This window comes from Crotalus tigris, unplaced genomic scaffold (genome assembly GCF_016545835.1).
Source record: "Crotalus tigris isolate CLP2741 ecotype Arizona unplaced genomic scaffold, ASM1654583v1 scf7180000019566.326506, whole genome shotgun sequence".
Taxonomy (NCBI): domain Eukaryota; kingdom Metazoa; phylum Chordata; class Lepidosauria; order Squamata; family Viperidae; genus Crotalus; species Crotalus tigris.
Genome location: NW_024097597.1, coordinates 85,935 through 158,023, shown reverse-complemented (window position 1 = coordinate 158,023; position 72,089 = coordinate 85,935). Strand labels below are relative to the sequence as shown.

The following is a 72,089-nucleotide window of genomic DNA, read 5'->3' as shown; positions in this document are numbered from 1 at the left end:
ATTTCATACAGAGAGTCCTTGACTTACAACTGTTCATTTAGTGACTGTTCAAAGTTACAATATCATTGAAAAAAATGACTTATGATCATTTTTCACACTTACAACCATTGCAGCATCCCCATGGTCACCTGATCAAAATTCAGACCATTGGCAACCGACTCATATTTATGACAGTTGCCATGTTCAGGGTTCATGTGATCTCCTTTTGTGATCCCCTTCTGACAAGCAAAGTCAATGGGAAAGCCAGATTCACTTAGTAACAGTGTTACTAACTTAACAACTGCAGTGATTCACTTAGCAACTGTGGCAAGAAAGGTCGTAAAATGAGGAAAAATTCACAATGTGTCTCATTTAGCAACATAAATTTTGGGCTCAATTGTGGTCGTGAGGACTACCTCTACATGCTGATCACTGTTACTCTGAGTGAGATCTAAGTGACATACATCACCAGTCTGGGTACCAGCAGTTCTTGCAGGAGACTAGCTGATGTTTTGCCCAGCCCAGCAGTTTTGGTACATGAGAAGCTCACTAGAGCTATCTCCTTCGATCTTATATATAAAATCTGCCAATGAAGCAGAAATTTCTTTCCTTGACCACACACTTGATTTATAGCACTAATAAAATCAAAGTCATTCAGGTACAAAGAGATGAAAACCAAGTACCTCCAGGTCAGCTGGAAATCTAATTCACATCATAAATAAAGAGATCAAGATATGATTAATCCTCTTTAACCAGATAGCCTCTAACCTACACACAAGCCACACCTTGTTTGCAGCCTCCCATTGTTGTTCTTCATTTATTATATTTCACGCTTGATAGGAAATGTACATCCCTAAGTGAATTCTTAATACATTAATAAGTCCTTGAGAGGCCTCACATCAGATGCTGAAGTGCAGTTAATTTAGCACACACACATATGTCTGACTTCAAAACAAGTATGAGCTATGGAACTTGTCTTCAGATCTGAAATGTAGGATGCTGACCAGAATGTGCTTCTTTTATGCTCTTGATTGCGAAGATACAGGACACCCAGCCAATCCAACTTGTTTCCACTAGACCAGTGGTTCTCAACCTGTGGGTCGTGACCCTTTTGGGGGGTCAAAAGACGCTTTCTCAGGGGTCACTTAAGACCATAGGAAAACACATATTTCCAATGGTCTTAGGAACCGAGACACTAGTGAGAATTTCTTCTCAAGGCTAGCTCCGCCAGCCAGCTCGGGCAGACAGGAAAGCAGCCGTCTCAGCAGCATGGCGGGGCTGTCCTACTGCCACATCGCCATGGCTATGAACCTCCTGCTCAGCATTTTTCAGGTCCTCTTGCCTGGCTTCCATCTGGGAGAAGCGCAGGGCCAAGGTAAAAAAAAAGAGCCTGGCGAAATACTCCCGAGGAGTAGCATCGATCTGAAGCGGAAGGTGAAGGGGGTGGGTGGGTGAGTGGGTGGGGGTCAACCAGAAGGGAACTGGGTCTGATAAGAGCAAAAGGTGAGTGAGGTTTCCCCCCTCGCCCCTCTTTCCGCCTCCCTTTGTGCAGCGGCGTCTCTGGCTGCTGCCTTTCCAGTCGCCGAGAAAGGGAAAAAAAGAGCTGTGACTGAGTTCCCCTTTCTGCTTTGTTGCTTAAAGCTTTTTTTTTTTTTTTTAAAGTGACCACTCGTTAGAACTCCTTGGGGCTCATTTGCACGAGCTTGTGGCAGATCAGTAAATAAAGGGGTGGGGGAGTTAAACCATCCAAGGCGTTTGTACCCTGAACGTGTGGACACTGCTTTCATGACTTGCCACCACCGCCCCCTCTCTTCCCGCCCTGCTCTGGAAATGCACTGCTGCTGCTGCTGCTGGCTGAGCTGTGGTGCCAAGCCCATCCCCACGCCTCCTGGTTGCCCAGCTGCGCTCTGCCCCCGGCCGCACTCCACGTCATGCCGGAGACTTCCCTGCATTGCCTGGCCTGCCTCCCTCGCCGTTGGAGGCCTCCTTGGCCCTCTGGCACCCAGCGTGGCCCTGGGACTGGCGGGCAGGATCGGCTCCTTCCCAGCTCGCTGGGCTTCAGGCCTTGGAAGTGGCCAGGTGGCAGCAATGCCCGCATGTATGTCGGAGGCCAGCCGGCCGGGCCAGGAGGGGAGAAGCGGCACCTTCTGAGCGGGAGCTGGCACTCCGGCTGTGCCCCTCTCGTATGTGACGATTGGGGAAGGGTCATGGCGGTGAAGGGCTGCACGGCGTGCAAAGGGGCTCCCATGACCCCGCTGCTGCAGTGGTGCTCAGGAGGCTGGAGGGGCGGGCAGGTCCCAGGGGCGGCTGGGAGAGGGCAAGAGTGGGGAATGCAGGGAGTTGCAGTTCATCACCATCTGGAAAAACATGACTCTCCAAAGATCAATCCTTCCTTCCTTCCTTCCATCCATCCATCCATCTCCTTCCCTACCCCTTCAATCTCTCCTTCCTTCCTTCCTTCCTTCCTTCCTTCCTTCCTTCCTTCCTTCCTTCCTTCCTTCCTTCCTTCCTTCCTTCCTTCCATCTCCCTCTCCATCCCTTCCCCTTCAATCTCTCTCCTTCCTTCCTTCCCCTTCAATCTCCTTCCTTCTCCATCTCCTTCCTTTCCCCTTCAATCTTCCTTCCTTCCTTCCTCTTCCCTCCCTCCCAACATTTTTGAGCAAGGAAGAGTAAGCTTCTCCAGCGAGCATTGCTATATTGTTTTTGTGATTAATCACTATGCTTTAATTATGTTCAATTCGTAACAATGGAAATACACCCTGCGTATCAGATATTTACATTACGATTCATAATAGTAGCAAAATTACAGTTATGAAGTAGCAACGAAAATAATTTTATGGTTAGGGGTCACCACAACATGAGGAACTGTATTATAGGGTCGCAGCATTAGGAAGGTTGAGAACCACTGCACTAGACCATGCTAAATGATTTGAGTGGTGGGGCTATAAAAGTGGGCAGGACTGGCCAGCACTTTCCAATGATCCTGGTTTGTAGAGAGCATATTTATTTTTATTGGGATTAAAATTTGCAGAGTTAAACCTATTTAAGTAATATATGACTCAAAACAGCGAAGACCTGCATTGCTAATTTTTACCACTAGGTTTTGGCAATTTCAGAGGACAAAGATGCTCCAGGCTCACCAGAAGTGACTGTGGGGAGGTTAAGAGAATAAAATAAACATGGTAGGCACAGCTATGCAATCCGAGCCCTATCTCTTTAAGGGGCCCATATTCACATATAAATAAAGTGAAGTAGGATGGTATTAAATATTGTGGGAATGCAGACACAATTAAACCATATGGAATTGTATTATGGTGTTCATGCTGTTGTCTATTATTTCAGCGTTTTCAGTTATTTTATTGTTCATAGATGACTTTCTTAGATTGGTTTTCAAGTCTTGAATATAAAATCATAAACATAAAATAAGATGGGGGTAATAAAGCATAAATTAAACAGAAAGGCTGGATTGCGGTGGAAAATTCAAAATGCTTCTAATTCTCAATTTGATGATTGTGCCCTGTAGGGCCACTGTAAGTCCAAACTCTTAATTCCACATCAGTAAATCTTGTCTACATCATTGCACATGGATTGTTTGGTGAATGGATAATACCAGAATTGATCTGTTACAATGCCAGCTGCTACATCTGGTTTTGTTTGAACACAAGCAGCTAAAGGAAAAAGGTAAAAGTGACATTCAGCTTCCCTTGAAATTCCTCAATTCACTTGAAATGGAATGCAACAATGGTGGAATTTTTGATCATACTTCAGAAACTTTGTTAAGTCATCTTGGTTTTATTTTAGAGGTTTGGTTCAGGCAAATAAACTTCAGATATGTTGTTGATTTTCCTTTGCATCATATTCAATAGGAAGCTGGAGACCCAAATAAGTGCAACTCTCAACATTAGTCAGATAACAGACAATCATTACTGAACAGTAATCAATTCTGAACAACTGTTCATATTTATTACATAAGAAATTACTTGTTAAAAATACTTCCAATATATAATTATGCACTTCAAAGTTGTTTAATACATTTAAGTCTTATTTATTTGCTGCTTTTGCATCCAAGCAGAAAGCTCGAAGCAGATTACTTTTAATTGCCATGTGCAGAAATAGACTCAGAACCAATGAGTCAACAACATTTACTTAGTATTGAGAGAGACAGTTACATAAATGCTAAATCTTACTGACTGCAATATGCATTGAGGGTGGCAGTTACATAATATTTGATAATAGATATAGGTTTTAGCTGGCCTTGTGCTTTGTCCCATTCTGTCCCTTCCTGAAAACAAATTTATTCAAAACATTCATACCTTGTCATTGTTCTTTTTCGCATTTCTGAGAAATATGTAGTGGTTCTTTTTCTCAATATAATAATACAGCAACTGTTTAATTTGAAAGAAACTTTTTAAAATGTACAATAGTTCATTGAGAATATAGTTGGGAGGTCATAATGTCTTCTTCGTTTGGAAAGTGGGAGTTGAGTAACTAAATCTCTGATAAAAATGGAGGGTTTTAGTGAAGGACTTTATCTATACAGAATTGAGATAGGGAAGATGTTTCTGTTTGAATTTCGGGCTCCAAGTGGTTTTAGGCCTTTCAAAGACAGAAATGGCACCTTGAACTGAGTATGGGGAGCCATTAGTTATGTGCAACTTATTGTATCATTAGCATTTCATCTACCATCTGGCATTCATATTTTGTACCATTTTTTCTTATAATTAATATTCAAAGAAAGCCAGTGTATGATATATTATAGTAGGTTAGTTGAGGGGATGATAAACCCCTGATGATATGGCCAAGGGGATAGGTCAAAGGCAATCAATGCTACCTAGGTTATTAATAGAATTGAATCAAAGAGTACTTATTGATCGTGAACTTCTGTTTCAGGAAGAGACCAGCCATTTCAAAAACAGGATAAACATCAGTCTTCCAGGTTCATAAGCTAAGTGCCAAGAACATTTCCAACTTGCTGGGATTCTATTTATGGGCCAACATTAAAGTTATAACCAGATTCAAATTCCTGTTCTGTATCTATTAGGATCATGTGACTCAGATGATTGAGGAGAAACAGAATGCATGCCTCATCAACACAACAATGGCAGTTTGCTTGAAATCTTCAGGTGATTTATTCATCTGCTTAACATAACTGCTGATAACATGGTGGAAAAGTAGAACTTTGGGAATCCCAGTATACAGTTGTCTCAAGGTCAAGAAGACATAAATTCTACATTATGGAATCCTCATGTCAGGTAATGAAGAACTATCATATTGCCAAGTTTCTGAACCCAAATCCACAAAATGATCCAAAATGTATTTTTATTTATTCATGTTGACGTGCTGACACTGACAAAGCAGATATGCTGTTCACTAGCATGCATTCCACCATCTGTGATTTAGATCCATATTCTTCCTAGATTTTTCAGTGCTAGAAATGAGGTGATGAGTGACAATTTCCAGGAAGTTAGTGGCTTTTGGGGGCGGGGGTTGTGTCAGATGTGCTCAAAGAGGCACGGAGAACCCCTTTTGAAGAGGTCTTCCTTGGATTGGCTACTTAAAGCAATTATCATTCTGCCTCACACTTTCCTTTATTACAAAGGACATGGAGAAGATGATACAAAGTTCAAGTACAGAGTGCCCTAAAGGAAATTGATTATCTAATTTCCCTTTCACTCAGGATTCAGTTCTGTCAAAGATCAATGAGTGCTCTGATGATGAATTTTTGGGATCTAGATAAGATAAGTGAGGTTCTTCTGGTGCTACTTGTCTTCTGATGTTCAGTACCCTCATTCACGGTATTCTTCTGGATTGCTGGCGAAAGGATGATAGGGATACTGTTTTGCAGTGGTTCTACTTATTCCTCAGTAATGAAGCCAGTTGAATGGAGAAGAGAGGTCGATTCAATGGAAAATATTCCTCAGGCTTTATCTCAAAAGGAAGCCATTAAGTGGAGCATAGGTGGGCAATGTAAGTCTTATGACCATGACAGGGCAGGCTTGCATGTATTTGTTTCATTGTCTTGTGAACATTTATGAATGACATTCACATACCATTAAATCTTAAAAACTCTCACTGGTTTGCAGTAATGCAGGGACATGATGGCTCAGCAGTTAAAGATGCTGGGTTTGTCAGATGGAAAGGTGACAGCCCAGGTTTGAGACCCAAACACCATGTAGTAGGGTGAGCTCCCATTACTTGCCCCAGCTCCTATCCACTTAGCAGTTTAAAAGCATGCAAATGTGAGTAGACAAATAGGTATCACTTCAGTGGGAAGGTAACAGCTTTTGGTGCACCGGCCACATCACCACAGAAAGGGTCTTTGGACAATGCTGGCTTCCTTGGCTAAGAAACAGAGATGAGCACTATCCAGTAGAATTGTACACAACTGGACAGGGGATACCTTTATCTTTACAATAAAACTAGAAGAAGCAACATTCTAAAAAAAGTATAAATAAACAATAAATATTTTAATCACCGCATATACCTATCCAATACTGGGTAACAGCAGACTTGCAGAATAGTTTCAGGTATCATGTTTCAAGTGTATAGATGGGTACCACTCTTGGAATGACAAGGTGAGGGCCATCATCAAAAAATATAACTTCTGGGCCTCACTAATCTCACTTGTTTGGTGAACACCCACTGTTTTCAGCTGTGATGAACGTAGTGGACACTTTTATTTTGTGTTCCATAGCTACTTAAATTTTAAAATGAATAATTTCCCATTTGGCTTCATAATAGCTAGTATTTATCCACATAGACTTTAAGAAAGTGAGTGGGCAGATGTTAAAAAGCTGGGAGAAGAATACAGACATAGATGGAATAAAAAAATTAAAATAAATAAAAGGTTCAATATCTGGTGCTTACTGGCTGGTAGGAGTACATCATCTCTACGAATGTGTTTTTGTATCAATTTCCCAGGTTATGTGTGTCAAAGATGGGATCAAACCCAAACAGGTGATTCTGATATATTTCTATAAAGTGAGCATTTTATTGGCAGGCTGATGGTGTGATCCTACCCAAGCTGCCTTTTCAAGGGTTTAGGTCAGGGAAAGGCAACCTTGGCACTTTTATGACTCGTGGACTTTATTTATTTATGAGACTTATATACCGCTTTAAGTGCAAGCACTCTCTAAGCGGTGTACACCAGTAAGCAATGTATATATATTTTTACATTGCCCCCAACAATCTGGGTCCTCATTTTACCTACCTCGGAAGGATGGAAGGCTGAGTCAACCTTGAGCCGGTGAGATTTGAACCGCTGACCTGCTGAACACAGTCAGCTAAAGTGGCCTGCAGTACTGCACTCTAACTGCTGCACCACCACAAGTCATACAAAAGCCAAGGTTGCCTGCCCCGGTTTAGATCTATGCCAGGCATGTCAAACTCATGATGTCATGTGACGTCGCGTGACATATCACAACTTTTCCCCCATTGCCGTCAATGGGGTGGACACAGTTTCTTTATGATGCATCTGGCCCACGGGCCGGCAGTTTGACATGCCTTGTCTATGCTATCTACTAAGCCTACCATAATCTGTATATTCCTGACATAAACATTAATGTCTTAGGGTTTATATCTGGCATCCTATAGTCCAATGAATCACACACCAAGGGTGGAGATAAGAACAATTTTATTATTGGGATACATTCCCAAAGCAAACGGCCTCCAAACAAAAGGTTCTAGAAGTTTTTATATCTATAGTCTCAAGCAAGGCTCATGTGGTGGTAAAGTTTGTCAAAGCAAGCAGATGTTTTCCTAATAGGCATTTCTTATCAGTAAAAGCATTTATCAGATCTGTATCTATATCTGTAGATCTCACTTCGGGTAGGAAAAAAGCAAACTGAAATTAGTTAGGTATGTTAGTCTATTGTTTTTCACTCCCTGCTTGCTATCACAGCCGGTTATCAGGCAGGGTGAATTTATCCCTTTAACTGGGTGGATGGTTTACAATGTGCCTTCTTGTGTCTATAAATAGGCATCAGAAAAGGTAGGGAAGTTCAAAGTATTAAAACTGCTGAAAAGTCTCAAACGGCCAACCCTTGGTTCATCACTAAGAGCTGTGTATTTGTTTATTTATATTTCTCATTTCTAAACTGCCCTCAAGAGAGACTCTGGGTGGTGTACAATAAAACAGAAATCTAAACATTATATAAAAATTAAAATGTTAAAGAGTTATATATATATTGCACCAACCCATGACTGTGTGCTCCTTTGGGTTCCCTACACAAGGCAGCAGAGCAATGTTTTAACCCTCTTTCAAAAACCCTCTAGGGGTAGAATATTTCACAGGACAGGGCCATGGCAGACAACACTCTCTTCCTAGTCTCCCCCAATCAGATTGATGGGGTCTGCAGCATACCGTCCCTGCCTGACTGGATAGGATAGGCTGATGCAATGGGATGAAGTCAGTTCTGTACCTGAACTTACAGTTCCTGGTAAAGGCCTATCATCTCATATTGCCATAATCAGTCTGAGCCTGCTCTGCAGCTAGCATCCCCTCTGCATCCTATATTTTCCACATCATCTATTCAGTGGGTCAACACCACAGTGTCTGTCCATTAGCCTTCGCTTCCCTGTACTGTTAAATCCAGGGGTCTTCAAACTTGGCCCTTTTATGACTTGTGGATTTCAACTCCCAGAATTCCTCAGCCAGGCATGCTGGCTGAGGAATTCTGGGAGTTGAAGTCCACAAGTCATAAAAGGACCATGTTTGAAGACCCCTGGTCAAATCTGAAATTGTTTACATCAGCTGTTACACTTTAAGTATTTCTACCACCTCAGCTGTGGGTCCCTCGCTACCACTGGTCATGACCTTGTTCCATAGTTTCAGTATGGCAGCTTCAAGCAAGATCAGCTGGGTTGTTATTTTCTTCTGGCTTTTCAGCTGAAAGCCAAAATGTTTGGTTCATTTCAGGCTTCCTTAGAATTTTGCTCAATTGAGCTCCAGCTGCCAGCAAAACCTCTCTCTGCTGGATTGAAAACAATCTTTTTACAGTACCTTGGCTATGTGGTCAACATCTGCAGATGGGACCATTAAAATATTTTTTTTTTATTCCCACTCATGCAGACTATTCCTGCAATGCTAATGCCAGTTCAACTTATTTGTGCTGGGCTAACAAATATTGAAGTCAACAATACAATGGATTAATAGAGACCAATTATGAGAAACCAATGCTGGTATGATAAGGTTCTCATCATATCAGTTGAGAAAATAACTCTCAAAGTATCGTTGCTAGTCAGATGCTGATGATTCCATATTGTGGTGAACCTTCATCTGGTTGAGCAGTAGTGCCACCATAACAGACTTATGACAATCTGCCCCAAAGCTTTGCTCTATGGTGTACATAATTCAGAATGGGGGCAGAGAGGAGAAACTGTATGGGTAGAGAAAATCCAAAGATTAATCAGATCCCAAATTGAGCTTCAGCAAGACATTAAATGTTGAACTCCCAATTTCATCAAATTCAATGCAAATACATTCAATAAAAATAAATGCAAAATCAGGAGTATGAGAAAAAATGTGTTTTTGTAAATAGCAAACTGAATATGAGCCAGAAAGGTGATGAGGTTGTAGAGCAATCTTCCATTGTATTAGTAGATGCTTCTCATCTAGTTCTAGGCAATAAAAATTCCGATCTAGTCTTTTCTACGTAAACTCTACTTTTTGTGAAGAATGTACATACAAGATGGATTAGTACTGAGAATTATGAGGGAAATTGGGATGGTGCGACACCAATAAACCAAGACCTCTTAGGATGACTATAAAGAAGATTAAATGTATTGAGTTGATTTAACTTAGAGATGAGGAGGCTTTATGAGGCTACATCATGCCACGCTGAAATAAAGCTTCTTTCGTATCGAAATGACTTCTGCTGTCTTCATGGGTGTGTCCCTTAGGTTTTGCAGCACTTTGGATTTAAAGGTAAAATGTGCTTTAGAGCAGTGACCCCCAACCTTTTGGGCACCAGGGACCGGTTCCATGGAGAAAGGTTTTTCTGTGGACCAGAGAGTGCGTGGTTCCATGTGCTGCCTGCATACCATGGATGGGGCTTTGCTTGTTTGCACAGAGTGGTTACTGGCATGCTGCGGACTGGTGCTGGTCCACGGACTGGGGGTTGGGGATCCCTGCTTTAGAGAAAATGTAGCATCTGTCTCTCACTCCTTAAAACACCAGCATCATTATCCAGGGTCATGTAAAGCCCAGGTAGTTTTCTTGACAACAGTCCAGAAATGGTCCATTATTGGCTTTAAGATATTTTTCGAATATGTGACTATACTTCTCTTCTTTACTGTGCAACTTTAAACACTGCCTTCATTCTGCTGATGTATTATAGGCTGTCTTCCATCACTAGCTTTGGTATCTTTCAGTCTAGACACTTGTGCTTTAAATTCTGCTCTTCTCCATAGCCCTCTGTTCACTCACCTTATAGTCATCCCTGTTGCTGCTTTTATTTTATGGTTTGTTTGTTTTTTAAGCTGACATTGCAAATGTTGCTGGCTGTGGAATTCTGGGAGTTGAAGTCCTCATGCCTTAAAATTGTCAAGTTTGGGAAACACTGGTTTAACATGTCATTTGCTAGAGAGGATTTTTTCAAGCAGTTGGATTTGTTTTGGTTTAGGGGTTGTTGTTTTTTTGCTATTCATTATACTTTTCTTGGTACCTTTAAGAATAATCTACTGATGTCTCTACCTAGCTCATCTTTCTAGATGCACCTGAGATGCATGCCCATTGAATAAACCTATGCTATTTTTAAAACAGTTATGTAGGATAGGTTAGCAAGAATTATCATTTTCTTAGAATAGCTGTGTCGTACTGGGAAATTATCAGACAATAATAACAACCATAGATTATTAAATTGGTGGAGAATCTGTTTCATGCTGTGAATGGATCAATGGAGAATTTGATTCATATTGTGCTAAGCCATGTTTATTGAGCTGTTGTTTGCTATATAAACCACAATTAAATCATATAACATGTTTAAGCCCAAAGCATGCAAAATCATCAAATCACATTATATTTGGTGCAATTCACCCAATTATTATAGGATTTATTTTTATCAGGTCTTACCTAGGCCAAATTTTACTTGAAACCATATCTGAAACAAAGATTTTACCAATTTCCTGGGAGCAAAGATATTTCAATGAAATTTCTTATAGATCTTCTTCACATTGCTACCAGTTCAGTGTGCATATTTAAAAGAAGGAAAAAAGTATATTGTAAATATTTTCCACATTTGCTTTTTAGTTTTTGAAGATTTATCAAGCCACATATTTGAACCATCACCAAAACTTTGTTGAAACAGGAGCAATGGTGGCGCAGTGGTTAGAATGCAGTATTGCAAGCTCACTCTGCTCACTGCCAGCAGTTTGATCCTGATTGGCTCAAGGTTAACTCAGCCTTCCATCCCTCCGAGGTCTCTAAAATGAGGACCTAGATTGTTGGGCGCAATATGCTGACTCTGTAAACTGCATACAGATGGCTTTAAAGCACCATGAAGTGACATATAAGTTTGAGTGCTATTGCTACTGCCTAAGATGGTGATTGCATCAGGCAATATAATCAGAGCCCTAACCTTTTTTACATGTTGCTTCAATATCATACAAATGTACAAAAGGGCATGGCTTCAATCATATTACTGCCATCTTGACTTTTTTCACTCTCTCACACACATACCTTGTGGACACCTTGGAAAGTTAGTCAGCTTTTCAGCAGAGCTGATGTACACAATCTGTTGCAAAACATCAACCACATATAATCGAGGGATGAAAGATATTAACTTAGATGCACACATTGTTGAGCAAAATCCACCACAGAATTTGTTTCATGGGTCATTTAGGAATCTTAGTGGAATTAGAACAATGAAAAGTATGACTGCTAACTGGAACATTCAGCATTATGGAAACTCTCATACACAAACAGACATGTGGATGTATTTTACTGCATTATTATTGAAGGTAAAAAGAATAAGGCTGAAGACAGTTTCTGTTAACTAGCCCTACCACCTTGTCTAGTTCCTCATGGAAACTCATTCCACCCTGCTGACATAGTTTCCCCTTAGATTGAAAATTTGTTCCCAAAACTTGAGAATATATCTCACATCTTGCATTACCATTGTTTCACATTTCCAAAGTTGGTCTCACCAATTACTTTCTGCTCAGAAATCAAGTACCATATTTTCCAGCGTATAAGACCATGAAAATCTTCTCAAAACTCGTGGGTCATCTTATATGCCCAGTCGTCTTATATACCGGAAAATACCATATTTTCCAGCGTATAAGACGACTTTCTAAATGAAAATCTCAAAAGTCGGGGGTCGTCTTATACGCCCAGTCATCTTATATGCCGGAAAATAACATATTTTCCGGCGTATAAGACGACTTTCTAAATGAAAATCTTCTCAAAAGTCGGAGGTCGTCTTAGACGCCCAGTCGCCTTATACGCCGGAAAATACGGTAGATCTTGTGCACACATTTCTGATTGAATTTTATTTCAGGGCACTGATAAGAGAAAGAAAACAGGGGAAAAATAAACAGCAGTTTGGGAGAATTTGCCAGGGGGGCAGGAAAGGAATCTTAACTTGCTATTATCTGTGCAGGAATAATTTGGATACTTTCAGATGTCCAGAACCAAGATTATTTGCATGCAAAGCAGATCTCTACTATTGGGTGAAGCCATTCTTTGTTTTCTTCAGCACATACTTGCTATATGATAACCTTTATTGTCATTTTTTTTACTGTGAGCACACTGGCCCACATTAAAAATGAATTTCTGTTGCCTGCTCTCAAAAGAAAGTATATAGCTAGCCATGCACATAAGCAACACATATGTACTCCTCTGCACTCTAGTGCAGAGAAGAGCAACAAAGATGATTAGAAGATTGGAGGCTAAAACATATGAAGAATGCATATCCACTCTGTCTGGTCTCAATAGATTGGCAGAAATAATAGCAGCTTAGCAGTCCTTCCCATAACCAGGTCCTATGCCATGAAGTGCTTAAAGAGGATAACTAGTACTTTGAATTGCGCCCAGAAGCCAATTCTCAAAGCAGCAGTGAGCATACGATGACATGTCCATACCACTGCATTCTGGATTAGCTATAGCTTCAGGATGGCCCTCAAAGCAACATCTCATACAGTTCATTACAGTAATGCTATTGTGAGTTGGCCAGTGTGTGAGTGATTGTCTGGTCCATGAATAGACACAGCTGGTACAGTTGAAGCCATGCAAAGTTCTCTTGACCACCATCGCCACCTGCTTTTTGAACAGGAGCTTTGAGTCTAGAATGACCACCAGATTGTACACAGGATTTGAATTGGAAAATGCAATCTCAGTGAAAACTAAAGATGGGATATCCTCAGAACCAGGGGATTCAAAACCAACACAGCCATTTAGTTTCATCAGGGCTGAGCCTGAATCTGTCCCTTCCCATCCAGACCCACACAGGCTCCAAAAACTGGGACATTTTGACAGCATTGTTCAGTTGACTACCAGCTCCATCTGGTGAGTATCATCAACATATTGATGATACCTGACCTCATATCAATGGATGACCTCACCCAGCAGTTCATTTTATATATCAAATTTGTATAGCTGCCCACTTCAAAAATTGTGACTCAGGGAATTTAATATCATTGTTAAGCAAAATGATTATCTAATAGTATATTTTGATTTTTTTTTGATATTATTAAGTCTTGAAGAATCTTACTTTCTAGAGATATTTGTATGCTTTGCTTTTTTTCCTATATTCCCGTCATATCTTCAGTCATATCTTTTTTTCCTATATTCCCGTCATATCTTCAATCAGTATTGCTTTTAGATGAAGTAGCTGCAGTATATGCTTTCAAAATTAAACTTAAATGAAATGGCACCTATAATGCTTATGAAAATAAAAGAAATAGTTTAATACAGCGTAGGATTCAGCATATGAATACAGTCTTCCTGATTTTTCGATTGTTTAGTCTGACTTTTCCAGAGATAATTACTCTGCTCTCATTTGATTGGCCCAGTCTATGAATGAAATGTTATGACTGAACAGGCTCATCAATATTTCAGATATTTTAAAAGTTTCTTAATGGGCTCTCCCCTGTAGTGTGAGGATGAAATCAGACACAATAATCTATCAGGATAAATTAATTATTAAAGCTGCCTGGCATCTTTGCTAATGTTACAAATTCTTGTGAGGAATGGGAGATGATCTTCTCCCCAGAATGATCTTAATATCTGAAGGAACAGCAGGCATCTTCCTTAAGACCCTCAATGAGCAAAATAAATATCAGTAGTAATGTATCTAAATTAGGTTGCCATAGAAATAAACATGTTCCGGGTTCTAAATACATTTGTGAGGATTCTACACCTTGCTGTGCCCAGTCCCCAATGGAGAGGCATTAGTAAGGAGATAAGATGGCTATACTTAACATACTAACAGGTACTTCATAGGACAGCTTACTTTTCACTTTTGGCACTAGTGTTTTTTTGGGAGAACTTGTGGCTTGCAGGGATATGCCATCACTACTGCCACCAGCAATTGCAATTTTCACAATAAAGGCAGGCATCAGTGCCTACATTCCGATTGGCTCAACTATGACAAGACTCCATGTTGATTTGTTATTTCAGGACAAAATCAACATGTGAACAATGTTTCCTGCCGTTTGGGTAGCTGACATTATTGTGTGAAAGGAAGTCCCTTGCCTACTTCTTTTTTGTCTGCTGCTGCTCTTGAGGTGTTGACTCACAAAACTTAGTAAGGTCCAAAAGTACCCAGAGGCTATGCACATATGATGCCCTCTGCTCTGCAGTTATTAGCTGACTTTTGGGTGCAATTCAAGGTGCTTGTTTTATCATCTACATAAAAATCAAACATAGAGCCTGCTTATTTGAGGGATCACTTGTCCCTGGTTGTTTCAACCCATCTGATTGATCTGGGGTAATCAAGAAGAGCAGGCATTCTCTAAGTCCCATTGCTTAAACAGTATTCTCTTGTTGGGACTGGAAACATGCCATCTCTGTTGCGCTCTTAGCCCTCTGAAATATTATCCCCTTAACAAATATGGATGGTTTCCATCTGAACTATGTTTACAAAGCTTTAAAGACATAGCAATTATTTCAGGCTCTGGGGCAGAGTGGAGAGGTTCTTTCCTTCTTTATTTTATTTATTTGTATCTTACCTTTATTACTTTTACAAATAACTCAAGGCAGCTAACATATCTGACACACCCTCCTATTTTCTCTAACCCTGCGAGGTGAGTTGGGATGAGGCAAATTTGAACTCACAACCTTCTTTGCTTTCTAACCTGATCCCTTCACCAATAGACCAGACTGGCTCTCTTTACTTCCTAAGTTGTTGGGAATAGGGAGGCCTATAATGTGTATATATAAATAAAGTAAAGATATTTATGTTAGAATTTAACTCTAAGTGTGCAAATTGCAGCCCACCATTTTTCCCTCTCCCAACTTGCCACCAAACAGGAGGGTCTTTTTTTTTTAAAAGGGGAGCCAATGGAAAAAATTAAGTACACAAGAAATGACCATATTTACTATTCTCAATTAATTTAATTATTAACAATCAAATATTTATTACACTCATCAGTCAGAAAAAAAGTAAAGTGAAGAAAATGAAAATAAATAAATTTAAAAATATGCCAGCAGTTCAGCACCCAAAGATGCTTTTTCCTGAGTTAACTGGACTTTCTTGTTTTTTCTTTGAAGACGTTTTGCTTCTCATCCAAGAAGCTTCTTCAGCTCTGACTGGATGGTGGACGATGGAAGGATTTATATTCCTTGCAGACAGCTGGTCATTTGCATTCTTTTAGAGCAGGACTGTCAAACTGCCGGCCCGCAGGACAGATGCGTCACATGGAAGCCGCACCACCCCAGCTCCGGCAAGGGGAAAAAGTCGCAATACGTTGTGACATGTCACATGACGTAGTGAGTTTGACACCCATGTTTTAGGCAGTTATTGAAGCCACCTGGAGGTTTATTTGTGTTGTCAGGGTCACCTGAGTAGTGCACATGGGTGTGGAGGCTTCTTGGAACTGCTGAAGGGACTGTATTGTAGACTGGAGATAAATGATGTCATATCCCTCCCACTCTGTTCAGAGAGGGTTGTTTAATTTTGACATAGATGGCCTCTTTGACCCCTCTTTCAAACCAGCGGTCCTCTCTGTCCAAAATGTGGACTTTGCTGTCTTTGAAAGAGTGGCCTTTGTCTTTTAAATGCAGATGGACTGCTGAATCTTGTCCTGATGGATTTGTTCTCTGTGTTGTGCCATGCGTTTATGAAGTGGTTGTTTTGTTTCCACAATGTACAATCTGCACATGGCTCACTGCATTGTATTGCATATAACACGTTGCTCAGTTTGTGTCTGGGTGTTTTATCCTTATATTCTGTTTTATCCTATTTATCCTGTTATATTCAGCAGTTCGATCCTGACTGGCTCCAGGTTGACTAGGCCTTCCATCCTTCCAAGGTCAGTAAAATGAGGCCCCAGATTGTTGGGGGCAATAGGCTGACTCTGTAAACTGCTTAGAGAGGGTTGTAAAGCACTGTGAAGCGGTATATAAGTATAAGTGCTGTAGCTAAAAAAAGAAAATCGAAAGAACACATTGTCAGGCTTGTAGAGGGGGCTAAAGAATGGAGAGGTGCAGAAGTGGGGAATCTGGAAAGATATATCTAAATTATAATCCAGCTGGAAAAATAACAGATAGCAGTCAACAATGGATGGAAACTAATCAAGGAGAGAAGCAACCTGGAATTCCTAATAGTGAGGACAAATAACCAGTGGAACAGCTTGCCTTCAGAAGTTGTAGGGGCTTCATCACTGGAGGTTTTAAGAAAAAACTGGACAGCCATTTGTCTCGAATCATAGAGAGTCTCCTGCTTGAGCAGGGGGTTAGACTAGAAGACCTCCAAGGTCCCTTCCAGCTCTATTCTGATTGTCTGATTGAAAGTCATATTCTCTTCCAGGATTTTTTTTTTCAGGATAGGTTGAATAAAAATCATTTGGGATTCACTGCAGATAAAACAGTCCTCCCCACAGGGACATACTATAGGTGTTGAAAGAAAATATGTTTACAACAAAGAGGCAGCGTTGCCAGACTTGAAGGTCCAATGGAATTTTAGGACTATGATTGGTGAGGGATGGGGGGGGGGCATATAGCTGCTCAACGTATGACTGATTGCTTAACTACCAAAGGTATAAGTGACTCAAAAAAGTTACTTATGACCTTTCCTCAAAATTACAACTGTTGCCCCACCCCTATGGTTGCAATTTGGGTGCTTGGCAACCAGCTTGCATTTGTGACCAGTTGCAGAATCCCTCATCAAATGATTGTATTTTGCAATATTTTTTGCCATATTTTGTAAAAAAAAAAAAACCCATCCATTGGATAAGTTGGATTTGGACTTATGACCACATGCTTTATTTAATTGCTATTTGATTCATTTAATGACTGCAGTGATTTGCTTAATGATCATTGTAAAAATAGTTGTAAAATTGAGTTTGGTCATGTGGTGATTCAGTTTATGACTGCAGCAACCTATAATAAAAATTCCAGGAATAATTGTAATCATAAGTTGAAAACAACCTATTTATCCTTTTGAAAAGACCCCAAATGCTGTGAGCTGGAGACTAGGTAGGTTGATTTGAAGATAAGTGCCCCAAATACAATGTTTAAGGACATTTAGGATGTTATCAATATCTAACAGGCAAAGGCTATCCAGAGCGACTGCTAGGGGGTGAAGCTTGACAATTGCTTTTTTTAAAAAAAAATCAGGTTGACTTCAATGGTCTCTGGGACCTAGTGGGATCAGACCTACCAAAAGAAAAGATAACTTTGTTCAAAGGTTCAAAAAAAAAAAAAAAATTATTCCAAGCTCTAGCATCAACAGAGACCAAGCTCAACTTTCACGGTGTTTTGAATACATTTGGGGACTGCAATCTAAGGCAGAATAGCTTTAAGAATCTGAAGACTTTTTAAAAATACAGTCCTGGACTCTACAGAGGAACTGGGAGATGATCTTATCTACAAAGAGCTTGCAAAGTACAGGGCTGAAATAGACTCTTTTCAAATGGAATAAAAGCAATCTCAGGAAAGCTGAGCAACAATGCTGGGAGTAGAAAATATTCTCTTCAGAATAATGACGCCTGGAAGAGCACTCCAATGCTGTAAGTGGGCACCTCCTCAATAGTATCCTCATTAATTTGCTAAGGATGAATGTTATAATTCTTTTGTAACAATGCTAGATCCTTACTTGCCTGATAACACATTACTAGCATTTTCTTTGAGTACAGAGAAAGCTGAAACCCTCAATGTCTTTGTTTTTCCCCACCTCAGAGATGGACACAGTCAAAGTGTCAGTTATGTAGTTATTTTTGACCAGTTATTTTTGGTCAGTTATTTTTTACCGAAGTTAAAAATAACAAAAAAAAAGCTTCTTTCAACATGCAAAAAACAAGAAAAAAGTGAAGGAAATGATTGGTCAATTAGTGGGTGGAAGTGGCAAGAAGGTGACAAGCAACAGGGAGAAAGCAGAACTATTTAACTCGTTTTTTTGCATCTGTCTTTACACAAAGGGAAAAAACAGACCAACCTATCAAAAATAGTGCCATAAAAAACAAAATAGAAACACAAGTTAAGATAGGCAAGAAAAATGGTAAATGAGCACCTGTCCAGCCTAGATGAGTTCAAATTGCCAGGACCAGATGGATTACACCCCAGAGTTCTCAAGGAACTGGCAGATGTGATATCGGAGCCACTGAACTATATTTTTCAAAGATCCTGGAACACAGGGGAACTACCAGAGGACTGGAAAAGAGCTGATGTAGTTCCCATCCTCAAAAAAGGAAAAAAAAAAAAACGGATCCAGGAAATTACAGACCTATCAGCCTGACCTCAATACCTGGGAAGATCCTGGAAAAGATAATCAAACAATGAATCAACAAACACCTAGAGGCAAACAAAGTCATTACTAAAAGCCAACATGGGTTTGTCAAAAATAGATCATGCCAGACAAATCTTATTGCATTCTTTGACCAAGTGACAAAATTAGTGGATCAGAGGAATGCTGTGGACATAATTTACTTGGACTTCAGTAAGGCATTTGATAACGTAGATCACAACCTACTACTTGACAAGATAGAAAAATGTGGGGTAGACAGAACCACCACCAGATGGATCCGTAGCTGGCTGACCGGCCGTACTCAGCGAGTGGTCCTCAATGGAACTGCATCTATATGGAGGGAAGTGTGTAGTGGGGTGCCCCAGGGCTCTGTTCTGGGCCCAGTGCTCTTCAAAATCTTCATCAACGATTTGGATGAAGGGATAGATGGGGAACTCATCAAATTTGCAGACGACACCAAGCTGGCAGGAATAGCCAACACTCCAGAAGACAGGCTTCAGATACAGAAGGATCTGGACAGACTTGAACACTGGGCATTAACTAACAAAATGAAATTCAATGGTGAAAAAAGCAAGGTTCTACATTTAGGCAAGAAAAACCAAATGCACAAGTACAGCATAGGGGGCACCATGCTCAATAGTAGTAACTGTGAGAGGGACCTCGGAGTCCTAGTAGACAATCACCTAAATATGAGCCAGCAGTGTGCTGCAGCTGCCAAAAAGGCCAACACAGTGCTAGGCTGCATTAACAGAGGGATAGAATCAAGATCACGTGAAGTATTAATACCACTCTTCAATGCCTTGGTACGGCCACACTTGGAATACTGCATCCAGTTTTGGTCACCACGAGGTAAAAAAGATGTTGAGACTCTAGAAAGAGTACAGAGAAGAGCAACAAAGATGATTAGGGGACTGGAGGCTAAAACATATAAGGAACGGTTGCGAGAATTGGGTATGTCTAGTTTAACGAAGAGAAGGACAAGGGGGGACATGATAGCAGTATTCCAATATCTCAGGGGCTGCCATAAAGAAGAGGGAATTAAGCTATTTTCCAAAGCACCTGAAGGCAGGACAAGACGCAACGGGTGGAAACTCATCAAGGAGAGAAGCAACCTAGAACTAAGGAGAAACTTCCTGACAGTGAGAACAATTAATCAGTGGAACAGCTTGCCTCCAGAAGCAGTAAATGCTCCAACACTGGAAGTTTTTAAGAAGAGACTGGACAGCCATTTGTCTGAAATGGTGTAGGGTTTCCTGCCTGAGCAGGGGGTTGGACTAGATGACCTCCAAGGTCCCTTCCAACTTTACTACTATAAATGTATAGAGTAAATTAGATGAAAATTTAGGCTTGTCCTGAAAAGTGGATATCTCAGATTGTTCTGAAACAAACTCATCAAGAAACAGATTCCAGCTGCTTTTGGAGTTTGTTCCCACAGTATATATCACTCAAAGGCCAATTTTGATCTGTTGGGGCCATTGCAAATCTAATCTTTGCTTAATGAAATTGAATCTTTTGCAGCTACTAAGATTGTTGGATGAGCAGGGAGAAAAACAGCCAGGGAAACAATTGAAGCCTAGGACTCTTGACCCTTGTCAGTCAACAGGAGTGCTGATTTACCATTAGCTTATCAGATACAGGTAGCCCTCGACTTATGATGACAATTGAGCCCAAAATTTGTTGTTAAATGAGACATTTGTTCAGTGAGTTTTGCTCCATTTTATGACCTTTCTTGCCACAGCTGTTAAGTGAATCACTGCATTTGATAAATTAGTAACCCATTTGTTAAGAGAATCTGGCTTCCCCACTGACTTCGCTTGTGAGAAGGTCACAAAAGGTGATCACATGACCTTGGGACACAGCAGTGGTCATAAACATGAACCAGTTGCCAAGCATCTGAATTTTGATCACATGATCATGAGGATGCTGCAAAAAGTTAAGGTTAGGGTTGTGCAAACGGGACTGCTAGTGTGAGTGGGGAGGTGCACACACATGTGCGCGCACTCGCCAGACATTCCTGTAGCCCAGTGGCCAACAGGGTGCAGCCAAGTAATGGGCCATGGACCACAGGTTTGGGACCCCTGGACTACAGCATAAGTCCTTAAGTTTGGAAAACTAAATCTCTGGTCTCAGAGACCAACCAGATTGAATCCTGCAACATTATCCAGGGACATGTACATTTGCCTTCAAAACAAAAGAGCTAGATGTGAAATAGGTTACATTGTTTGGTGCTCAGCTGTAGTTTATGCTAGTTCTGTAGCTTTCTGTCTCAAATTCCTGATTTTTCCATTTTATTGGCTATTCTGCAGAGGAAGCTTTTATTCCAGCCAATCTGACAATTACTCTTTTCCCCCCTTTCTTTCATAGAAGCTGGAAAGCAGATATTTTAAGTTTCTATCCCTGCAGAACCAAACTGTAAGATTAGATTTCACCACTTTATTGTTGTAAAAAGTAGTTGCACAAGATTAAACGGCAAGTGAAAACATCATGTATCAGAAGTACTTCAGATGTTGCAATTGCCTTTTAAGACAGAATAGGGTTCCCCCCCCAAATCAGTACAGAGGTTGCAGAGTTGTGATTTGATTTGAAAAGTTTTGGATTCACAACTCCATCTCTTAGCCACTGCCGTCCTTCAGAAACATATTTCTTGCGTCTTTCTTAGACTCACTATACTTATTGATGGTAATGGCTCTCTACTGTATTAATACAGAAAATTGAGTGCTTGGAAAGCTATAGAATGTGACATTCGGATTATGTGTCTGATCTGTGGTTTTTGACAACAGATTCGCTTAATCTGTCAATCAGATGTAGAGTTCATAAACAGCAAAATATTTGGCTCCAGCTCCCTCTTCAGACAGACTCTCAAGTGTCAATTTGCTAAAATATGAAAGAATTTGGCCAGCACTAAAGTCATCCAGTTCTAATGAATCTTGCCTTCCAGTAGTACAATTATGGGTTTTAATATTAGACAAGAAAGGATCTTGGTTACGGGAATCACGGCTCCATAGGAATAATGGAACAATGCTTCATTCAATAATTCCAGGATAAAATATTTGTGGCTGAGATCTTAAATACTTTTTACACAGCTTTCATTTCTGAAAGAATCAAATTTCAGAATCAAATTTTACTTTGGGCAAGCATGGTTAGGATTAATAGTTACTGACTAATTAAGTCAGTAACATCTGAACAGCCACGGAAGTGAAGTCTGTTGAGAGCATGGAGATCAGCTGGTTCCATCTTTGTTCTATGAAGATAGTCTCAAAAACAGAAAGAATTCTTTGTTTCAAAAGTACATTATTGGTCCTTACGTCACATTAAGCCAAACCATAATTAGTTGTGATCACACAGTGAGAAAAGCCATAAACTGTAGTTTATGAATCACTGTGCTGAGCCTGCCCAACATGCTAAGCCCAATGATATTTTATATAATGTTCAAGCTTTACTACTGCCCAGTCCTAGAGGGGAATATATTAGCCTTAAAATGGCTTACATATACATATAGTACTAAAGACTATAGACTATATATAGATTAATATTTTTTTTATACCAGTGGGTCAGCTTTCTCAAGCTTTTCTTTGCTCACAAAGGTGTCTCATACAAAGGAAACCTGAAGACTTGTTCATCACATTAGGGCTCTAACAGCCACAGCCCAAATTTTACCTGAAGCAAAATGGGAAGCAGCCTGTGGTAAAAAGATAGGAAATGAATCTTTCTTTGGCAAAACATTAGAAACAAGGAACTTAAGAGAAGAACAAGTCTCTTTCCCTCTCTCTCTATCATGCATTGTCTGTCTGTCTGTCTGTCTGTCTAATCATCTCAGAAGGATTCTCCCAAATTCTAGGTTGCCAGTCGATTTCACAAAAATGAAATGTGAAATGAATACAGAGTTTCTGCTTCAGGCAAAAAATGTCTGAGGAACCTCTAAGAAAGTCAAATATTTCTTACTGTCAGTAGTTGCAGGACTATATACTGTACTTCCTTTGCTAAATCATTTTTTCTTAAAGCAACTTCATGGCAAGTTTGAGGTTTAAAAGTTCCCTAGGGTAATCTTCTTTCGACTTTGAATGGATATAGCCCCCAAAGCTCCACCCGGTCAGCTAAGAGAATTCTTTCAATTTAAAGGAATAAAATAGAAACAACTGGGATCCCATTTGAACTGCCTAGCCCAAAGCTACTTTGCATGCAGAATCAAAGCAGCCGAGTCAAATATGCAGATTCTAAACAAATGATGATTAGTATAATATGTTTTGCCACTGTATTAGAGTTCTAATGAGGCGTAGAAGCAAGACAGAAATTTTAAAAGCTGCTTTATACTTAATCAAGCTACAAGTACATCCAGCTGTGTCTTACTGATTGAAGGTGTTGAGTGATGACCATTTTAGCACTCTTAGTTCATGTAGTGACCGTTTGAAGTTACAATGGCACTGAAAAAAGGAGCTTATGACCGTTTTTCATACTTACGACCATTGCAGCATCCCCATGATCACGTGATCCAAATTCATATATTTATGACAGTTGCAATGTCCTGGGGTCAGGTGATCACCTTCTGTAAACTTCTGACAAGCAAAATTAATGGGGAATCCAGATTCACTGAATAACTGTGTTACTAACTTAACAACTGCAATCATAAAGTCAAAAAATGGGGCAAAATGCACTTAACAGCTGTCTTGCTTAACAACAGAATTGTTGGGCTCAATTGTGATTGTGAGATGAGGACTTCCTCTACCACCTTAGCGCAGAGGTCCCCAACCTTTTGGGCACCAGAGAACAGTTACGTGGAGAAAGGTATTTCCGTGCAATGGAGGGGGTGTGGTTTTGTGTGCTGCCTGCATCCTGTGGATGGGGTTTTGCTTGTTTGTGCGGACCGGTTACTGGCATGCCGTGGCCCGGTACTGGTCCACGGACCGGTACTGGTCCACGGACTCTTGCCTTAGGGCACAGGAGAAAGATGATGTAACATTGTTTCAAAGTTTTTGGATGAGCAGGGATGCTCTGTATTGGGTGTTACCTTGAGTCAAATGCAAGCTTGTGCAATATGGAGAATACACATGACTAGTAAGATTCTGTCATCATTGAGTAAAATGTTATGAGATTTATTAAAATGTATGTGGCCATTGTCGTATGCAACATAAGCTCTAATCAGTAAAAACAGAAAAATAGCCCACAATCATGTGTCCAACATTAAAAAAAGAGTTCCAAAACATGGTTCTGTAATATCTACTCAATTCCAGAGTTCTTGATGCTCTCTGCTTGTTTGCTTGAAGACATTTCATTCCCCAACTATGTAACCTGGCTGGATAATGAAATATCAGCAAACAAATAGCCAGGTTCAGAGGACACCAAGGACTCCATAGTAGCTCTAACTCACAACTACAGATGTTCTCTTACTTTAGAGTTCCACATTTACTAGACTGACTCCCATCCTAGCCCAGGGCCTGAAGGAATGAGTAGGTCTTCATGGACTTAGTAGGCTAGAAGTTTAAGAGGTGGCCTTCCTGATCTCCCCAGGTGAGGGTCTTTTAAAAGGCCGGAGCATCTACAGCAGGAGTGTCAAACTGTCGGCCCATGGGGCCGGATGCATCATGCGGAAGCTGTGCCCACCCCAGCTCCGGCGAGGGGAAAAAAATTCACGATACGTCGTGACACATCATGTGACATGGTGAGTTTGACACTACTGATCTACAGGGAATGCATAATTCCAAAGCCCCACCAGATGACCTCAGAAAATGGGCCTGGAGGCATTCACCATATCCAACCTGGTGGGTCATGTAGATACAGGAAGTCCTCGACTTATGATGCAATTAATTTATGTTGCTAAGCGATTCAAGTTTTTAAACGAGTTGCGTTTTTTAACTTCCATTTTTTTTTTGCCATGGTCATTAAGTAAATTATGCAGTCGTTGAGTGCATCTGGCTTACCTAAGCCCCTTAGGAAGATTGCAAATGGTGATCACATGATCCCAGGATGCTGCAACCATGGTAAATACTTGCCAGTTGCCAAACTCGTGAATTTGATCACATGTCTATGGAGGGGGCACTGCAAGAATCATAAGTGTGAGGACTAGTCCCCTTTTTCAGCACTCTCTAACTTTGAATGATATTTAAATGAATGGTTGTAAGTTGAGGGCTACCTCTACTTATTAAATAACTTGGCCCTCTGCTATCCAGGACTTTAAAGGTGATAGCCAGTCCCTTGAATTGCAAGTACAAAGAACGTGAAAGCCAATGCAGTTCATGTAATAGTAGTGTAATATGCGCAAACTGTAGGGTTCCCCAAAATGTTTGCACTGCTGAGTTTAGGACCTCTTACAAATTCTGGGTGTTCTTTAAGGGGATCCTGGTTTCGATCAGATTGCAATAATCCAATTGGGATGTGACTAAGGTATGAGTGACAGTAAGGAAGACTTCCCCCAACCAAAGAGAATTCCATCTTCTTCTGTGCTCCCACTGAATAACAAAGAACTTATAAATACCAGTTGCAAAACATTAGAGAAACAGCAGTATTCTGCCCCATGAAGCTACTCTTAGGACATTTTGTTCATCTCACGCTGTCGGGGCAATACAAATCAGGGAAGGGAGCTCAAGAGATCAGCCAGATAGTTATTGGTCTTTAAAGTACTGAGATAAGATTTGCTATCTGTTAGCTATTGTGTAATGGAAGAAGAAATAAATGAGATTGGTGATAAAAGGAGGGATGAGAGAAATTAAGAACTAGACTATATCTGCAAGGGATACCTGAATTGATAACTTGTTGAGTTTGATTTTGGTAATTGCAAACTGATAAAGTTTTAAAACAGGTTTAGTAGTAATAGAAATTTAATTTAGAAATGGAATATTTTAAACGTATTATGTTATTTGAGGGAAATAGAGAGGAGACATGGACTCCAGAAGATGGTAGAGGACAGGAAGACCTGGAGGAATATTGTCCATGGGGTTGCGACGGGTCGGACACGACTTCGCAATTAACAACAACAACAGAGAGGAGACAGTGAATGTATTGAGTTGAGTTGTTTATTTATGTTTTTACTTTGGAATGTCTGATTACCCAAACACCACAGTGGGTCCTGAGTACTTTTTCTCAAAAATTAAAAAACCAATAAAATATTTTCAAAAAAAAAAAAAAAAGATTTGCTATCTGTTTTCTTTTAGTTATTAAAGTTAGATGTCACTGTTTCCCAGCCTTGGCAACCATTAAGATGTGTGGACTTCAACTCCCAGAATTCCTCAGCCAGCATGGCTGGTTGGGGAATTCTGGGAGGTGAAGTCCACCATATCTTAAAGTTGCTAAGACAGAGAAACACTACCTTAAGATACTGCAAAGGAGGGATTGGGAGGAGCTCTGAATTATTGTTCAGACCCAGGCATAGAATCATAGAAACATAGGGCTGGAAGGAACCTGGAAGGTCTTCCAAATCCCTGCTTAAGACAGGAGCCTTATACCATCCCATTCAAATAGTTGTCCAATCTATTTTGGAATACCTCCAGTGATGGGGCACCCATGACCCCAGGAACCAAGCTATTTTTTTATTAAAAAGTTTTATAAAAATTACAATATCAACCCACCCAAAACTCCCCCCTCTCCCTCCCCCACTTCCCAGAGCTGAATACAGGGTTACTAATATGATAATCATAATCTAACTAACATCACCAACTATATAAATAACCAAATCCATAATACACTTTAACTCCCCTTTAACATAAATATAAACAAATTAAAAGTAAACATAATAATAATGAGAACATAAACAAATTAATATCCTAATTATTAAACAATACAGTCCCCAAATAGTTAAACAATGCTAATACTAAAAATAATAATAATATCATAATAATACTCTAAAATTCATAGGCTAAATGAAACTTTTTAGTCCCATATTTATTCTGAATATAATTTATCCATATTCTCCAGACCGAAATGTATCTCTCTTGTGAATGATCCTTCAACTAAGCAGAAATCTTAGCCATTTCTGCTAAATTTGACACATTAATCGTCCATTCTTCTATAGTAGACAAGCAATCCTTCTTCCAATATTGCCCTACTAATAATCTTGCGGCTGTTATCAAATTCAACATCAAATTAATTTCTTTAGCATCACAATCTGTAATAACACCCAGTAAAAATAATTGTGGGGTAAACTTTATCTTTCTCTTAAAAATCTGTTGAATGTTCCACCAAATCTTAATCCAAAAGGCTTTTATATTTGTACAAGTCCACCATATATGAAAATAAGTGGCATCCAAATTACCACATCTATTATTTTTAGATAGACATCTAAAGATCCCTTTTTAAAGACATCTTTAGAGATCTCGACACTTTCTCCTATATTTGGAGTCACACGACTACTTTGAAGTAAACCCTGGATATTGAGATGAGTCGGGTTCTTCCTTGGCTGTTATTTATTTATTTGATTTATGGCCCAGCTTTTTACCCCAGTGAATGCTCAAGATGGTTAAACTGCAAAAGGGGGTCAATGAATTTGAGCCAAGATGAAAACAAAGTAGAACAGAGAAACAAACTGCATGCAGCTAATTAAATTTTTATATATATATATATATATATATATATATATATATATATATATATATATATATATATATATATATATATAAAATCAAAGCCAGCCTAGTGAAGCTAAGAGAGATGACCTTTAGAAAGAAATTACCCATATTTTTCTCCTTGTGGATGGAAACGCAGCCAGGGTTATGTGGTGTTTTAGTACAGAAAAATAGCCAGAGGCAGGAAAAGTAAGTGTTCCCTCCTGTCTTTCACTTATTCTTTCATTTAAATTGGTAGCTTCTCATGATACTTAAAACAAATGAAAGAGAAGATAGGTATAGCGGCATATTATGTACCCTCAAGGGACTGGAGAAAGAATTTGTTCAGTTTTCATTTTAATGCAAACCTCTAATTCATTCTTCTCAAATTAATGCTCGAACAATATCACAGTCTCCATCTCTTCTGAATTTTGTGATGGAAAATACTCACCAAAATGTGTATATTAACAGAAGCAACATTAAAATGCAAAGATTGGGAAAATTGCATGTTGTGCGCGTGCGTGCGTGCACGCATGCACACACACACACACACACACACACACACACACACACTTTATGGCCACCGGAGGAAAAGCAAAAAGAAATCTATAGATGTTCATGCAGATTCTTTAAAAAATATTACAAATCAGACAAAATGAGTTTAATACCAGGAAAATAAGAACAAAAAAGCCTAAACAAAAAGAATAGAATAGAATAGAATAGAATAGAATAGAATAGAATAGAGCTGGAAGGGGCCTTGGAGTCCAGCCCCCTGCTCAAGTAGGAGAACCTGTACTATCTCAGACAAGTGACTGTCCAGTCTCTTTTTAAAAACCTCCACAATTTCTGAAGGCAAGGTGTTCCACTGGTTAATTGTCCTTACTGTTAGAAACTTTTTCCTTATATACACATATATACACAAATATACACATCTATCCCTAAAAAGCAGAGACATCACCCTGCCAATAAAAGTCCAGGCCATGGTTTTCCCAGCTACAATGTATGGCTGTGAAAGCTGGACCATAAGAAAGGCTGAGCGCCAAAGAATTGAGGCCTTTGAACTATGGTGCTGGAGAAGACTGCTGCAAGTCCCCTGGACTGCAAGGCGTTCAAACCGGTCAGTCCTAGAAGAGATCAACCCCGACTGCTCTTTAGAAGGCCAGATCCTGAAGTTGAAACTCAAATACTTTGGCCACCTAATGAGAAGGAAGGACTCACTGGAGAAGGGCCTAATGCTGGGAAAGATTGAGGGCAATAGAAGAATGGGACGACAGAGAATGAGGTGGCTGGATGGAGTCACTGAAGCAGTAGGTGTGAACTTAAATGGACTCCAGAAAATGGTAGCGGACAGGAAGACCTGGAGGAACGTTGTCCAAGGGGTCGCGATGGGTCGGACACGACTTCGCAATTAACAACAACAACAACAACATCCCTAATCTTGTTTCCCTCTTTACTTATGTACTTTTTTTTACTATGCCATCTAATTATAAATGGATACACAGCCAGATCAAGTATGTGTGATGTTTGTTTCTTATTCTTCTTGAAATATATTGTACATTGTATTAAAATTGTCATTCAAAAGTTGAAAAGCTGATTCTTAAGCCTGCCTTTTCTCCATTTTGTTTTTCCCTTTTATGTTGTATGGTGTCATTTAGACTGTAAATCTAACTGCATTGTCCTATATGTGTGTATTTTCTGCAAGCTAACGCTTAAATAAATCAAAATTAGTCAACAAAATCTTGTCAAATAAAATGATTAATCAAAGTTTTAAAGACTCTGTGCTCTCTGAATTGAATATTTGGTCTTTGTTGTTGTTGTTGTTAGTTGCGAAGTCGTGTCTGACCCATCACGACCCCATGGACAACGTTCCTCCAGGCCTTCCTGTCCTCTACTATCTTTTGGAGTCCATTTAAGCTCACGTCTACTGCTTCAGTGACTCCATCCAGCCACCTCATTCTCTGTTGTCCCCTTCTTCTATTGCCCTCAATCTTTCCCAGCATTAGGCTCTTCTCCAGAGAGTCCTTCCTTCTCTTTAGGTGGCCAAAGTACTTGAGTTTCATCTTCAGGATCTGGTCTTCTAAAGAGCAGTCAGGGTTGATCTCCTCTAGGACTGACTGGTTTGATCGCCTTGCAGTCCAGGGGATTTGCAGGACTCTTCTCCAGCGCTATATTTCAAAAGCCTCAATTCTTTTGCGCTCAGCCTTTCTTATAGTCCAACTTTCACAGCCATACATTGCAACTGGGCAAACCATGGCCTTGACTATACGTACTTTTGTCGGCAGGGTGATGTCTCTGCTTTTTAGTATGCTGTCTAGATTTGCCATAGCTTTCCTCCCCAAGAGCGAGCATCTTTTAATTTCTTGGCTGCAGTCCCCATCTGTGGTGATCTTGGAGCCCAGGAACATAAAATCTGTCACTACCTCCATTTCTTCCGCATCTATTTGCCAGGAATTGAGAGGGCTGGATGCCATGATCTTGGTTTTCTTAATGTTGAGTTTGGTCTTAGATGTTATCAAAGAGAGTTCAGCCAGCCAGTTTTCAATCGATGGGAAAAACGCTCCTCTATCTCGAAATAAATTTGTTACTTGGAGACATTCTGGATAAGTGATGTGTTTCCTTTTAGACAAGAAGGGCAGGTTCTACTGTGTCTGAAGCTGTTGTTGTCTTTCATGTCTCCCAACTGATTAGAACTATTTGCCATATGAAGTTGGCTGCTTCCCTCTCTCCTTCTTCTCCATTCTTCAGTAGCCACCTGCTGAGATGAATGCTTCAATTCAATTCAAAAGTGGTCCCAGTGCCTACAAGTGTGGGATAACAGAAGGAAGTGCCCAGCAGTTGCAGTAATACATGGTGGAATGACATGGCAGATGTGGTGAGCAGAGATCCAAGGCAAGATGACCTGTTCTTAGCTGCCCAAATAAGATCTAGAAAGGCTCTGAAGCATCCAGAGCCAAATAAAATTGCCAGTGGGGGGGGGTGAAGCATCTTTGTGAAAATGGTACAAAATTCAAGTTATACTCATTTAAAATCAACAAAACACCTAATTTAAAACTCCTTTTTTATGACCCTGTAATTCCTTAATTCAGATTAGTAGCAGTGACCGGATGGAGCTGAGCATTTATTGGCCGGATGCCCTTCCTGATGCCATACAGAGTTCTCATTTTTTCTTTGCGCCCTAGGAAATAAACATCTGCCACCACCTCAAATTGAACTCTCAATCTTCTGAGTAGGTGGCGAGCATCTTCACTACTAGATCATCACGCTGCTCAAAACCGCTTAAGCTTAGTGCAGTGGCAGTATCATAGCCAATGAGATTTATCTGAGGTGTGATTATTGCTAATTGAAAACTTACTCGTTTTTTTAAAAAGAGCTTGCTTTATTTTAGCTATAACTCAAATATTTTTTTCTCATTGTTTTGATTTCCTATGATTAATGCTGATACATGACATTGTTGCTGTTGAATATTAGTGTGCATGGTCTGCAATATTTTAGCAACCCATCTTTGCTGCTATTGTTTTTGTTGCTTATAATTATGTAATGATTTCTTGTAATCATCAGGATTTGCAGGACTGTTAATTTTTGATTATATTACTTAGTAATATTTCAAATCTGAAGTGAAGTATTGAATATTATTTGCTTGAATAACAAATTGTACTGTTAGTCATAATTTAGTTCTGCTGGACTAAATTGCTATAGGATGTGACTTTTGCTTCATATTGGATTTTTATATAATTTAGCTTTAGCATAGCAATATATACATGAGTGTGTTTGCGTGTATATATTTGTGTGTGTGTGTGTGTGTATACTGTATATGGATGGGTGCATATAGACACGCATACTGTATAGCACTATATGCAGTTTTGAAAAAAATCAAAAATCAAAATATAGGAAGATTTGGCATATAATTGGGTAGCTGATAGCTTCTGTCATGCCTCTGTCCGAGCCTGACTCTGAGGACGACATGGAGTTCCCTGTTGAGGCCCAGGAGGGGGTGTCTGTGGCTTCGGAGGACTGTGGGGAGGAACAGGCTGAAGCAGGCCAGGGCCCTTCAAGTTTGGAACAGGGAAGGCAGAGTTCAGGCAAGGAGCAAGGCCCCTCTCCACCAGATCCCAGAGAGCAGAGGGGAGGGAACAACGGAGGCAGGCTCACTTGCTCGGGAGGAGAGCGTCATGCCCCACTCCACAAGGCATACCTGGGGAGTAGGATTTAAGGAGATGCTGTAGGGTGGGGCATTTGCTGGGAACAAATGTGAACTCTTGTGATAGTATGCTCTTGTACCTGGACTCTTTGTATTTTGGATCAAGTTTCTTTCCTGCTGAGTTTTCCTTGCTGTCTTCAGTTTTGCAGTTTGCAGGTTACAGGCAAGCTGGGTGTTGAAAAGATCCTACTTTGTTTGTTATCTGTTTTACTTTAAAGAACTGTTTAACTCTGTTGACTGTTTTATTGAACTTGTGCCAGCATCTGTGGGGGCTGTTGGGTGAACGTTGGCAGTGCTTACAAAGACAATTATTCTTACCAGCTAATTGCTTTGCCTCCGTTCGGGTCATCACATTTTGTTCTCAGCCCACTCCCAATTGCTCCTCCAGACCAAGTAGGGTGACCATGGATCAGCTCCGTGCAGAAAATGATCATCTAAAACAGCAGGTGGCCCTCCTGACTGCACAGATGGCACAGATACAAGCAGCTCGGCCACGTCGCAGAAACCCTGTTCCAGTGCCAGACAAGTTTGATGGCTCACAGGCATGATTCCCATTGTTCTTTGGGCAGTGCCAGTTATGTATGAGCCTTCAGCTGGAGGATTTCCCCACTGACCAGGATAAGGTGGGGTTTGTGCTAAGTCTGTTGACAGGAACGGCAGCACATTGGGCAACACCCCTGCTGATCCAGCCCAATCAGCTGCTGGACAATTATGCAGAGATTTGCCGGCAAGTCAAGGCCATGTTTGAGGACCCAGTTATGGCCCAGACTGCAAACTGTTGGGTGAGAGAATTGTGACAGGGGCATGGTTTGCTGACAGACTACATTGCTACATTTCAGTTGGTTTGTCAGGAGCTGCAGTGGAATGAGGCGGTGCTTATGGACCCGTTTCAGGAAGGACTTTCATCCAAACTCCTGGATGAGCTGGCACGCACTGAATCCCTTCGCTCCTTGCCGGAGTTCATGCACCTGTGTCTCCGTATTGATGCAAGACTCCAGCAGTGATGGGCACGACGAATGATGGAGGCCTTGCCCACACCTGTTAAGACAGTGGCACTGTTGGCACCACCTCCAGAGGAGCAAATGCAGTTGGGGGCTGCACAACCCCATCTGACCCAAGCTGAAAAAGATCTGCACCACCATGAAAGCCTTTGCCTGTATTGTGGCGGTCCAGGCCATATGGTGGCCAAGTGTCTGGTGAAGGCACCCAAAGCGGTGGCAGGAAACGGGCCGGGCCCAGCCTAGAGGGCTCCATAGGCCGGGCTCGCTTGAACACGGGTCCAGTACCTCCATCTCAGCAGACTCTTGTTAAACACCTTGTGTTACCAGCGACTGTGTTCGTGCCTGGTCAGGGAATGGTGGAGGTCCAGGCCTTGGTGGGCTACTGCTAATTTCATGGACTCGGATTTTGTCACCAGTGGTCCATTCCCCAATAGCAGTTGTCACCGCCAGTCTTGGTGGAGATGATTGATGGGCGGCCCCTACATTCCGGCCCAGTGGTTGCTGCAATCAGACCCCTTCACATGCGTATTGGGCCGCATATGGAAGAAGCCGTGTTCTATGTGGCTACCGTTTCTCACTTTCCTGTGGTGTTGGGTTTAGAATGGTTGAGGGCTCATGATCCGCAGATTATTTGGTCATCTGGGACAGTGCGGATCCCTGGCAAGAAGTGTGCCACCCATCACTTGCATGTCTGCGCAGGGAAGGTGGCTACCCCTGTGGACCTGGACCTACCGGCAGAGTTGGGGGATTATGCCGATGTCTTTGGGGAAAAGGAGGCAGATCAGTTGCCCCCGCATCGGTCTTATGACTGCCCAGTTGATTTAGTGCCTTATGCCAAATTGCTGGTTGGCTGGATTTACTCTCTGTCAGAACCGGAGTTGGCAGCTTTGAGGGACTTCATCGACAAGACTCTCTGGAAAGGGTTTATACGGACTTCCACCTCCCCGTTGTCTGTGCCAGTGCTCTTCATGAAGAAGAAGTCAGGGGAGTTTAGGCTGTGCTGGATTACCGGAAACTGAATGCCATCACGATCCGTAATCGGTACCCACTCCCGCTCATCCCCAAACTCACCAAGAGGCTCCGCCAGGCCAAAATATTTACTAAGTTGGACTTATGGGGAGCTTATAACTTAGTCCGAGTTCGAGCAGGAGATGAGTGGAAGATGGCCTTCTGGACGCGTTATGGATATTTTGAGTACACAGTTATGCCCTTTGGCCTGACCAATGCACCGGGAGTGTTATGCACTTTATGCACGATATGTTCAGGGAGCTGTTGGATAAGTTTGTGGTCATCTATCTTGACAACATCCTGATTTACTCGTCCTCCCCACGAGAGCATTGGAACCATGTTCAGCTTGTGTTGCAACATTGCGGGATAACCATCTCTTTGCCAAGTGTGAGAAATGCCAGTTTGCGCAAACCATGATCAACTTTCTGGGCCATCGCATCTCGCCCGAGGGTGTGGAGATGGTTCTGGAAAAAGTAAAGTTGCTGCAGGAATGGCAGCCTCTGCGGAGGATCAAGGACATGCAGCATCTGTTGGGGTTTGCAAATTATTACTGCACTTTCATTCTTCATTTTGTGACCCTGACCACTCCCCTTTCCAATCTGTTAAGGAAAGTGGTGAAGTTCCACTGGGCACGGAGGAGCAGGGGGCCTTGGATGTCCTTAAGGCCACGTTTGCCTCCAAACCTATCCTCAAACATCCTGATCTGTTAAGGCCGTTCGTGGTGGAGACGGATGCATCGGATATGGCCATCAGGGTGGTGCTTCTTCAAGCCTATGCTCCCACAGGTACCTTGTTCCCATGGGCCTATTATTCACGGAAGCTGTCGGCCCCCAAACGGAATTACATGATCTGGGACAAGGAATTGTTGGCGTTCAAAGTCACTTTTGAGACATGGTGGCACCACTTAGAGGGGGACCGTCACCAAGTCGAGGGTTGATCAGACCATCGGAATCTAGAGCACCTACGGATTGCCAGAACACTAAATCAGCGACAGGTGCAATGGTCATTGTTTTTTGTGAGGTTTGACTTTCAGGTGACCTATGTCCCTAGCAGGCAGAACCAGCATGCGGACGCACTGTCTCGGAAGCCCGAATTCACCCGAAAGGAAGACAAGTTCATGCCCAGAATGGTTATCCCCTTAAAATGGTTGGCGGCCACAGAGGAGCCCGTGGACCTACGGGGCAGAATTCATGATGCGCAGTGGCAGGATCCATTCATGGCAGTTCGACGTCGAGAGTTGGCTGGTGATGAGGGAGATAAGACCCCTTGGATATACATGGATGACCTGTTGCGTTTCCGAAACTGCATCTATGTTCCTCCGTGGCATCATTCTGAAACAATGCCATGATAGTCCATCAGCGGGTCACTTTGGGGTCTTAAAAATACTGCACCTTGTCTCCAGAATGTTTTGGTGGCCGTGGCTCCGGCATGATGTGTCTAGTTATGTGGCATTGTGCAGCATTTGTCGACAGGCCAAGTATGCTACTGGTGTGCCCCCTGGTCTCTTGCAGCCGCTACCCATGCCGGAAAGACCCTGAGGGAGGTCTCGCTGGACTTCATTACCGAGTTGCCCCCTTCCAAGTGTGCCACAACCGTCTTGGTGGTGGTGGACATGCTCACCAAAATGGCTCATTTTATCCTGTGTGTGGGTCTTCCTACTGCATGGATGATGGCCCAGTTGTTTATCACTCATGTATTTTGGCTGCATGGGTTACTGGACCGAGTCATGTCAGATTGGGGGGTGCAATTTATGGCATGCTTCTGGCAGACCCTACTCACGGAGCTGCAGGTACAGGCATGTCTGTCCTCCACCCATCACCCCGAAACCGACGGGGGAACAGAGAGGGTGAATGCAATCTTGGAACAGTACCTCCACTGTTTCAGCAACACCCAAAAGGACAACTGGGTGGAGCTGCTGGCTGTGGTGGAGTTCGCCTATAACAATGCCCAGCATGCATCTACCCGTGTGTCACCGTTCTTTGCCAGTTATGGATTTCATCCACGGCTCTTTCTGTTGGCTCCATCGGACTCCCCAGTTCCGGCTGTGGAAAAGTTCCTCCAGGAGCTGAAGGCAGTGCATCAAGTAGTTCAGCACCAGCTGGAGAAAGCCAAGGAGGATTACAAATGATCCGCCGACCGTCATCGTCAAGATGTCCCTCCATTATCTGTGGGTGATCAGGTTTGGCTTTCCACATGGCACCTGCCTACAGCACGGCCATAAAAAAAACTCAATCACCGTTACTTGGGTCCATTTCCGGTCAAAGCGGTGATCAATCCAGTGGCGTTTCGCTTGTCATTGCCCCAGACCATGTATATTCACCCAGTTTTCCACAGATCTTTCCTGGTTCCAGTCGCAGCCGACGATCCACATCAGCCAGCTCCACCACTGCCAGGTCCGGCCATCCCCCATGGAGATATGGAGTATGAAGTGGACAGTATTCAGGATTCCTGTCAGTTGCGGGGCTGGTTTCAGTATCTTGTGGCGTGGAAAGGCTATGGACCTGAGAACTTCGGGTGGATTTATGCCACCAATGTTCATGCCCCTCGTCTGGTTTGCAACTTTCATACCCGGTTCCCGCACTGTCCTAGTCCGCATGGTCCCGGGGGAGGGCTCCTGTGGGGGGGGGATAGTGTCATGCCTCCATCTGAGCCTGACTCTGAGGATGACATGGAGTTCCCTGTTGAGGCCCAGGAGGGGGTGTCTGTGGCTTCCGAGGACTGTGGAGAGGAACAGGCTGAAGCAGGCCAGGGCCCTTCAAGTTTGGAACAGGGAAGGCAGAGTTCAGGCAAGGAGCAAGGCCCCTCCCCACCAGATCCCAGAGCAAGGAGAGCAGAGAGGAAGAGGGAACAACGGAGGCAGGCTCACTTGCTCGGGAGGAGAGCGTCACGCCCCACTTCACAAGGCACACCTGGGGAATAGGTATTTAAGGAGACACTGTGGTGTGGGGCATTTTCTGGGAACAAATATGAACTCTTGTGATGTGAGCTCTTGTACCTGGACTCTTTGTATTTTGGATCAAGTTTGTTTCCTGCTGAGTTTTCCTTGCTGTCTTCAATTTTGCAGTTTGCAGGTTACAGGCAAGCTGGGCGTTGAAAAGATCCTACTTTGTTTGTTATCTGTTTTACTTTAAAGAACCGTTTAACTCAGTTGACTGTTTTATTGAACTTGTGCCAGCATCTGTGGGGGCTGTTGGGTGAATGTTGGCAGTGCTTACAAAGACAATTATTCTTACCAGCTAATTGCTTTGCCTCCATTCGGGGCCCTGGGTCATCACAGCTTCTCTAACTTCTTTGCAAGACAGCTTCATTTCAAAGAATATCATTTCAAACAATATCAAATATTTTACAGTATCCATAGGATTGGAGACTTTCATCAAAATGATAAAAACAGCATTATGCCATTTTCTTCCAGGTTCCATCTTTTTTGTGTATTTGTATATGTATGAGTATATGTACAAAAGCGATGGAACATGCATCACAAAGTTGTAATGCTCCTTTTGTCACTTTATCCCTTGGATACAATACATCTGGCAGACATACAATAATTCTCTATTATGCAAAGAATATGTTACCTTGCAGTCCAAACTCTACATGTGGGCTTTTCTATGGAAAGTCTGTGTTCATTAGGATTTGATAATGCTAGAACTGCCTTGAAACAATGAATCTGGGATATTGATCTCCAAACAAACCTAAGTAAGGTGGCACATTCCAACATTTGTCACTTGCTTCCAGAAGGATTCTTCCCAGCTTCTTATTTATTTTCCATTACAATTTTGAAATTTTGTAAAGCTTTCACCTTAGCCAGGCTGGATGCATTGCTCTCAGCAGTCCTTTTTGGACAGTTTAAGGGCATTCCTATGCACCTTCAGTTGTGTCCATGTGGTGATGGCTCTATAGAAATTCTAAGCCATATGTTGCTTTATTGCTCTTTTATATAAAGACTCTAGACAGATTCTTATATATCCGATATTGAAGAAATTTCCAGGCAGGGGATATGAATTTTATCTAAAGTTGCTACTTTCGGATAAGGATCCAAAAATATCAATTCAGGTTGCTCAATTTTGTGCCACCATTTGCACAATATGTCGCACCATTATTAAGGTCTGAATTTTTTTTTAATATGATGTTTTATTTTGAGAATTTTGGATTATACTATATTGATTGTTTGGTGGTTTTATATCCTGTAAACATGGAAGTAAAATTGTTACTGTTGTTATACATTTTGATTATGTCTGGCCTTACGGCTGTAATAAACAGATTGATTGATCTACATGTGCCATAGCTCTCAAACTAAAAATAATTTCATAGGTTATTCAAGGTATATATATCATAGGTGATCAGTCTCATCCCATTTCCAGTAGGGAAGATGGCAAGAAACTGGAAAAGGGGACAGAGGCACTAACTACTACAGCACATATTGTAACACACATTGAGCATTGTTCCAGTAATTATATCATTGTACATCACTTGCTTTTTCCATAACGTCTGCTTTACGGAGGAACTGTTAACAGAAATGGATAGTCTTAAATCATAAATAATTAAACAGTGTGGTCTAATGTGTCCTGTAAAGCTACATGCCCTTTAGATAGTACAGAAACGACCAGTGAAAGCTATAAGAAACTATGTTGAATAAATCTAATTAATTTCAAAAGTGAATGTGGTATTATGGCTAAGGCACCAGGCTAGAAACAGGAAGAATGGGAGTTCTAGTCCTGAAATAGGTACAAAACCAGCTGGGTAAACTTGGACTAGTCACCTTCTCTCAGCCTAAAGAAAGAGACAAGGCCAAACCATTTCCCAAAAGATGTCCTATTTTAGGCACAAACCAGCTGGACCACTTTCTGTCAGTCCTAGGAAGAAGCACTGGCATACCATTCCTAAAAGTGTTATCAAACTGCATATACCTCTCCAAATTGCTGTCAGGAGACAAAGTACTGTTCCCCTCCCCCACTCCGCAGTCTGTATAATATGAATGAAAATGAATTAACTCACTAGGCAGCTGTTACTTTGAGCATGTACAAAGAACGTATAAGAATTTCAAGCTTCAAGATCTATCGAGCAAAGAACGTGCATTTGGTAGTTACTGGAGAGAGTATGCTTCCCTAGATCCCTTGCCCTTGATTTATGATCAAGACACAACTATTAAAGACACAACTATTAAAGTAGAAGATCAAGGAAATAAAGATTTGCATGATGGGCTGACAAATTCATTCAGCAATAAGCATGCTCAGAAAAGCATCCTGAAAAGATTGGAAGAATCAATGCTAGCAATGTTTGCCCTAAGAAAAAAAGTGAGTTACTGGCTAATAATTGGCCAGGAAACCTTTCCCAAAGTATGTCTTTTTAGGAGAATGCATCTAAATATATCTAGATCATCCTTCTCCATCATTCACAGAATCATTAAAGATCTCTATTTAATGGGAAACTAGCCATGCATCATGCTATAATTTCAGGTGTAAATTATTAAGAAAAGTAATTGCTTTAAACTCCAGATATTTGCAAGCCACCTAGAGGTCTGAAATGGGAGAAAGCAAACACTTTAAAAAAGTGTTTCGAAAAGCTAGATTTCAAATCCACTTGCATGGTTTTCATGAAATATGTAAAGGAAATAGGGGTAAACTTACACACCCACTAAAATGTATAGTCACAAATGTCCAGGTTTGGAAGTAGGCCTAGCAACTTTCATGGAACTAAAGAAAAGGGTTGGAGCTGGGTGCCAATTTCCATTTAATTTTTTTTTAAAGTAATAGGATGAAAACCTGGATAGAAGGCTTTGTCATTGTCTTTTTTTGCTTCAAGATGTCATCATATTTCTAAATCTCCTTGGTTCTGTTGAATGGTCCAGCAGCATTTGCAGCAATAAAAATGTGAGAAGTCCAGCATCACAGTGAAAGCTTATGCCTTATGTATTGCATGAGACGCTTCGGAACTTTACAGAATACAGAGTTGGAAGGAACTTTGGAGGTGTTCAAGTCCAGCCCCCTGCTCAAGCAGGAAACACTATACCATTTCAGACAAATGGTTGTCCAATCTTCTCTTCTTAAAACTCTCCAGTGATGGAGTACCCACAACTTCTGAAGGCAAGCTAATTCCATTAGTTAATTGTTCTGTCAGGAAATTTCTCCCTAATTCTAGGTTGGTTCTCTCCTTGATTAGTTTCCATCCATTGCTTCTTGCTCAGCCTTGAGGTGCTTTGGAGAATAGGTTGACCCCCCCTCTTCTTTGTGGCAGCCCCTTAGATATGGGAACATATAGGAACCCCTATTCCTTCTTTTCATTAAACTAGAGATACCCAATTCCTACAACAGTTCATGTGTTTTATCCTCCTGTCCCCTATTCATCTTTGTTGCTCTTCTCTCCTCTCTTTTTACAGTCTCAACATCTTTTTTATATTGTGGTGATCAAAACTGGATGTAAAGGAGCAGGGCTTAGGTGACAACACAGCTCCCATCCCTTGAAGATTTTGACCTTCCCTATGTGGATTCCATTGAAGCAGACCAAAATCTTGCAGACCATGAAGCTTATTCACTGAGAAGGCAAACATTTACTTGATCTTCTTGAGGATTATAGAAAAAGAATAAAGAAAACAAATATAGGGAATAATATCAACATATGACTGCCATCACGATCAAAAGACTAAGATAAAAACAAAACAGTCGGTTATGGGTGGAGGGGTATTGTTATGGTCATCTTTTCCATGTTTGTTTGATAAAATTCTCAGAGATTTCCGCTTGGACCTAATCAGAGTCTGAATGTAACAAAACAAAAGCAAACAAATAGAACATTTCTTCCACAAATGTTAAATCGGCACCGAATAGAAAAGGGACAGGCTACACAAAACCACATCTGTTCTGCCTGTAAGGAAACAGACCCAGTGGTGGGGAAGTCAGGCTACTTCTTCAGCCTCTGAGCTCCTTATGCACGAATTTGGTTGACCACCTGCAAGGAGGCCTCAGAAACATTCCAGAAGCTGCCACATAAAGTCTCCCAAGATTCTCCTCTGAAGGAATGAAAGTTACAGATAGCCTTTCCTTTCTCCAGGTAGCAAGCAAGCAAGCAAACAAACGAACAAAATTAGAAAAAAAAAACCCTTTATTAACTGAGTGCAAAAATGGCTACCCTTTCATTTCCTAAGTTAAAGTGGTGGTGACAACCATTTACTTATGGCCGTGGTTCTCAACCTGTGGGTCGGGACCCCATTTGGGGTTGAATGATCATTTCACGGGGGTCGCCAAACAATGCAGTCTGCCAATTTTTTCCCCTTTTCCTTAGCTTGCTACTCCCTTTTATTCTATTGGCTTTTGAAAGCCAATAGGAATTGTCCAGGCTGTCTCTGCCCTGCTGAGCCTGCCAAAAGTCCCATTCTGCAAACGGTGCTGCACCAGTTGAGTAGTCCTCGACTTACGACCGTTGGGGGTCGCGGCATTAAAAAGGTTGAGAACCACTGACTTATGGGAAAAGTAATCTGAAAGGGAAAAGAGTAAAGGCTCTTATCCACCAAAGAAGGAAGATGAAAACTAGAAACATCTCTTGGTCTTCCAATTGAAATAGTAGACATATCCAGCAAGGACAATTCAAAATAAATGCTTAAAAATGCTCCCTACTGTTCATAATTTTTTCCCCAAAATATACTGTAAATACACATAGGGATATTATATTCCAGTCATAAGATGTATCAGTTCAATCCTATGCATTCTGACTGAAATTGTAGCCCCCCCCCTCTAAAAGTTTGGAGCCCCTAATCCAGAAGTCCCCAATCTTTTGGGCACCAGGGACTGGGTACTTGGAGAGAGGATTTTCTGTGGACCGGGGGGGGGGGGCATGGTTTTGTGTGTGCTGCCTGCATCTCGCTGATGGGACTTGGCTTGTTTGTGCAGACCGGTTTCTGGCATGCTGCAGCCTGGTACCTGTCCACGGATCTGGGGTTGGGGACTCCTGCCCTAATCCACCTCCCTTTTCTGAATAATAACTACTATATCCCAAATCAGCATTTTTATCTATCATTTCAGGGAAGGAAACTGTAAACATTTAAGATTTAATTTATCAAAATCCCAAGCTGGAAAAAGATGGAAAATTTTGGCCAATAATATATTTGAAGCCAGACTACCCATCTGACATCAAATGATGATGTTCAGAAATTATTGTGGACAAATTCCAGTTTAGTTTGCATCTAGCACACTTCCAGTCAGCCCCATATCCAGATCTGTGCAAGCAAACAAATACATTCAGTTCAGCTAGCAAAAAAAAAATAATGATCGATGTTTAATTATTAAACATCAGCAAACAAACAAAAAAAATATTTGCCAAAAGAGGACAAAAGGGTAGTGAGAGAGGACATGATCAAGAGGCAATCATTTATATTATATCGAAAAACAGAGAATTTTCCAGACCCACTGGAAATAATTCTGTGGAAAATTAGCATGAACAGTCTCCATGGGAGGGATGGTTTGTTGTCCCAGTTTTAATTCTCTTTTATATCTAACAATGTGAATGCAAAGTAGAAAATGAGGTGATCCCTTGTCTGTTTTGTACATTTTTTTAAAAAAAAATTGGATGGATGAGGGTGACATATCCAACACATTCCATGCATAACAGTCTTAAAAGAAGCAATATGATAACCACCATTGTGAGTTCAAGCTGCATTTTTTTAAAATAATATTGTGATGGCCTACAACAGGGCAACTCTTTGATTGTATGGTTGTAGCTGCCCTCTTACTTTTTTAAAATCCTTGTGGACATCCCTGCAGATGAAATTGACATTCTAAGTTGATGTGGCCACGTGGCATTTCGTTTTATGAAAATTGAAAGAACTAAATCTTTCAATTTTCCAAACAAACTATAAATTCAAAAACATACTTGTGCATTAATAAATTGCATACTGACTTTTTTTTTACTGATAAAGTGGTTGTGAGGATTATGTCATTTACAATACAATCTTCGCAATAGAAAGGTTTATCTAACAAAATGAAATACAATGTAGAGAAAAGTAAAGTTTTATACTTAGGGAAAAAACAAACAAATGTACAGGTACAGACTAGGTGCAACTTGACTTAATATAACTACCTGTGAGAGGGATCTTGGAGTCCTAGTGGACAATCACTTACATATGAGCCAGCAGTGTGTGGCAGCAGCCAAAAAAAGCCAACACAATCCTAGGCTGCATTAACAAAGGAATAGAATCAAGATCACATAAGTGTTAGCATGGCTTTATAAGGCCTTGGTAAGGCCACACTTGGAATACTGCATCCAGTTTTGATCACCATGATATAAAAAATGATATTGAGGCTCTGGAAAGAGTGCAAAGAAAACCAATTAAAAATGAATAGGGCTGGTGGCTAAAATATGTGAAGAACAATTGCAGAAACTGGCTATGTCTAGTCTAGTGAAAAGAAGGACCAGGGGTCACATAACACCAGTGTTCCAATATATGAGGGGCTGCCACAAAGAAGAGGGGGTCAATTTATTTTTCAAAGCACCCAGAAGGCAAGACAAAAAGCAATGGATGGAAACTAACCAAGGAGAAATTCAATGTAGAACTAAGGAGAAATTTCCTGACAGTTAGAACAATTTACCAGTGAAACAGTTTGCCTTCAGAAGTTGTGGGTGCTTCATCACTGGAGGTTTTTAAGAAGAGACTGGATAGTCACTTGTCTGAAATGGTATAGGGTCTCCTGCAGGGGGTTGGACTAGAAGACCTCCAAGGTCTCTTCCAACTCTGATGATGATGGTGGTGATGATCTAGCACAGGGGTGTCAAACTCAATTTCACTGAGGGCCTATCAGCATTGCAGTTGCCCTTGGGGGGTTGGGTGGGTGTGGCCAGAGTGGGTGCAGCCTAGTAGGTGGGTGTGGATGGAGTGGGTGTGGCCTACTGGCTGGGCATAGCCAGTTCTATGTCATTCATGTCAAGGGTGCCTGTGGGTGCCTGGGTAGGATTGGGTCAGATCTGAGGGTCTCTGGCAGAAGGAGGTAGGACCGAGGCAAGTGCCAAGGCAGGGTCCACCAGAGCAGGTGCCAAGATGGCCACCAGAAAATTGTACATTGGCTCCCAGCTGGCCTGGGCCAGTGCCAAGGCAGCCGGGACCATTCCAGGATGGCTTCGCCGGCCACATGAAACCACTTCGTGGGCTGCATCTGGCCCCTGGGCCTTGTGTTTGACATGTCTGATCTAGCAGTAAGACTACAGTACTAAAATATACATCGTGAGTTTTCTTTTCTTTTTAAGGAAAGTCGTCGGAGCTGCCAAAAAGAAATCTGTTATTGTACCAAAAAGTGACTTAATTCACAAACATAAACAAAATGCTTTTTTTTTTGAGGAAGCTACATTCTGAAATGTTATATTTGGGGATTTTTCATGTACTATACATAGTGTTTGTGTAGATAGAACTCTTTAGTAAAGGATATATAAATGATCAGATACATACCTATTATTGGACTATGCTTGTGATCAGCTATGCATATGTATTTATTATATGGTTTAATATATAGCCACACAATCAGGCCAGCTAATAATAAATTACATGCGGTAATTAAAATAATTAAAAGCTTTTCATGCACAAAGTGAAATCTAAAAAATAGGAAAATTGCCTTCTGATGCTGTGGAAAACTGTGCTATCCATAATTGGTGAGATCAGAAGTTTAACCCTTTATGGCAACCCTGTGGTGCTGTCTTCGTTAGAGTACTTTGGATATCCGTATTTTTTCATTTTTTCAGGATATTTGCACTGGAAAATAGCACCTGGCTCAAATCCCATTTTCAGATGGTTCCACTCCCACTTACTGTGTCTGCTGCATTCTGTTTTCCAACCAGGCACGCATGTCCCTCATAATAAAAACAGAACTGTACAGTAGACATCTCAAGCTCCACAAAGCTGGACATCCTTGCAACTAACAGATTGTCAGGAAAGATGGACCAGCCTGAATTCCAATGGCCTTGTTTTTTTAACACATTGCAAGAAAAATAATAGAAATTAATATGAATCAGCAAAAGACAATAGCAGGGGGTGGCAAGAGCTCTTTTCTTCAGATTTGTTAACAGATGGGGAGAACTGGCTTGTGCAGTTTTAAATGTCACACAGTATTCAAGTCCAATGGGTTGAGTTTATTCATAGCACTGGAGCACTTCCACCTTCCTATTTAAAATCAAATTATATATCTAAATATTCATGGGAAAAACAGTACACATCGGGAAAGATAATCTCTAGATCTCTACTGCAGGGGCCCCCAACCCCCGGTCTGTGGATCAGTACTGGGCTGCGGCATGCCAGCAACTGGATCGCACAAACAAGCAAAGCCCTATCTGTGGGATGCAGGCAGCACACAAAACCACACACCCTCCAGTCTGTGGAAAAACCTCTCTCCATGGAACTGGTCCCTCGTGCCCAAAAGGTTGGGGACCTCTGCTCTAAAGGACCTGAAGTCAACAATTATGAATTAAGCAAGAAGCTACAAGCTCAGACATATCTCCTGACAGTATTGATTGCCTGAAGAATTTGTTTCTGAAAACATTCCATAATACAGGTAATTCTCGACTTATGAACACAGTTGAGCCCCACATTTCTGTGGCTGAGCAAGACAGTTGTTAAGTGAATTTTGTCCCATTTTACAAACTTTCTTGCCACAGTTGTTAAGTGAATCACTGCAGTTGTTAAGTTCATAACATGGTTTTTAAGTGAATCTGGCTTCCCCTATTGATTTTGCCTGTCGGTAGGTAGCAAAAGGTGATCACATGACCCCGGGACACCGCAATATGTCATAAATGTGAGTTAGTTGCTAGGCAGCTGACTTTTGATCACATGATCACATAGAGATGCTGCAATGGTTATAAGTGTGAAAAACAGTCATAAGCTACATTTTTTCAGCGCTGTTATAACTTTGAACAGTCACAAAATGAAACCAGTGTAAGTCAAAGACTAGCTGTATAGCACGTCAGTCATTTCTACCTTGTCTAAGGCCTATGACACAAGATGTGAATCAAAGATTTCCTTGTTCACAACAGAAGTTTTTAGGTTTATGCTGTACCAGCTTTGAATTATTTGTTTTGTTAGTTTTAGAGACAAATATAAGAATTGGACAGTTTACAAACATAATCTAGAAAATTTGGACAATGCTCCACTGGCATATTGGAACAAGTGGCAGTTTGTTTTAAGTATGACTTCTTAACTCCTCAGATTCAGTTCTTACATAATGCTAACCCATATACCACAATTAATAAACCACAATAATTAAACTTTACACAAGCCAAACAAAAACAAGCAATTTTTGTTCAATGTATGAACGCAGGTATTAAATCTCCTATATAGTTCCTTTGGAGCTGCATTACTCGCCTGGGAATTAACCATGAATTATAAGTCTCTTTGGTACTCTTTTATTTTGGATGAAAGCAACCATGGCAGGTATATCCAGTTAGTTATGGGCATGTTGATAAAGAATCAGACATAATTTTAGATCTGAGGAAAATAGGGCCACGAGGTTGGAACCATACACTTTCAAAATGACTAAAAAGAAGAGGCAAATAAATTATTTCTAGCCAAGAGATATACCACATTCTGGAATGATTAGATCCCTGGACCCTGTAAAAAGAGCAGATCCATATTGGAAGATGCTGCCTAAAAGTATATGAGGAGAAAGTGCCATTTTCCAAAGAGGACTGATTGGCATCTTGTAGGACCTCTCTTTTCAAGAACCTTCATATTCTTTCATGGTTTCCTCCTCAATTGAAAATGAGCCTAGATTAGTAATTGCCTTTTTCACCAAAGGAAATAAAAGCAACATCTGGGGTTTTTTTGGGGGGGGAGGGGGGAAACAGGACACATTGCTTCCATTCTTTTTTTGAGGGTCTACAATCAACATACTTGAATTATTTGAACTCTTATGCTCATTTGGGAGACTGAAGCCTTTGCATAATATACATGGCATCACGATCTCTTTCAACATATTTTGAACTTTTCTTCCTCCTTTCTTCTATTCTTTTCTTCTTTAGCTCTGTGGGAAATCAGCCCCCCCCCCAGAGAAGGAAATATTAAAAGAGCAGAAAAATATATTTCCTCAAAGGATCTTAAAGAGGCAGAAAAGCATGCCCAGTTTTTCTTAATAGCCTCAAGTCTCCCTCCCCCAAGCAGAAACCAGCTCTGTAGAAATGCAGATGTAAACCATTCAGGAAGGTTTGAGGCCTCCAGCTAGAAGCTTAGGAAGACAAAGACACCTAAAATCTACATACCCCACCCAAACTCTAAGACAGGACATAATAGGATTAACCCACAGATGCCAAAGGGAAAAGTTCATGCCACAGGAACAACTCCAAACAAAAGGCTCCCTACAAAACCCACTCCCTACATGTGCTCTCTCTCTTTTCTTCCAGAGCCATCTTTCTATCTGGCTCTCTTCTTCAATAAACTACAATCTTCTTTCTAAAGCAGTCGCCATGTTGTTTATTCCCGGCTTGGACTGAACCATGATGAAGACTTTTCTTTCACAGCCCCCTGTCTCTTTTAATTCTCTTATTATATATCCCTAAACTAGTCCATCCCTCTTCAGTTTACACCCAACTTTGTTTCATTGGTCTGCTGTAGATCTTACAGTGATTGGTCAATGTCCATGTAGTCTTCAGGTCCATTCACATCAATATATCTGGGTGCTCCATAGCTATTCAATATCTGATCCATGAAAATAGGGAGGAGATGTCAGTCCTTTAAGACAGATCAAAGTAGGAAACCAAATGTCATGTAGGATAATACTACTTTTAGTGTAAAACTACAGTAATAAAATATTGTAAATATGAATGTGCTTTCCCCTCCTTTTATCTTCACATGAACTAGAGAGGGGTTGATCTTAAAAGTTTACTCACGTTATAGTCAGATAAAAAGACTAGAGTTAGGTCTTTTTATCTGACTATTGCTTTGGTAGCAGCTGTTCATCCTGTCTTTTGAGGCCCTCTGCCTTTTACATCTACAGATAGCTCTCATTGAAATAGCTACATATTTCTGTTCCATTCTAGAAATTCTTATCAATAAAAAGCTGCAGTACCAAATGCACTCAACTTTCAGGACTAATCCTGGAACTGGCTACTTTTTAATAGCCTGAGATTTTACTAATGGGTCATTAAACTCTAATGTTGGAGCAAGAGGTAAGAGAAGCAGTAGTTCCAACATTTATAATTTTTACAGGAAGTTAAAAGTTGCTTCGATCAGCTTTGGAGTAGCACTTAGGTCCAGGCTTAGAATTTTCAACTGAGATCTCTATAATCTCCAGGAAATGAGTATAAATCTTAGCGATAATGGGAATACAATGTGAGCCTATTGATTGTGGTGTATAGATTCCATTAAATTATTGATTGAGATAGTAAGAACTAAATCTTCCAGAAGGGAAAAAGGTAATTGAGCATAGAGGACAGCAGCAGCAAGGGCAACTATCCACATTGTAATGTTTTCTTAACCAACAGTGACATTAAACACGCACTGCACCTAAGGATGCAGATGAGGTTATCAAATGACCACAAGGAATGTAAGCTTTTGTGGTGATATATCATCATCTCCAACAAATTATTGAATATGAGTTGCATTTGGCCAAGTTACATTCTCCCTTCCCTGGGGACGAAACTCTATTAAGCTATCATTTGGAGAAATCTTACGCCATGTACTTCAAAACTTTGTAAGCAATAACAGATCTTCCATTTGTTTGTTTGCTTCTTAAAAAGAATCAATGTTGTAGAGAGGACCAAACAGAGAAAGGTATTCAGTCCAAAAGCAGACAATGTAATTATTTCCCAGCTAGAAATTTGATTATTGGTTGATCTATCCAAGTACAAGTCATGGGAACCCCCCCCCCCCAGCTCCAATACATTTTGCAGGCCTCATCTGTTAGTCTCACAATATTATGACATGCCAAATCCGCTCAGATTGTTTCAATTTTTATTTCATTTTATAAATACTTCTGGGAACTTTCATACAGCTTTATACCTTAAGAGTGCTCAAGGATGAATGTATTTCTGCTGGCTGCATATTACGAAGATGGTATCAATAAAATAAATTGTATTAATGAAGCTGGCTGTGAATAGTGTCTTCTCTTATTGCTGATGCTGCTTGGTAGGAAATGAACGGAAGGCTTATGAAGCCTTTTTTATTTTTACAATCCAGGGATGCTGTGGTAGACACAATTGCTTCCACACCCTCTCCCCTCTTCCAGCCCAGCATTGACTTTCCTTTTCAATAAACCATATTTCAGTGTAATGTCCAAAGTCAGAAGAGAATAAGATTGGTCTTAACACTGTTTTATTGAAAACTTGCCAACTTCAAACTTTGACTTATGAAGCTGCCTTCATGACAATAAGCAAGTTTGCTCCGTATTTGTTTCGTTCTTGTTTTTAGTTTCCAGGCAGGCATAACAGCTTAGTTAAAATACAAGATACAAGGTCTCCCAGAGCCCATAATTCCTTGGCTAATAATATGAAATGCTAGCAGGAAAACAAACAGGTTAACAAACCTTGGCATAAAATATGCTCTGCTCCAAAAAATGTCTTTTAATAATCATTTGTCTTCAACTGGAAAATGCAAGTCAAAATCAAAGATGAATTGAACTGAAAAGTAAGAAAACTCTATAATAGATTCTGCTGGGTGAATCCATAGCAGGAGAAATACTATTAGGAATAAAGTTCAGGCAGCATTCATTTTCCCCTACAAGTTAGTAAGCAGTAAAGTAAATAAATGAAAATGAATGAACATGCTAACAAACAAACAAACAAACAAACAAATAAATAGATAGTGTGCTCTTCTTCAGGACATGAATTGGCATACCTATGTATTCTGGCCTAATTATAGGAAAAATACAGAGGGAATAGAGTTTACCCAATACAAAGCACACAGTGCAAAGGAAACGGATAGTAAATAGAGAAGAAAAATGAAAGAAACAGAGGATCAGTGGCTTATATGTCTCGGCAAAGCTGAAATTACACTTCAGTTCTGGGTGGTTGATGCCAAATTAAACAATATATTTTGCGTAGGTTACCCTCTAGAAAATCTGTAAGTGGATCTAAATTAAATTGAGGTCAAATGCTTCAGGCTGTTAGAGCACAATCTAGAACTATCTTATTTAGACAGAGCCAAGAGAGGAAAGAAAACCATTTTTTTCTGAAAGGCTGTAGCACTAGGAAATGGAAACTGTGTTGGCAGCATGGATCCAAGCTTAGCCCCATACTCTTGGGTTCCCCTGATGCTGTGAAACGGGAGGTCAGCTGAATCGCTGGCTCAGCTGCTGCTCTAAAACAACATTATAAAGGTGGTTTTACAGTGTTCTGTAATGATGAATTTGGTAATTTTCCATTGGCAGGGAGCTTCAATTGACCTTGCTTCCTCTGGGCCTCCTCCTCAAAAATCTGAAGCCATGTTGTGTGACTATTGTTTTCTGTAGTTTCTAGATACTCTGCTGGTTTTTTTTTTTTTTTTGTCATTTTGGAGCTATTTATATGGCATATGGCTATTTATATTATATTTACATTTATAGACTTTCTTTGCCTTGAAGAGCAAAAATGGGAGGAATGGGGCTGCCACCTAGCTCCCCAGCTGAATATGAGAAGAGATCAAAGAGAGCACTCATATAATAGGGACAGTGGTGAGAAACTTCACAGGGTGGCACTGAAATATTGCTGAGGATTTGGGCAGGGCAGTGGCTGTGTGAGAGAATAGAATAGAATAGAATAGAATAGAATAGAATCAGAGTTGGAAGGGACTTTGGAGGTCATCTAGTTCAACCCCTTGCTCAGGCAGGAAACTCTATACCATTTCAAACAGTCCAATCTCTTCTTAAAAACTTCCAGTGTTGGAGCATTCACAACTTCTGGAGGCAGGTCGTTCCACTGATTAATTGTTCTAACAGTCAGGAAATTCCTCCTTACTTCTAGGTTGTATCATTGCTTGATTAATTTCCACCCATTGCTTCTTGTCCTGCCCTCAGGTGATTTGGAGAATAGGTTGGCTCCCTCTCCTCTGTGGCAACTGCTGAGATATTGGAACACCGCTATCATGTTCCCCCTCATCCTTCTCTTCATTAAACTAGACATACCCAATTCAGCAACTGTTCTTTATATGTTTTAGCCTCCAGTCCCCTAATCATCTTTGTTGATCTTCTCTGCACTCTTCTAGAGTCTTAACATCTGTTTTACATCGTGGTGACCAAAACTGGATGCAGTATTCCAAGTGTGGCCTTACCAAGGCATTATAAAGTGCTATTAACACTTCATATGATCTTGATTCTATCCCTCTGTTAATGCAGCCCTAAGTCATTTTTAGAGACTGTAACACACCAGTTTGTTCCAACTGGATTGAAAAGAATCTGAAGTAATTTGAGATCTTAGATAGCAATCTTCCATAGTTCTTGGCTTAATCTCAAATGTCATATGAAGAATATGGTCTTCTGTCTCTGATATAAGGGGTGATTTTAAAGAGCACAGAGCAGCCCGCGGGCCAGATGCTTCACTCCAAAACTGTGCCCATTCCATTGCCAGCAATGAGGCAAAAACCACGATACATCGTGACACGTGACGTGACATCGTGATTTTGACACCCCTGGCATAGAGTATCCCCAAGTCAATTAGATCCTTCAGGATTCATGACAAGGGGATCTTGTGGGACAAGAAAATGAAACATCTTTGGATGGAGCTAGTGACCAGATGGGCTCCTTATCTAACATTAGATGTAGTGCTAGATCAAGACTAAGAGGAGTATTTTGGAGATAGAATGAAACCTGGGTCCATTTCTTCATCCCATTCAGAGTGCAATTCTAGGATAACAGCAAACAAAATCAAGAGCAGTGAAAGAGTTTCAAGATAGTTTCAGAAAAAGATGGAAAATAATTTATCAATTCTAGGACAAAAAAAACAAGGAACTCTGAGTAGTAAAAAGCTACCCCAGAGTGCTTTGAGGATTTCTCTCAGAAGATGGAGGCTAATAAAAACAACAACTGTTAGTGCAAGAACAGGATTCTGATCATTTTGACAGTGCTGTGTTCTTCTTAATATTGTAAATTTTAGATCATTTCTCACTGGGGGTTCTGGATTGATTTGGTGAGGTTTTCATACAGCTAGCAGTTTTCAGTTACCATTATCTCTCTGGAAAATTTCACTCAGTATAATATGTGGGAGAAGACATCCATCTCTCCTTCATTCAGTGAGTAATAAAAGCACATGAACAGTCATAGTTGTTCACTTCTCTGGCAAGCCCACCAAGATCCAGCTGGGTACCTTTTTGCAAACTAAAATAGAAACTTTGGACCAAGGTTTCTGGTTAATATCTAAATAATATAAGAGGCATGAAAATATACAGAGAGAACCAACATATCTGAATAGCAATTTTAGCATGTTTATCAAAGATAATGTGATCTGTCTTATTAGGGTTTTTTTTTTTTTTTTGCACAATTCACTGTTTAAAGCTAAACTATTTTTTGTTTTGTGCCAAGTTAATGCTTACATCTTACTTGAAAATAGAAGCAGGTTTGCTTTGCTTTGTTTTGTTTTGTTTTTATCTCCAGGTCTAGATGATTCATTATCAGCTGAAATTTCAGAACCCACAACCATCTGTGTCCCTGCATAATGAAAAATAAAAAAGGTGAAGCTTGTTTGTTTGAATTTTTGTAGCTTCTAACTTTGATCTAAGCAAACAGTCTGCTATGCAGTAAACCAGGGGTGGGGAACCATAGCCCTTTTATATCTTGTGGACTTCAACTCCCAGAGTTCCTGAGCCTGTTGGACCATAGTTCCCCATCCTTGCAAAAGAAAATGTTGCCCCATCCCAAATCCCCAAAAACTGAAGTAAAAAATAATAATTTTCTTCAAACTCTAGCTTGAGTTTGTGACTTTGTGGGTATAGCCATGTAATATTATATAGTAAAGCCTTGGATAAAGATGAAATTACATATTGCCCATTGCATGAAGCTATGATATTCTTAATTATGGATTACTTAGTAAACACAATCAGCAGAAACTGGACATGTGCTTAGCCAAAGTTTCTTAACCTTTTTTTTCCCTCTAAGGCCAGTTCCCAGTTTTAAAAATTGTGGAAAACTTCAAAGGAGTTTTGTTTGTACGGGTTATATTTATCAATATTTACAATATTAAAATTTAAAAGAGGTGCATCTATTGCTGCTACTGCTTCTCATGTTTGTTTGATGGGATTTTAATATTGTATTATGTTCAACATAAGCCAGCAACTAATTTTGATTCAGAGAACCCCTGAGAAGGTCTTATGGCAACCCCAGGGGTCTTACACTTTAAGAAACACAAGGCTAAACCAAACCCTATAACAGCATGTGACTGCAAAGGTTGAACCCCAACATATGACAAATATTCTGTACTATCAGCAATTCTAATGCTAAGAGGGGAAACTATGCAGGGGGGAATTCTGAGCCAAACTGGAGATGGTTAGCCTTTCTTAACTTCTGTTTCTTCCATGCAACAATATTAACATGTTTAATTAATGCTGTCTTTTTATGCTGTCTTAAATCTATCTTAATACTGTTTCTCACATAAGCAGGGCTTTTTTTTGTCATAGAACACACCAAATGGTGTTCCGGCACCTTTTTTCGACAGATTTTTTAGAGTTGCGTTCTTTTCCTATTATTGCCCTTCTTATACTCATTTGCTTTTGAAAATGCCCCACTGGTGGTACGGTGCAAGCGGGGTCCCCTCCGATGCTGTCTGCCTCCTCTAGGAGAAGTCATGAGGCGCTGGAGCACCACAGCCAGAGCATGGCTTGATTGGCTGGGTCAGACCATGTGGTGTGGAAGCAGATGGTGGCGGTGGGAGACACATAAACATGGAGGCCATTTTTCACGAGGGGGTGAGCGAGCCTTCTGCCTTGCCTTACAGAAGGTGGGGTGTGTGTATGAGGTTAAAAAGAGGCAAAGCGAGACGAAAGAAAGGAGGCTGGTGTGGAAACTTGCCTGACAGTGAAACTTTGCTGTTTCGATTCCTTGGGGAGGTCAAAGGCTGGGATGTCTGCGAAAATCTCTTTTTAGTCTTTTATACTTTATATTCAAACTGCAGAGGGGAAGAATAAGAATAAAGCCAATGTCTTGTGATTTGGAGGTATTATTATTATTATTAATAATATATATTAATTATGTATTGGTCAGATGTAAAGGTAGACCTACAGCATGAGGTTTAATCAGATCTATTTATTAAATTGGGTTTAACTTAAAGGTAAATTAAAAGTAATCTGTTCACTGACAAAGTTTCAACTTTAATTTGTTTCAAGTCAATATCCATATTAAACTTCAAATGTAAATTTTTCCACCTTGTTTGACAACTTCTTAAAAATCATTCAATCTTTTACAAGCAACCAAATTTTGTTTTATTGGGCCAATTTCATTTCACATAGAAAGCTGACATTTCCACTCATTAAACTAAATGGGTATGCCAGTGGTAAATGTCCCAAATGATTAATAAAATGCCTTCTTGTAATTTAAAGCCACACTGTGCATGGTAACATTAATAGTATTAACTTACCTTGAACAAAATCCTAGTCTTTTAGATACACTAAAAACTGAAGGGTTTTTTTTTTACAACTACAAAGGTAAACCTTGTAGATGTCATGGTTCCGAAAGAAGAAGCTCTTCAAAGAACTTTGAGGCATTGTTTACCTTAAAGAATCTTTAATTTGCAACATAGCTTCTGCATGTACATAGAGGAGCCAAAATCTATATTCTCCAGCATGATTGGATGGAGAACCCACGGATGGGTTGTCTTAATCTATCTGCTCCAATTGGACAACCCATCCGTGGATTCTCCATCATCATGCTGAGAAAAGGCGTTCAGGTAAGACAACGCCCCTTTCTCCTCCACCAGACACACAGTAACAAAGCATAACTCACTCCTTCATTTACCAGTCATTAATCACATTCTCCAATTAGTTTGAAGTGTGAACTTTCCCTCCCGTTATCTCCTCTTATTACAACTAACTGTGAAGAATACTCTACTGAAATATTGTTATGGCTAACTAGTCCCCAAGCACATTCTTCCCCCCTCCCTTCCAGCAACATCTAATTTTAACTGTAAAAGTAATACACAGTTTAAATAGAAAATGTCTGCATCTTCATATATTGTCAAGCAAGAACATCTGATGTTAGCAGCATTGACATCAGGGTAGGCAAGGCAGGTTGTATGATGTGTGTGAGTTCCGGTACCTTTTTTTTTTTTTTTTACAGAAAAAGCACTGCATATAAGGATCAAAGTTGACTCTCCTTACTTGCTGAGAAAAAAAAAAAAAAGTAAAACCCACAGAAGAAGCCCTGGAAAATGGAAAAATATTGAACATGGAAAGTTTTAATATCTCAAGTCCCCTGCTTCCATTGTTTGGGTGATCTATATTTTCTAATATTTATTAGCCTCACTTTCCCTAAAATTTTGTGTTTCAAAATAAATATGTATTCCAAGCAGTTGCCAAATAAATGACTTTTCTCATCATCATTGATGAGTAAAACATCACCAAGTATTTTATTAGTTTTTCTGCCAAAGGGCAGATATGTAAAGGACACTGCGGTTTGAAATGAATTTTTTCGTTAGAAGTACTTAAATGATAATAGGTACAAAGAATGGAAAGACATAAGATATAGTTTCAGGAAATTTAGTTGCACAAGGGTAGATTAAGGGAACTGGGCATTTTAGCTTTGAAAGAAAATGTAGGAGGATACAGAAACCTAAGTATCCCGCAGAAGGCTGAGTCAGATACACTGTGGCTCCAGATTGCAAGACACTTAGTTATGACAGGAAGGCAGAATCAGATTTACTGTTAGAAAAACTTATGCCTAACAGTAATGGTGGGTTGTGTAAAGGACTTTGGTGGTGACCTTGGAGACAATATGAATGACCATTAGTAAAACATGATCTTAGTCCAGGAAACAGAAAAGCAAGAAACTCAAGGTTGCCTCCCCTTGACTCTTTTTGGTAAGGGGAAGGGGAAAGAAACATTGTCAGGCACTGAAGATGCTTTTATGATAGCCCATGTCAATTAAATTCTACACCTCAGGTGGCCTACCTTGAAGGGCTAACTATTTGATGGCATAATCAATTACTTATGGAGATTCCCCTTCACTGGATCTCATCAAGTGGCATTGGCACTGAATGGGGGCGGTGTTGATAAATATTTCTTCTTACAAAGGTGCTTTTTCAAAAGGCAACTGGACTTTGTTTTTCTTTGAAGATGTTTCTCTTCTCATCCAAGAAGCTTCTTCAGTTCAGAGTTGAGGAGTGAAACCTTTTTTTTTAAGAGCACACAGAAACTTAAGTAAACAATTAGCAGGACTGCAGTCCAGAAAATAATAAATTCTCAATACATGTCACATTTATTTGAACTTATTGCTCATACACTATCACAAATGAGAACCAGCTTCGTGTAGTGATTAAGATTCTGGCCTAGAAATCAGGAGACTGTGAGTTTTAGTCCTGCCTTAGGCATGAAAACTGGCTGGGTGACTTTAGGCTAGTCAAACATGTCAAATTTGTGACATCACGTGATGTTGCGCAACGTATTGGGCCGGCTTTGCCTTTGCCGGCAATGGGGTGGGTGCGGATTCAGTATGATGAAACCAGTCTGCAGGCCAGCAGTTTGACACCCCTGGGCTAGTCAGTCCCTCACAGCCCAACCCACCGCACAGGGTTGTTATGGGGAAAATAACATACTTCCCATATACACATACACCATACATACTTATGTATAAGTCCATCTGTGGATAAATCAACACTTAATGTTTTTTTAACCAAAATAACATGAAAAATGCCCCACCCACAGATAAGTAGACTCACATTTTTCATGGTATTTTGGTAAAAAAAATTCAAGGGGGAGCTTAGCCACCAATGGGCTTATATGCAATTTTATATGAGAAATATGTACTTTAAAAGAATATTATCATATATTTACATTTTTTGTTTGCAAAAATCAACCCTTCCCCTTCCCCCTTTTTTACAAAAGTTGTAAAGATAGCACATGTCCATTTGTTCTGTTTTGTGTTACTGGCAACTTCCAAAAGATATATTTTTGTTAGAAATGCATGAACTTAAGAATGGACCTTTAATGGATTATCAAAATGTAAATATTTATAGTGAGAGATTTATTTTCTGAATAGTTCCCTGTCAGATATATTTGAAATCTGTTTCTCTTCATGGGAATAATAGCTGAAATAAAGAGAGAAAAAATGGGCCCATTAGTTTAATATAGCAGAAAGTAAGGTTAGAGTTAATGCAAACAAGTTTTCAGTCAAGGCTTCACTGAAGTGTTTAAGGATACTATTTAATCTTTGAAGTTCAATCTATGGATAATCCTTTTATAAGGATTAGGCTGTAAGATAATGGTTGCCTTACTATCTGTGGTACACAATGTTTTGCAATGCACAATCAGATGTGCAGGTGAAAGTCTTGTGGAAAACGAAAGGACTCTTACAAATTTCAGAGGGTTTTAGCAGAAAGATTTATTGTGCAGGTTCAGAAGCAATAGCAACAGCAATTCTGAACCCCGAGGGTAGGTTCAGACTTCAGTTTTATACTTTCCTTTTCTCAGGAACAAAGGAATACACATTGAAATACACATTGTAATACATTAGGTTCATTTCTCACGGGTATACAATGGAGAGTTTGCTACATACATTGTATCCAAGTACAATGCACATTAGGTTAGTCACATACTACTAACACAGCATTATTCCAGTAATTATGCAGACACATCATTATTCTAGTGATTGTTCATTATTCCACATTAAAAGGAACAAATCAGGTGAGGGGTTACCTAAGACTTACTCAGCTGTTTGATCAAGCTCCCAACTGGTGATTCCCAAGCTCAGAATTAACACCCTGAGTTGCAGCAAGTTCTCTGTTATTATATAACATTTTGCTTAAATTCCATATCTGCTCCTTTTCTCTTTCTGTGATATACCAGCTAATCCTCAAAGTCTTCCTTCTTGAGCATTCTTTAGCATAGTTTGAAAAGAAATGGACTGAAGTTTTTTTTTTAATATAAAAAAGATGGAAGTTTCTCTTTATTAAAACAGCATTTAATCATGAAGGTAGCAACCTACCATCTGAGTACAACTAAGCATGCCAGCAAATGGCACTTCAAAGAAAAATAACGTCAAGAATAAACTGTTGCTCTTCCAGCAGATCCTTTGAAGGAAGGAAAGTAAAAGCTGAACGCAGTGGGGAGACCAGCAAAGAGATCACTTAGCATAGCAAGAAGGAAACAGAAGGCAGACAGGGCACAAAAAAGGTGCCAGGAAAAAAACTCAGCTGGGAGAGAATAAAAACAAAACAAAACCTGGTGAGATTGCATAAAGGAACAACAAAGGCATTTTTAAAGCCCAACACAAGTGTACCTGTAGCCAATAAGATATATCTTCTGGCTTTTCTTTTTTTAGAATGCTAAAAAAAATCCATTAGATGCTATTTTTTCCCCCATGGGATAGTTCAGTTCTTATCCATCCATCCATCCATCCATCCATCCATCCATCCATCCATCCATCCATCCATCTATCCATCCATCAACACAATTATTGGTTTTGTTATAGTTGACTTTAATATCTTAAATCATTGGGATACATTAATTATAGAACCCTGATATGTAAATATGCAGCCTAGTAGATTCATTGTACTACTTTGTTTATCTTGTTCATTCCAAGAACAGTGAAATGTTTTTTCTTCAGTACAGTATTCTAAATCCCTTATCTTCCTATCTGATACTCCTCATATATCCCGTGGGCAATTTAAATAAAAGAGAAATCCTATTTTCAATAAAACACTGATTGGACATCATGTATACAAGCCACCGAATCTGATAATCTTCTTAATACTGTAATTCATTCATACAGTAATTTAATTTTTGATTTGAGCTTGTAGCAGCAAAACCTCTGGCGGTGCTTTACTTTGTTTTGAAATTAGGTACGAATTGCAAGACATGCAGGCTTTTTGAATTCTAAAAATAATTTTGATTGCCATATTTTTTTTCATCAGGAAACATTGGGCGGATGACCAATTGCCAGATTAAAAAAATAAGTTTCTTCTGCCTCTTCCTCCTTATCTTTCCCCTCTTTCTTTCTCCTCCTCTTTTTATATAAAATCTTCATGAGCTTACAAATAAGTGATCAAAATAAAAAGAAATGAAAGAAGCCAGCCTACAACAGCTTCTTTTGTTAAAAAGAACTCCAGAGGGGGGGAAAAGAGCTAAATTAATTGAAGAGAAAACTACCAGTACTGCCTTACTTTTCAAATCTCCACGCTAGCCCCTGTTGACTCCAGATATTGTGCTAAGGTATCCCACCAGTGTAAGCTTAAAGTTTGAATGGCTCTAATAAGGCACAAACTGTTAATTTTCTCTATTTTTGTGCCTGACAGACAGAGCACAAAATATTGTTTAATTAGTTCTCATAACCAAACATTTATTCATTTGGTTTCCACTGAGCTAGCCCACTAAGTGCAGAGTTTATTTCACCCACCCCACCTCGTATTTCAACAGACAGACTACAAGCAAAGAGTCAGAAATAGCTCTCTGTACAACCTTAGCCAATAAATTATGCAGTGATATATGCATTAGGAGAGGCAGTGTTTGCTATTACAGCTACCTGGGTGAGCTAAATCTTCGGTACTGCTTTTTCGTTTTTTTAAAAAAAATATTTATTTTTTTAGCATTCGCTGCTATAGCAGTGACAATATGGGAACCTATTCAGATGGCTTTCTACTATTAGCTTTCCTTTGACAGACACCGGATTGGCAAATTTTCAATAAGAGCAAATCACTTCCTTCACAGGCTACAATAAGCCTATTGTAGGCTCCAATTGCTTCAAAGGATACAGGGAGGCCTCAATAGTCTTACATCTCCACCTGATCTTTAGAGGTCAACTATTCTTACAGGATTAAGCAATTGTGTTCACCTAATTTGTACATCAAGAGTGCATCAGAAAATGCTGCTGGGAAGGCCTTCTTGCATTTGAGAAGGAGGTGATGGGGCCATGTTTGAAGGTATTCCCACAAGAAGGAACATCTGCCTATGAAGAAAAGGGTTCATTAGCCTCAGCCAACAGGTTTCCTATGTATATGCATTACTAGAGATCTGCTTTTCCCCCCATCTCTGATTATTTTTAACAATCTCAATATTACATCCTCTTGTGTTGTGAGCAGGATTACATTCTTTAAAAAAATAACTGCATTCCCCAACTAAACAATATCCTACTCACAAGCCAGAGGCGCCATGAAAACCCAACATGGAAAGGATTGTGTTAGATTTATTCCTACCTATTAAAGGTGAAAAGACTTTAAGAGGAAAAAAATGGGCGGTATCCCCACTTTACTACCACAAAGTTGGCTGAATAGCTAAGGCTTTAATTCAGATTTTTAAAAATGCAATGTTCAAAGCCTTTAGCCTGACTGGATAACTGTAAGTGTAACACTATCATTTCTCCCCCAAATGTTATTGTTTTACCTGTCAAGTTCGTTCTTTGTATTTAGAAGGAATGTACAAATTCTTTGTTCTTGTTATAGTGATAATGGGGGCACCTTTGGAAGACCTGAAGGGTCAACTTAGTATTTCCTATTTCCATCAGGCTATAAGTCAATATTCTTTATTGAAAGTAGGCAACAAGAAATGACTTGGAAATGGGATTATATCTTTCCTGGGCATCATGTGAACCTTCACAGGTTGTCTTATTGGCGAAGCTTCATTCAAACTGTGATTTTCCTCAAACAGTGTTACAAGGCCCAGATACGCTATACCAGGCGTAGGCAACTTTCGTTCTTTTATGACTTGTGGACTTCAACTCCCAGAATTCCTGAGCCAGCCAAGGAATTCTGGGAGTTGAAGTCCACGAGTCATAAAAGAGCCAAGGTTGCCTACCCCTGCCCTATACAGTGGGTATAAAATGAGAGCTTGTCAAAATGTCCATGCTTGCCTGTCTGTCCATCATTTATCCATCATCTGTTTATCATCTATTGTGTCTAGATTATCTATATTTTTGAGATTGTCCTAGCAGAGTGTTTTTCAAACTTGGCAACTTTAAGATGTGAGGACCTGAATTATCACTATCCCTGGCTAAACTGTTGGGAAGCTGGAAGTTCTTTTATAGCATCTTATGTATCAATGGAACACACTTAACCCAAGCTAAATTTTATTTCTGAAGTGGTTTTTCCCAAAAGGAAGGAAAGGAAAACAAATGTATCCAGCTGTATTTAAAACTTTTTTTTTTTGAAACACTGAATCCATTACCCCATGGAATGGAGCATCTGTTCATCAATGAAAATAATTTTAGTTGGCTTGCTCCATTGTGAAACCATCTCTCTTGCTAAGAACAACAAATGCCTCAGCCCCAGAAGAATGAGACAAGACCACAGAGAACAGGATGAGAAGAAAGGGGAGAAGACTTAACATACCTGTGCAATTATATACAAGACTTTATTGGTGTTCTGTTAATAGCAGTAATTCCCCAAGATCACGCTTCTCAAGCATATATTCAGTAAAAGCCTGTGTCTATGCTTCAATTAGGCAAACATTATAAGTACTCATTTTAACCGCTGACTGAGCTGAAGTATTTTTTTTTGTTTGCTTCTCAGCATTATAGCACCTGTGCTGTCTCTGCAAATAATAAAGGGCATCCAACTTTCTGTCTGATGATTCATAATTATTTCTTGAATGTACAGTACTTAAGTCTTTGGACAACACTTCATTTTTACATTTATATGTTCATATACTCTAGCTATTTATGTCAAAGACATCAATATTAAGAAGTATAAAGATATAAGTTCTTTGCAATTGAATCTTCACCCCGCAATTACTGTATTTAAAATCAGATATTCAGGCTTAAAATTTGGTTCACACCCAGATTTAAAATAGCTTTAAACATCAGCTCCTGAACGCTAGTGTTTCTCAACTTCAGAAATTTTAAGATGTGGAGACTTCAACTCCCAGAATTCCCCAGCCAGCATCAGGAGGCATACCATATATCCTGGTTTGAAGCGAATGACCCAGTTGAGCATCCTGGCCATTTTACAAACCTTCCAGGAAGAAGCCCTGCAACAGACGTCAAAGGGGAAATATAGACTTAGCTAGAGTACAACTTGCTTATTTGCTGGGTTAGATCACAATTTATTATTCACTGGTTCTTTGGTCCAGCCTCATCCCTGTTTGCTAGGTGTGAACCTGCTAGTATGTTTGGACCCTAATTCTACAGCTGCTTCATCTCCTCCTATTTCTGACATGAGCAACAGATGAGATATTTCTAATGTGAGCAAGGAACTTCTGATCAATTATTAGCCTCCCAATTCCTTACATGTCTTGGAGCATGTAATGTGAGATTACTTTCATTTTTTATTTTTTTTTTTGCTGATGGAGGCTTTCCTTGATTTGGCTCTTCTGCATTACTAAACAGAGGGTCACACAAATGTTGCTGATGCACAATTTATGGAAGCTCAGGTCTTCCTAGGGCTGAGAGAGAAGGACTCCCCAAGGTCACCCAGCTGGTTTTGTTCCTAAAGAAGACAAGAACTCCCACTCTCCCTGTTTCTGATCTGATGGCTTAATCACTGCACCAAATTAGAAGATAGAGATCATAATACTGCTGCTGATATTGTTATATCTACATATGTTGGATTACATGAATACTCATACACATATATTTCAGTTAATACACATTTATGTTTACTTACCGAAAATAGCAGAAACTATCTTGTTCTAGTGAATTCAAAGTTTTCAGACTTGCAGCTTGAGTTGTCCCTTTGAGTGTAGCCAACACCTGCTTATTCTAGGGAGAAAAATATCTCCAATAAAACTGGTTACTACAATTAGTTTGGCTTTGAGGATGATGTTATTATTATCCTTTACTCTGAAACATCATTTTTCTCCTGACAAAATGGATAACATTCTGATAAGCAAAATGATAGAGGAACTACCCATTTTTTCATTCAGTTTTCTGATAGTATGCCTCTGTATGGTTCAGGAAAATAAGATTTGTGGAAACTTGCTGTTTGAAGATACCTAGGCTATTACTACAGAGAGTAAACCATGCAGAAACTTTGATTAAATGTCAGATCACATTGCTATTTGCACAGATACAGAGATATTTTCCTGACCTCTTACCTCACAGCATATCAGGAACTAATAGTGCTTTTCTGACTAATAAAGCTTATTGTTTCCAGACCCTGAGATAAATAGTCTCTTCCATCTTTTTATTGGCATGAACCTAAGTCAAATATATTTTAGCTCCATGCGATAGGAATGTTTTATTCTCAGTGAACCTTGTATGATCCCAAAGTATGATCTCTTAGTTACTATGTCCCTATGCTTCATTCTTAATGTAGTATGGGAGAAATGGCTGACTATGTCTCAGAAAACGTTCTTTTTTGCATCATCTGCGTATACCCAGGGATTTCTAACTTTCATGCTAAAATAAAATAAAATTAAATAGGTTGGCCTGAAAAATAAATCAGAGTCTCTTGAATAATTATTAAGAGAACATATTCCTAACAAAATATGAAATATAATGGAAAGTTTGCAAGTACAGCCCTGTGGTCTTGACAGGGATGAATAACAGAATAACAGAGCTGGAAGGGACCTTGGAAGTGGTCTAGTCCAACCCTCTACTCAGGCAGGAAATCCTATACCATTCCAGACAATGATTGTCCAATCTTTTCTTAAAAACCTCCAGTGTTGGAGCACCCACAACTTCTTGAGGCAAGTCATTCCACTGATTAATTGTTCTAATTGTCATAAAAAATTTCTCCTGGCAGGATGACATGTGGATAAGTGATGGCTTTGAAGATTAGCAGGAGGACCAGATAAAATTAGCTTGAGAGCCAAATGTTTGCTTTTGGCCCGAACAGACTAATAATTGCTCATATACAGGGCAATCTGAAATGAGCTGTTCTTGGATACAGTCTGATAACCTGAATTATTGATTGCTTGGTTGACTGATTATGTGCCACTGAGTTGTTGCTTTTTTAGTCTTAGTAATTACATAAATTTACTCCATGATGATCTCTCCTACCTTTTCAAGTCTCCCAATGGTGTACTCATTACCACAGTAATCTAGTCCATCCACCTTGCTGCTTGTGATCCTTTTTTCTTTCCTTCCCTTCCCTCCCCCCAGCATTTAGAAGCTTTTCAAGAGAGGTAGGACTCCATATAATATGTCTGAAGTGGGATCATTTTTGCCTCGAGTGAGAACGCTGGGTTGATTTGTTTGATAAAACTTTTGCTTCTTTTCTTGGTTGTCCATGGTATTTCCAAGAATCTTCTCCAACCACCAAAGTTCAAATGCATCGATATTTTTCCTATCCTGCTTCTTTCCAACTTTCACTTCCATAGAGTGTCACAGGGAATACTTATAAGTGTGGACAGATCACAACATCTGAATATTTTTTCCCAAGGTCTTCATGGCTGCTTTTCTGTGTCGTATTTCTTGACTGCATGTTCTTTTTCTGTTGGAGGTTGATTCTAAAAGGCAGAAGTTGTCCACTACTTTGATATCTTCATTGTGGATTCTAAGTCTGGTTGTTTTACCTATTGTCATCAGTTTGGTCTTCTTTATATTTGATTTTAGTTTTTCAATAATTAGTGAAAGATATATGAAACTCTTCTCCTTGGGAGAAACCATTCTATAGAACTGTTCCAAAATGTGAACAGATGACTGAATAAATGCTTCCTTCCCCATCACAAGAACTGATTGGTAGACATTTCATCCATTAGAAAGGGTTTGGATCACCTACATGTTAGAGACTAAATGTATAAGTCTCCTATCTATAGCAGCCATACTTGGAAATCTCACTGAAATCAATTAGGTTTCCGCTGCTTTGCAAGCTTTATCATATTTTTTTGGTATTGATCATATTTATTTATTCTTAAAATCAACTATTTATTTACTTACTTATTAAAAGTTTTTATACTACTCTTTACCAACAACCCCAAAGTAGCAAATATTCCACATAAATTGCCACCACACAGAACGAGCAGGAGCAAAAAAAAAAAAGTCTATAACTGTGGCAGAAATGTTATTCTGGATGATATTAAGGCAATACTAATGTAAATGCTTGTGGTGATTTAACTTATCATCAGCTTAAAGTCATAGCCAGCCCTACTATTATACAACATGGATAAAACACTTTGCACAGCAGATGTCAGGGAACCAGCAATGAATGTTGGAGGTCTAAGCAGTGGATGCTACACAATCTGCTTTACATTCCCTAAATTTATTGTGTTGTCTTTGGATAGATCAGAAAATATTGTCCAATCCTTCTGCCAGGACTCAAAATTCAGTTACTGCTATGGATGATTGCTGAATGTGGAATGTTTTTGATTGGATGGGTTTGCTATTTTTCCATTTGACCCAAGCAGCAAATGTATCAAGTTATTTCACTTTTTACTCCACTATACAGTGTTGAAAGATATTAGGAATGGCACCTCTTTCCTTTTTTTTTTCTTTTTTGCCAGATGTCCACCTTACTGATGTGTGTAGTCACTTTTTGGAGGTTATCTGATGGGAATATTTGCATTCTGGCTACACTGAGAGCCAGATCTCATTAGCTGCTTGTAAACCCCAAAATGGGGAAAACATCGGGATTTTGGAACTGGAGAATATAATCATTGGGTCTTCTGGGCACCAGATCAGAACATTTTACAGCGTGAAAATATGGGTCTTGTTTGAACTGCCAGAATCTCTGCCTCCACATAGAGAGATTTTTTTTTAGACTAGAGGATGAACTGCAGCATCCACTAACTGTTGTGGCCTCTTTCTCCTCTGATGATTGCCTCACCCCCTCAATGTAGAGTCTAAAAATAAAATTGATTGTGCTATGTAATTTGCCCGGCAAGAGCTTTATGATCTTCAACAGCACTAATTCAAAATATATTGGACTCTCAACTTTCCATTCAGAGTAGAAGTTTGTGCTCCAGATTTTGTCAAAGTCAGCTCCTATTTCTGTATGCTGGATCAGAAAGATAAGTATAAATTGAAATTATAAAAAATATCATGGTTCTCTTTTTTTCAATAGGTGCTGTCATGACTTCTTCAATACAAACCTCTGAATCTAGTGATCTTTCCTCCATTTTTCTCCAGCAAATATCCCATATGCAATTAGATTAAGGAATCTCATGGCCTACTCAATCTCTGTGAAATGTAAGGTAAATTGATGAGCATTTGTATTTTGACGCTCTTAAAAAAGGCATATTCATAGGCATATTCTCTCCAACCATTGCCACTGAAATGTTACTATTATTAATTAATATTAATTAAAAAATGTAAACTGCCCAATAGGTAGATCTCTCTGGGTGGTTTACAATAAAACATTCTAAAAATGCAATTTAAATAAGGAGATACTTTTCTTCTTTACTTCCTCTTTTACTGCTTCAGGTGTCGAGGGAGAAACCAGGTTCTAGTTCTTGCTCTTCTGGTGGCCCTCAACCATTGTTAACTGATGCTGTTGTGGTGTGTTTGATGTGGTGTTTGATGTTGTCTCTCCATCTTCTTTTGGGTCTGCCTTGTGTTCTTTGATCTTTGACCTGGTGTTCTTTGACCTATGCCTTGTACATTATGGAATCCCAAGACATCCTCTCCAGGTGAGCAAATAACTTTGTTTGCTGTTTTTTGTATATAGTTTTAAGATTGGTACTGTGCAGGGCTTTTTTTGTCATAGAATGCCCAGAATGGAGTTCCGGCACCTTTTTTGGATGGAACCTTGTAGGGTAGGCAAGGCGGGTTGTATGACATGTGTGAGTTCCGGCACCTTTTTTTTTTTTAACAAAAAGCACTGGTTCTATGCCAATTCTTTCTCTCTCATTTCTGATTTTATCTCTTCTGGTCATTGCAGTAGCTTTCCTCAAACATCTCAGTTCCACAGTGATTAACTTTCATTTATGTTTTATTCTAAGTGGCCATGTTTGACACTGGTAACATAGGATAGGGAAACAAAAATGCTTTTTTGAGATGCTTCTGTGTGCTGATCAGCACTACCTTATGTTGTAGGAGTGGAGCTAGCTTTACCAATACTTGGTTTGCCCTACTGCATTGTAATTTTAATGTCTTTGTCCATCTTACCATCTTCAGTGAATGTTGTTCCTATATATTTGAACTTGGATGCAGGTTTTATGATTGTTCCTTCTATTACTGTGTCTAAGACATGCTTTTTTCTTTCAATTGCCCTTACTTCTGTTTTCTCATTGCTGATTCTCATATTATTTGTCTCACATTCTTGGTTCATGGCCATAAGATGTTGTTGCAGTTTCTTAGCTGCATTTGCCTTTCAAAGCCCAATCCCGCATCCACATTGTGAGAGGTTGGTCACAGGACAAAGTAAGGGATTTGCTAGGAGTGGGTGAAGTGTGGCATGACCTTGTGCCACAGGATTGTTACAGCAGGCCATTGTGGGTCACCCTGAAATGGCTGGGCTGAAGGGGCTCTGGTGAAGTTGCGACAAACCCAGCAAGCTATCAATGGATAATACATTGCTATAGAAAAAGTACAGTGGCTCACATTGTTGGATTAGAGGTTAGCAAATCTGTGTTAGAGACCTGAGTGCTGCAGTGGGGCAGGCTGAGCTCCTGTCCTTTGCTCCAGCTCCTACTAGGTATCTCCCGGGCAACAGTGATGTCACCAGCTAATCCTTTCAACCCAGAAGTGCCTTGGTGATTCTGATATGAGTGCAATGTGATTGCTACAGAAATTATAACTAGCAATAAAAACATACACAAGTCTCTTTTCTTTTGCTTTTGTAAATCTTGCCAAGCCTCCCCCCCCCCTCGGTCCATCCTTTGCTGTCATCATATGCACAAATATGTGAAATTCTACTTGCAGAGTATTCCTTCAATGGAACAATCAACCTCTATTTGTCCAGGATGGATTGACTGGGGCTTCTTAAAATCCATGGTACTCTAAAAATCTCCAAATCCATAACTGAAGGTATAGCTCCTCTTTTCTCACTCTTTCTCCTTGTTCCTTTTTCATAACCATGGGAATAAGTGGTAAGCTTACATGTAGAACACATACATCCTAATTCTTTAAGATAGACTAGGTAGGCTTATGTAGATGATAAGCTACATCCTAACCAGCATGAGTAACAATGAAGAGTATTAGCAGTTGCAATTCAACAATTATCTGATTACTCCAAGTTATCTTTCTATAATACTGTCCCTATTTTGAGGACATCAGTGATGTAAAGAAAATGCTTAGCTTCCTTGAAAAATGAGTTGATTATACTTACATTTTTAAAGCACAGTAAGTCAAATATGAATCAGTAGTGAATATTACAGTGAGTTTGCCAGGAAATGTTTAGTTTCTAAGACTCACAAAATTCCTCTGCGGCATGATTAAGCACTTCTCACTCTAGAATCACATTTGCTTTTTTCATTATTTGATAGCTCTGTGTTGCAAGAAATCACTTTGTGATGTACGCATTGAATGATGAGCATATCTGAAGCTAGATCATCCTTCCCGATTGCTAACACTCTCCTCAGTTGCATTATTCTCACAAAACCTTCTGGTAAGCAGTACATTTTGTTCTTAAATTTCTGAATGCATTTTGGCTTATGAAGCATAGCATGATACTTCTGTGTTACGGTGCATGTCAGGGGAAATAAAAGAAAAGTATAGTACCTAGTGTGAATTATAATCATATCTCCTGAAATCTTTTGAATACTTTATTTGGCCAATTGTGATTATTGGTCAGAATAGAGCTGGAAGGGACCTTGGAGGTCTTCTAGTCCAACCCCCTACTCAAGCAGAGATCCTACTTATACCATTTCAGACAGATGGCTGTCCAGTCTCTTCTTAAAAACCTTCACTGGAGGCAAGCTGTTCCACTGGTTAATTGTTTGATTAGGAAATTCCTGCTTAGTTCTAGGTCACTTCTCTCCTTGATTAGTTTTCATTCATTGTTTCTTGTCTTGCCTTCTGGTGCTTTGGAAAATAAGTTGACCCCCTGTTCTTTGGGGCAGCCCCTCAAAAACTGGAATACTGCTGTCATGTCTCTCCAGTCCTTCTTTTCTCTAGACTGGCCATACCTATTTCTTCATATATTTTTATGAAGGCCTTTAATCATCTTAGTTGCTTTTCTTTGCACTTTTCCCAAAGTCTCAACATCTTTTTTGTAACATGGTGACCAAAACTGGATGCAGTATTCCAGGTGTTAAAACCACACATCATATAGGACTGTATTTTAACCCAATTTTTCAAATAACATTTCATCATGTGGTCAAAACTGTAAATGTCAGTAACTCTAGGCATAACAAGGAGCAAACATCATCACACAAAGCTCAAGGTGAATCTCAATGTTTTCCATTAGATAAAATATGTAAATAATTTCAGTGGAAGTAAGGAAAGTTGTTGAAATTTTTTTAATGGTGGTATGCTCCTTGTCTATCGGGAGCATAAAAAAAGTCTGTCCAAGATTTCTATGGATGCACATTTGACTGAACCACCAAAACATATAACAGTAGGACTGTGGCAACAGCAGTGACCATAATTTGCAGCCCAAAATTCCTGCCAAAACACATTAATTGCCAATTATACCAATAAAGAAGACTGTACATTTTTAAATGTTTAGAAACATATACAGGTAGCTCTTAACTTACAGCCATTTGTTTAGTGATTGTTCGAAATTACAATGGCACTGGGAAAAGTGATTTATGACCAGTTTTCACACTTAAGACCATTGCAACATCCCCATGGTCACATGATCAAAAATCACGTGCTTGACAACTAACATGTATTTATGTCAGTTGGACTATCCCAGGGTCATGTGATCACCATCACCTTTTGTGACCTTCCCAGCTGGCTTCCAACAAGCAAAGTTAATGAGAGAAGCCAGATTTGCTTATCGGTTGCATGATTCATTTAACAACTGCAGTGATTCACTTAGCAACTTTGTCAAAAAAAGGTCATAAAATGGGACAAAACTCACTTAACAACTGCTTTGCTTCGCAATGTAAATTTTGGACTCAATGGTGATTGTAAATTGAGGATTACCTGTATGTTGAATTGGTTGAATGTTTTTTTTAAAATAGAAGAGGTTATGATTCATTTATGCTTTAATTAAGTGCAAGAATGGAAATAATTTAAGCCTTGTAAAAGAAGGTAAAGAAAAAAAAAATTGGCAGCAAATAATCATTTCCACGAAGCAAAGCTTACTATATAGTCTTGCATTATCTAATAAAATGCCCATAAGCAATCATGTAATGCATTTTGGCATCAGTGTACAACTGTTCTGCAAAGATGATAGAAAAGCTGAAAAATTGAGATCCTAGATACCCTACTCCTATATGCCTCAGTAGAGTGGAAGGCAAATGATAGCCTGTTTTAGGTTTAATACTACTGAAACTTGTTTTATTTCATTCATTTGTTCATTCGTCCGTTTGTTTGTTCATTCGTTCATTTGTTCAGTCATTCATTCATTGTAGGATACATTCTTCAGTGGTAAGAATAGTTTATTTCAATATATATTACACACATTTAGATGGCCACCCATTACGACCAATATATAACTCTGAGTGGAAAACCTATAGCTCTTCAAGGCTTCCTAGAAGGCCAGCAGAGTTGGCATCACTGAAATCCTCCATGAAGCAGGTTATTCCATGAAGCAGGCACCACAACAGAGAAGGCATGCCTCCTGATCCCACCAAGTGACTTTGCTTTAAGGAAAGTAGTGATGCTTCTTTTTTTTCCCTCCTTTTTTTTCCTTTTTGATGATTCTAAGAACTGGCTGAAAACAAGGAAACACTATAGACCAGGGGTGTCAAACTCGCAACATCACGTACTATGTCATGACGAATTGCGACTTTTTTTCCATTGCCGGCAATGGGGTGGACGTTTTGGCTTGATGCATCTGGCCCGCCGGCCGGCAATTTGACACCCCTGCTATAGACTCTTCATAAATGTTCTACCTTAAAGTAGACAACTGTGGGAGGGATATAGAGTCTGTCAAGCATTTTTCTTCAAGTCAGCATGTTTCAATGCTATTTCACACACATACAAAAATAACCAAAAGCAATTGTTCTGTTTACTTTTCAGGGGCAAATTTCCATCAAACCATAACATTATCAAAATCCATTGACAATCTGCAACAACTTTCTACAACCATCGCACCCCAGAGGTTTTAAGGTTCAGTTAAGCATGCTGACCAGGAATTCTGGGAGTTGTTGCCTTGAAACATCAACAAGCCTATAATGTTGAGGAACTTGAGGCTATAATCTGCTTATTTTATTTCTACATGTCGGCATATAAAAAAAAAAAAACAAAGAAGAAGAAGAAGAAGCTAAATTATCTTGGTTGGAATATCAAAGCAAATTAAGAATACATTTCTGTAAGGGCTGACTTTGCCAATTATTAATTTAAAAAGAAAAATAGCACATAGGTTTCATGAAATCATCTACAACTTCTCAAATGTTGTCTTGTTAAATTCAGCGAATTTCTCCTGAGATTATGTTCTCATTACTTTCGTCTAAATGCTAGCTTGTGTTTCTCTGAGTATAATGAAATGAATCCGTGAACAGATGAGCATGATTGCCAATTAGCACTCCTTTCCTGCCTAATCCATGGGAAAAAAAATGAAATACAATTCAAATGTTCATGACAACAATTACTTATCAGACACTGCTAATTCATATGAAAAGTATACTTCGATACATCATGGAAAGATTAAATTATTCATTCTCAGGCTATTTGGAGCTTGGCACTGTTGTAGCTTTCATACAGCTCTTAGTTTAATCTAAATCATTATGTTTCATTCAAGCTTCTCATGCTTTGGTTAAAACAGATTTTTACTCTGCTGAAACAGTCTGATTGAAGAATGGTGAACTTCAGCCAGGTGAAAGCAAAAGGTACCAAAAAGAAGCAAGGATTTGATTTTGTCGAGATTTTGTTTTTCATGCAATCTGCTTCTATAATGTCGCTTTTCCAAAAATGTTCAAAAGATCAAAAGGATCTAGATGTGCCGTAAATATCGGGACAGAGGGGAAAACCTCACTCAAATGTAATGTTGCCAAAATGTTTTAGTGTTTGGCATGTTTTGAGAAAACCAGTAATCCAAAACAATGACCTGTTAGGAAGAAATAAAAAAACACCTTGGTTGTAATCTAGTGCAGTCCAGGAGTTTGAATGTAGCAGCACCTCTCAGGTACGATCCTGGAAAACACACGACTGCTTCCAGAGGTGAGAATGCCTTTCATTCTCCCGTGTCTGAAAGCACTTTTTGGAGATCAGCTATACAAGGGGTCTTCAAACTTGGCCCTTTTATGACTTGTGGACTTCAAGTCCCAGAATTCCTCAGCCAGCGTGCACGCTGGCTGAGGAATTCTGGGACTTGAAGTCCACAAGTCATAAAAGGGCCAAGTTTGAAGACCCCTGAGCTATACAGTACAATGCAGGACAAAAAAACTGCTGTTTGAATATGATAATGAAGGTGTACAAGCTTGCTAACAGTATGCAACACATCAACAGATGCATGTAACATTGCATTGTTTGTATGGATC

General features: G+C 39.9%; 1 non-coding gene across 1 annotated transcript; it reads left to right on the top strand.

The window, feature by feature from the left end:
* Positions 1-30,691: 30,691 nt before the first annotated feature.
* On the top strand, positions 30,692-30,831 carry LOC120317264. The gene has a single exon (XR_005559181.1). It is a non-coding gene; the product is annotated as a U4 spliceosomal RNA (small nuclear RNA).
* Positions 30,832-72,089: the final 41,258 nt, after the last annotated feature.